The 66,081-nt window shown below is 49.9% G+C and overlaps 6 non-coding genes across 6 annotated transcripts; 1 reads left to right on the top strand and 5 right to left on the bottom strand.

The window, feature by feature from the left end:
• Positions 1-2,842: 2,842 nt before the first annotated feature.
• trnak-cuu lies at positions 2,843-2,915 on the bottom strand. The gene has a single exon. It is a non-coding gene; the product is annotated as a tRNA-Lys (tRNA).
• Positions 2,916-11,125: 8,210 nt separating this feature from the next.
• On the bottom strand, positions 11,126-11,198 carry trnaf-gaa. The gene has a single exon. It is a non-coding gene; the product is annotated as a tRNA-Phe (tRNA).
• A 20,243-nt stretch (positions 11,199-31,441) lies between these two features.
• trnam-cau lies at positions 31,442-31,513 on the top strand. Its single transcript has one exon. It is a non-coding gene; the product is annotated as a tRNA-Met (tRNA).
• Positions 31,514-37,204: 5,691 nt separating this feature from the next.
• On the bottom strand, positions 37,205-37,277 carry trnay-gua. Its single transcript has one exon. It is a non-coding gene; the product is annotated as a tRNA-Tyr (tRNA).
• A 2,754-nt stretch (positions 37,278-40,031) lies between these two features.
• trnak-cuu lies at positions 40,032-40,104 on the bottom strand. The gene has a single exon. It is a non-coding gene; the product is annotated as a tRNA-Lys (tRNA).
• Positions 40,105-40,576: 472 nt separating this feature from the next.
• trnaf-gaa lies at positions 40,577-40,649 on the bottom strand. Its single transcript has one exon. It is a non-coding gene; the product is annotated as a tRNA-Phe (tRNA).
• Between the last annotated feature and the right edge of the window lie 25,432 nt (positions 40,650-66,081).

Genomic DNA, 66,081 nt, shown 5'->3' with positions numbered 1-66,081 from the left:
CACAGGGCTGTGTGCTAAGCCCCCCTCCTCTACTCCCTCTTCACATACGACTGCACACCTGTACATGGTACTAACACCATCATCAAGTATGCAGATGATACAACGGTGATTGGCCTCATCAGCAACAACGATGAGTCGGCCTATAGGGAGGAGGTCCAGCTCCTAGCAGCATGGTGCGCTGACAACAACCTGGCCCTTAACTCCATGAAGACCAAGGAGCTCATTGTAAACTTCAGGAAGTCTAGGGGCGGCACGCACACCCCCATCCACATCAACGGGACGGAGGTGGAACGTGTTTCCAGCTTCAGGTTCCTGAGGGTCAACATCTCCGATGACCTCTCTTGGACCCACAATACCGCAACTCTGGTCAAGAAGGCTCACCAGCGTCTCTTCTTCCCGAGGAGACTGAAGAAGGTCCATCTGTCGCCTCAGATCCTGGTGAACTTCTACCGCTGCACCATCGAGAGCATCCTTACCAACTGTATCACAGTGTGGTATTGCAACTGCTCTGTCTCCGACCGGAAAGCACTGCAGAGGGTGGTGAAAATTGCCCAACACATCACCGGTTCCTCGCTCCTCTCCATTGAGTCGGTCCAAGGCAAGCGTTGTCTGCGGAGGGCGCTCAGCATCGCCAAGGACTGCTCTCATCCCAACCATGGACTGTTTGCCCTCCTACCATCCGGGAGGCGCTACAGGTCTCTCCGTTGCCAGACCAGAAGTTCCAAGAACAGCTTCTTCCCTGCGGCTGTCATACTACTCAACAATGTACCTGCCAATTTCACCCCCCCCCCCGGACACTCCTCCCACAGGAAAATACACTATGTCTGTGTACATTTAAATAGATTTAATTATTGAAATCATATTCTATGTCGCTCTTCCAGGGAGACGCTAACTGCATTTCGTTGTCCCTGTATTGCACACTGACAATGACAATTAAAGTTGAATCTGAATCTGAATCTGAAACGTCACCCATTCCTCTCTCCAGAGATGCTGCCTGTCCCGCTGAGTTACTCCAGCTTTTTTACGTCTATCATTTGTAATCTAATCTACTTGCCTACCTGTGATCTCTATCCGCCCCCCCCCCCATTCCCATTTTATACAGTGCATATTTGAAATATTCTTGAATGCCACTATCGTATCTGCTTCCACCACCACTCATAGCAGCGCATTCCAGACACCCAGCTCTCTCCATCCCACACATCTCCTTTAAACGTTAGCGCTCTCACGTTAAAACTATGGCCTCGATTGAGATTTCCACCCTGGGATAAAGATTCCCAGTGTCTATCCTATCTATATCTCTCAAAACTTTATATACCTCTGCCCTCAATTTCTGATGAACCAGAGAAAACAATTCCAGTCTGTCAAGCCTCACTTTGTAGCTACTGGTCCCTATCCCATGCATGACAGACAGGTTTTCATTCTGTTAAAACTCTTCTGCACCGTCTCCAAAGCACCCACACCATTCCTGTAATAGGAAGAACAGAATTGAATGCAAGACTCCAAATGCAGATTGACAAAAGTCAGAGAGAGCTGCATCGTGACATCCCGGCTTGGAGAACCGTGAGGCACCTCTGACCCTGATACACTGGTGGGAAGTAACCATGGAGGTAACCAGATGTATAAGCGAAATATGATGTGCTGTTCCTCCAATTTGCGCTGGGCGTCACTCTGGCATTGGCGGGGGTCAAGTCAAGTCAAGTCAAGTCAAGTTTATTTGTCACATACACATACGAGATGTGCAGTGAAATGAAAGTGGCAATGCTCGCGGACTTTTGTGCAAAAAGACAAACATTCAAACAACCAAACAAACTATAAACACAATCATAACACACATATACCTTTACATAATAAATAATGGAAGGAAAAACGTCCAGTAGAGTTAGTTCCTGGTGAGATAGGCGTTTACAGTCCGAATGGCCTCTGGGAAGAAACTCCTTCTCAACCTCTCTGTTCTCACCGCATGGCAACGGAGGCGTTTGCCTGACCGTAGCAGCTGGAACAGTCCGTTGTTGGGGTGGAAGGGGTCTCTCATGATATTCTTGGCTCTGGAGTTGCACCTCCTGATGTATAGTTCCTGCAGGGGGGCAAGTGAAGTTCCCATAGAACGCACTACTCTCTGCAGAGCCTTCTTGTCCTTGGCAGTGCAATTCCCAAACCAGATGGTAATGTTCCCGGACAAGATGCTTTCCACCGCCGCTGCGTAGAAGCACTAGAGGATCCTCGGAGACACGCTGAATTTCCTCAATTGCCTGAGGTGGTAAAGGCGCTGCCTTGCCTTACTCACGAGTGCTGAGGCGTGCGATGCCCATGTCATATCCTCGGAGATGTGGACTCCCAGATATTTAAAACAGTTCACCCTATCCACAGGATCCCCATTTATCCTCAATGGAGTGTACGTCCTCGGATGATGTGCCCTCCTAAAGTCCATGATCAGCTCCTTCGTTTTTTTTGATGTTCAAGAGGAGGCTGTTATCTTGGCACCAGAGTGCTAGATCCGCCACCTCCTCCCGGTAGGCATTCTCGTCGTTGTCTGAGATCAGGCCCACCACCACAATGTCATCAGCGAACTTAATTATTGAGTTGGAGCTGAACCTAGCCACACAGTCATGTGTGTACAGGGAGTACAATAGGGGGCTGAGGACGCAACCCTGGGTTGGGCCCTCTCAGCCATTGTCGTTTTATTTCACGGTAAAGAAAACACATCTTGCAGTTAATTGTCTCCAATAAATGTAACCAAAGGGTTTGAAAGGTATAAAATCCTTAGATCCCCCAAAATGCAGAGAATTCCTGAACTATTCGCTGGGTAGACATGTTTGCTATTGATAATGGTTAAAGAAAGTGTCGCCCAACGTGGGGCTCGAACCCACGACCCTGAGATTAAGAGTCTCATGCTCTACCGACTGAGCTAGCCGGGCATTCCTCCGACTCTGAAGAAGGGTTTCGCCCCGAAGCGTTGCCTATTTCCTTCGCTCCATAGATGCTGCTGCACCCGCTGAGTTTCTCCAGCTTTTTTGTGTGCTATAGGGAGGTTTCACGGCAGTCGGGTCACGACTCGTGACCCGTACTGTTGCTACGCTACTCCAAATGGATTACACGCGATGAACTGCAGGTAGGCACTTAACATTGTTTCCAGCGTAGCGGGCCCGTTAAAACCCGCTGAAATTGTCAATTTCTGCGCTGTAAATAATTATGGACATCGGGATAAGCGTGTGAGACATTTAGCATACTTCAGAATTCCAAAAGTGAGGAGAAATGAAGGAAGATAGAAACAAGAGCTGAATGGACAACAGACAGTGTGCTTAGCGAACATTGGCCGTTTGCTCACTGCATTTCATCAACAGTAAGGCATTATTTGTGTTTTTTCTTGATTCCTTTGGCATCTAAAAAGTTCCAGATGTGATAGATCTGGCTGTAATTTTTTTAAATCGCCCATGGTTCTCGTGGGTTTTTACATACAAAATGAAAACGCATCTGAAGAAAAATTTACAGCCAGATTTATCTCTTCTGAGAATTTTTAGATACCAAAGGAATAAAAAAAACACACAAATAATGCCTTGCTTGATGAAATGCAGTGAGCAAACGCGATAATTCCCAATATTTTCAATGTTTACCAAGCACTTTAGCTGCTGTAGTCCCTTCAGTTCCCGCTTCTCTATACCTTCATTTCGCTTCACGTTTGGAATTCTAAAGTTGGGTACATGTCTCTCACACTTACGCCGACTCCCACAATTTTTTTCAGCGCAAAAATGCAACATTTTGGCGGGTTTTAACAGGTAGGAAAGTAGGCGTTTCTAGCATTAATAACATATACCGGAAGTGACGGAGGTCTTCCAGTTGGATTTAGCGGCTCCGTGCGTCGAGCCTTATGACCCGGTGATCTTACGTGCAACCCCCCTATTGCTCAGACTTCTTGAGTGTCTAATGTCAAGAGAATCATCCTCTCAATACACCAAGTATCTACATCTGGTAAGAATTTTTGACTGCGGGTGGAGGAGATAATCACAAGCGAGAGGTGTATAAAACTCTCGTTCGGCCCAAGTCACACTGCGTTTAAATGTCATCGTCCATTCCTCTCCTATTTATGTAGCTGAGCTATATCCCGCCGTGTACCATGCACGAACCAGCCCCGTTCTGAAGGGTGAGCCGTTCTGAAGGGTGAGCTACATGGCCAATTTATTTTCCGATCGCATGTCTGTGGAAACCGGGGTACCTGCTGGAAATTCAATGTTACACGCAGGCAGAAAGACAGTCAAAGGTTAACGATCAAGCGCTGGAATAAATCATACATACATCTATTCAGAGAACGCTGATTTAAATTTTAAGTCTTACTAGACCAAGTGCAGACGCGTTGGGTCTGTTTCCCCAACGGCGTTTGGGGGGGGGGGGGGGGGGGCTGCGGCATCACACTCACATTAACCACCCCCCAAACACACAGGTGGGGGGAGGGGGTGTGAGAAGAGGGGAGGGAGGGGAGAGGAGGATGAGGAAACGGGACAGATTTGGGAGGGGAAGGAGAGCGGGGTAGGGGGTGAGAGAGGGCGATGGGGGGAGAGGAGGGGAGGAGGGAGGGAGGGGGAGAGGGGTGAGGGGGAGAGAGGGGAAAGAGTGGGGAGGGAGAGTGGAGGGGGAAGGGGGGAGAGAAGTGGAAGAGTGGGGAGGAAGGAGGAGAGGGGTAGGGGGAGTGATGGAAGAGGGACAGAGGGGTAGGAGGAAGGGGGCGGGGGGAGAGAGGGAAGGGGTGGGGTAGAGAGGGAAGGGGGCTGGGGAGAGAGGGATAGGAGAGGGAGAGGGGTGAGGAGAGGGAGAGGGGGAGGAGAGAAGGGGGAGAGAAGTGGATGAGTGGGGAGGGAGGGAGAGGTAGAGGGGTAGCGGGAGTGGTGGAAGAGGGACGGGGGAGTGGTGGAAGAGGGACAGAGGGGCATGGGAAGGGGTGGGGGAGAGAGGGGAATGGAGTGGAAGAGAGAGGGGTGTGAGGGAGAGGGGTGGGGTAAGGGGAGAGAAGTGGAAGAGTGGGGAGGGAGGGGTAGGGGGAGTGGTGGAAGAGGTACAGAGGGGAGGGGGAAGGGGGCGGGGGGAGAGAGGGAAGGGGGTGGGGTAGAGAGGGAAGGGGGGTGGGGGAGAGAGGGATGGGTGGGAGAGGGAGAGGGGTGATGGGAGGGAAACATAGAAACATAGAAATTAAGTGCAGGATTAGGCCATTCGGCCCTTTGAGCCTGCACCAACATTCAATATGATCATGGCTGATCATCCAACTCAGTATCCTGTACCTGCCTTCTCTCCATGCCCCCTGATCCCTTTAGCCACAAGGGCCACATCTAACTCCCTCTTAAATATAGCCAATGAACTGGCCTCAACTACCTACTGTGGCAGAGAATTCCAGAGATTCACCGCTCTCTGTGTGAAAAATGTTTTTCTCATCTCGGTCCTAAAGGATTTCCCCCTTATCCTTAAACTGTGACCCCTTGTTCTGGTCTTCCCCAACATATGGAACAACCTTCCTGCATCTAGCCTGTCCAACCCCTTAAGAATGTTGTAAGTTTCTATAAGATCCCCCCCTCAAACTTCTAAAATCTAGCGAGTACAAGCCGAATCTATCCAGTCTTTATTCATATGAAAGTCCTGACATCCCAGGAATCAGTCTGGTGAACCTTCTCTGTACTCCCTCTATGGCAAGAATGTCTTTGCGCATTGGGCATTGTGCCATCACACGATGGAACGTTCACCAGGTGCTGGTGCTCCTGCAAAGGCATATGTAAATGAATCCATTCCGATTGGACATATGTGAATATTGGGCATTGTGACATCACACGATGGAACGTTCTCCAGGGGCTGGGGCTGCTTCTATGGGTGAGAAGCCAGTTTTTTTTTGAAATATTGGTGCGGGGGAGGGGGGGGGGGGAGAAGGATTTGATTAAAAATGTGTACATAAACACGACGAAATGTAATCAGGAGTGGATACTTAGAAAGAAAAGTGAAATCTCTACCGAAATGGAAAAGATCTGGGCGATTCTGCGTCTGGTTTCGGAGTAGCAGGAAATCAAAGGAAGAAAGGCGGCCGGCAGCCGGACGAATGGACGCCGGACGCCGGCAGTCACACAGTTGTATATAATAACTAGACCAAGTGCAGACCCGTTGGGTCTGTTTCCCCAACGGCGTTTGCGGGGGGGAAGGGGGGGCTGCGGCATCACACTCACATTAACCACCCCCCCAAATACACAGGTGGGGGGAGGGGGGGGGGGGGGGGGGGGGGGGAGGGGGGGGGGGGGGAGAGGAGGAGGAGGAGGAAACGGGACAGATTTGGGAGGGAAAGGAGAGCGGGGTAGGGGGTGAGAGAGGGGGATGGGGAGAGAGGGGAAAGAGTGGGGAGGGAGAGTGGAGCGGGAAGGGGGAGAGGTGGAAGAGTGGGGAAGGAGGTGGAGAGGGGTAGGGGGCGTGATGGAAGAAGGACAGAGGGGTAGGAGGAAGGGGGCGGGTGGAGAGAGGGAAAGGGGTGGGGTAGAGAGGGAAGGGGGGTGGGGGAGAGAGGGATGGGTGGGAGAGGGAGAGGAGTGAGGAGAGGGAAACATAGAAACATAGAAATTAAGTGCAGGAGTAGGCCATTCGGCCCTTCGAGCCTGCACCACCATTCAATATGATCATGGCTGATCATCCAACTCAGTATCCTGTACCTGCTTTCTCTCCATATCCCCTGATCCCTTTAGCCACAAGTGCCACAAGTTCCACCTGGAACAATCTTCCTGCATTTAGCCTGTCCAACCCCTTAAGAATTTTGTACGTTTCAATAATATCCGCCCTCAATCTTCTAAATTCTAGCATGTACAAGCCGAGTCTATCCAGTCTTTATTCATATGAAAGTCCTGACATCCGAGAAATCAGTCTGGTGAACCTTCTCTGTATTCCCTCTATGGCAAGAATGTCGCTGTGCATTGGACATTGTGACATCACATGATGGAACGTTCACCAGGTGCTGGTGCTCCTGCAAAGGCATATGTAAATGCATCCATTCCGATTGGACATATGTGAACATTGGGCATTGTAACATCACACGATGGAACGAATCAAAAGGCAGAAAGGCAGCCGGACGGACGACAGGCGGCAGCCACATACTTTTATATAATAACTAGACCAAGTGCAGACCCGTTGGGTCTGTTTCCCCAACGGCGTTTGCGGGAGGGGGGGGGGGGGTCTGCGGCATCACACTCACATTAACCACCCCCCAAACACACCGGTGGGGGAGGGGGGGTGAGAAGAAGGGGGAGAGGGGGGGGGGGGGGGGGGGGAGAAGAAGAGGGAGGGAGGGGAGAGGAGGAGGAGGAAACGGGACAGATTTGGGAGGGAAAGGAGAGCGGGATAGGGGGTGAGAGAGGGGGATGGGGAGAGAGATATGGGGGAGGGGGGGATGGGGAGTGAGGGGAGGAGGGTGGGAGGGGGAAAGGGGTGGGGGGAGAGAGGGGAAAGAGTGGGGAGGGAGAGTGGAGGGGGAAGTGGGAGAGGTGGAAGAGTGGGGAGGGAGGAGGAGAGGGGTAGGGGGAGTGATGGAGGAGGGACAGAGGGGCAGGAGGAAGGGTGCGGTTTGGGAGAGGGAAGAGGGTGGGGTAGAGAGGGAAGGGGGTGGGGGAGAGAGGGATGGATGGGAGAGGGAGAGGGGTGAGGAGAGGGAAACAGAAACATAGAAATTAAGTGCAGGAGTAGGCCATTCGGCCCTTCGAGCCTGCACCACCATTCAATATGATCATGGCTGATCATCCAACAGTATCCTGTACCTGCCTTCTCTCCATACACCCTGATCCCTTTAGCCACAAGGGCCACATATAACTCCTTCTTAAATATAGCCAATTAACTTGCCTCAACTACCTTCTGTTGCAGAGAATTCCAGAGATTCACCACTCTCTGTGTGAAAAATGTTTCCCTCATCTCTGTTCTAAAGGATCTCCCCTTTAGTGGGGGGGGGGGGGAGAAGGATTTGATTGAAAACGTGTACTTAAACACGACGAAATGTAATGAGGAGCGGATACTTAGAAAGAAAAGTGAAATCTCTGCCGAAATGGAAAAGATGTCGGCGATTCTGCTTCTGGTTTCGGAGTTGCAGGGAATCAAAGGAAGAAAGGCGGCCGACAGCCGCCCATGTAAATGTATCCATTCCGATTGGACATCTGCGAGTATTGGACATTGTGACATCACACGATGGAACGATTCAAAAGGCAGAAAGGCAGCCGGTCGGCAGGCGGCAGGCACACAGTTTTAATATATAACTAGACCAAGTGCAGACCCGCTGGGTCTGTTTCCACAACGACGTTTGCGGGGAAGGGGGGGGGGGGGGGGGGGTCTGAGACATCAAACTCACATTAACCACCCCCCAAATACACAGGTGGGGGGAGGGAGGGTGAGAAGAGGGGAGGGAGGGGAGAGGAGGAGGAGGAAACGGGACAGATTTGGGAGGGAAAGGAGAGCGGGGTAGCGGGTGAGAGAGGGGGATGGGGAGAGAGATGTGGGTGAGGGGGGGGGGGGGGATGGGGAGGGAGGTGAGGATGGAGGGAAGGGGAGAGGGGTGGGTGGAGAGAGGGGAAAGAGTGGGGAGGGAGAGTGGAGGTGGAAGGGGGGAGGGAAGTGAAGTGGAAGAGAGGGAGGAGAAAGGGATGGGGAGGGGAGAGAGATGTGGCGGGGAGGGATGGGGACGGAGAGGAGGAGGGAGGGGTAAGAGTGTGGAGGGAGGGGGAAGAGTGTGGAGGGAGGGGGAGAGAGGTGGGGGGAGAGGGGGGAAAGAGTGGGGAGGGATAGTGGGAGGAGGGAGAGGTGGAAGAGTGGGGAGGGTCAGAGGGGTAGGGGGAAGGGGTGGGGGGAGAGAGGGGAGGGAGAGGGAAGTGAGGGGGAGAGAGAGGGGTGGGGGAGGGAAAGGGGTGAAGTGAGGGAGAGAAGTGGCAGAGTGGGGAGGGAGGGGTAGGGGGGGTGGTGGAAGAGGGACAGAGGGGTAGGGGGAATGGGGCGGGGGGAGAGAGGGAAGGGAATAGGATAGAGAGTGAAGGGGGTGGGGGAGAGAGGGTTGGGTGGGAGAGGGAGAGTGGTGATAAGAGGGAAACTTAGAAACATAGAAATTAGGTGCAGGAGTAGGCCATTCGGCCCTTCGAGCCTGCACCTCCAGTCAATATGATCATGGCTGATCATCCAACTCAGTATCCTGTACCTGCCTTCTCTCCACACCTCCTGATCCCTTTACCCACAAGGGCCACATCTAACTCCCTCTTAAATATAGCCAATGAAGAGGCCTCAACTACCTTCTGTGGCAGTGAATTCCAGAGATTCACCACTCTCTGCGTGAACATTTTTTTTCTCATCTCGGTCCTAAAAGATTCCCCCCTTATCCTGAAACTGTGACCCCTTGTTCTGGACTTCCCCAATATCGGTTTCTATAAGATCCCCCCTCAATCTTCTAAAATCTAGCGAGTACAAGCCGAGTCTATCCAGTCTTTCTTCATATGAAAGTCCTGATATCTCAGGAATCAGTCTGGTGAACCTTCTCTGTACTTCCTCTATGGCAAGAATGTCTTTGAGCATTGGGCATTGTGACATCACACAATGGAACGTTCACCATGGGCTGGGGCTCCTGCAAAGGCATATGTAAATGGATCCATTCCGATTGGACATATGTGAACATTGGGCATTGGGACATCACACGATGGAACGAATCAAAAGGAAGAAAGGCAGCCGGCAGCCGGACGGACGGGCGGCAGGCGGCAGCCACAGACTTTTATATAATAACTAGACCAAGTGCAGACCCGTTGGGTCTGTTTCGCTAACGGCGTTTGCGGGGGGTGGGGGGGGGGGGGGCTGCGGCATCACACTCACATTAACCACCCCCCAAACACACAGGTGGGGGGAGGGGAGGTGAGGAGAGGGGATGGAGGGAGAGGAGGAGGAGGAAACGGGACAGATTTGGGAGGGAAAGGAGAGCGGGGTAGGAGGTGAGAGAGGGGGGTGGGGAGAGAGATGTGGGGGAGGGGGGGATGGGGAGGGAGGAGGGGGAAGGGGGGAGAGAAGAGAAAGAGTGGGGAGGGAGGAGGAGAGGGGTAGGGGGAGTGATGGAAGAGGGAAAGAGGGGTAGGTGGAAGGGGGCGGGGGGACAGGGAAGGGGGTGGGGTAGAGAGGGAAGGGGGGTGGGGGAGAGAGGGAAGGGGTGTGGGGGAGGGATGAGGAGAGGGAGAGGGGGAGAGGAGTGGGGAGGGAGGGAGGGAGGGGTTAGAGGGGTAGCGGAAGTGTGGAAGAAGGACGGGGGAGTGGTGGAAGAGGAGCAGAGGGGTAGGGGAAGGGGTGGGGGAGAGAGGGGAAGGGAAGGGAATAGAGAGGGGTGGTGGAGGAAGAGGGGTGGGGTAAGGGGAGAGAAGTGGAAGAGTGGGGAGGGAGGGGTAGGGGGAGTGGTGGAAGAGCGACAGAGCGGTATGGGTGAAGGGGGCGGGGGAGAGATGGTAGGGGGTGGGGTAGAGAGGGAAGGGGGGTGGGGGAGAGAGGGATGGGTGGGAGAGGGAGAGGGGTGAGGAGAGAGTAACATGGAAATTAAGTGCAGGAGTAGGCCATTCGGCCCTACGAGCCTGCACCACCATTCAATATGATCATGGCTAATCATCCAACTCAATATCCTGTACCTGCCTTCTCTCCATACCCCCTGATTCCTTTAGCCACAAGGGCCACATCTAACTCCCTCTTAAGTATAGCCAATGAACTGGCCTCAACTTCCTTCTGTGCCAGTGAATACCAGAGATTCACCACTCTCTGTGTGAAAAATGTTTTTCTCATCTGATAAAAGATTTACCCCTTATCCTTAATCTGTGACCCCTTGTTCTGGACTTCCCCAACATCTTCCTGCATCTAGCCTGTCCAACCCCTTAAGAATTTTGTAAGTTTTTATAAGATCCCCCTCTGGTTTCGGAGTTGCAGGGAATCAAAGGAAGAAAGGCGGCCGGCAGCCGTCCATGTAAATGGTTCCATTCCGATTGGACATCTGCGAGTGTTGGGCATTGTGACATCACACGATGGAACGAATCAAAAGGCAGAAAGGCAGCCGGACGGCAGGCGGTAGCCACAGACGTTTATATAATAGATAGATAGATAGATAGATAGATAGATATACCATTGCCGAAACTCGGGATTGAACCAGGGACCTTTAGATCTTCAGTCTAACGCTCTCCCAACTGAGCTATTTCGGCTACTTTTCCACTGCTGAAGGAAACTCAATTCACTTCCAACACATGAATCCGGCCATAGTCATTCACCTAATTCTGTGTCAATTTTATATAACGCACCGTGTTCATCAGATGTGGTAATCCCGCTGCTGAACATTTTTGTCATTTCGGAATACAGATCTCACCAGACAAGAGAAACAGATAATTCTCGCCATCTTCCACCTCAGTCCTTGACCGACGAAGACTGTGGTCAGGTCACTGAACCACACGCCCTGTAAACGTTTCAACTTCAGGGACAGAGGCGGAGCAGAGGAGGTTTTCCCATTGGTCTGATCGATACTCAAATCCCAGATCACAACTTGTTAAAACAGAACAGAAGCACAGTGATCGGAGGAGGTCTTTCGGCCCTCGAATATGTTCCGTCGAAAGTATGCGCAATCATTGAATGTCACCTGTGACACCTTTCTAGCCCATCACTATCTTGCGCAACGTGGTCACAAACAATGTGTGTAGCAAAGTTCTGCTGATCTGAAGAAGGGCCTCGACCCGAATCGTGACGTCACCCATTCCTTCTCTCCAGAGATGCGGCCTGTGCTGCTGAGTTACTCCAGCATTTTGTGTCTATCTTTGGTCACAGGCCCGTACGACGCTTTTCAAAAAGGGGGGTGTCATGACAGGATAACAAACATTTTTACCTGAAATAATGTGCGCGCTGCACACTTCACGAGCGTGAAGTGCGAACTCCCTCGATGCCGGGGTACAGGCTATTTTGTAATTAGCTACAATTAGGTAATTAACTAGATATATGCTTTCAGGTCATCCAAGTAAGATGTTTTATATTTGTTTCAGAATGCTTCAATCTATAATAACTGAAGCTCAGGGGTTTTAGATGATCTCTCGTGCATTCTGAGCCTTTTTGTGGAGCATTTCTGCTGCAAATTTACGACCAATATTTCAGAAATTAACAGTAATCTGAGCTGTAGCTTTTTCACACAAAGGATGCACCTTAGAATAAAGGGGTAATTTAAGACTGAGGTGAGAAAACACTTTTTCACCCAGAGAGTTGTGAATTTGTGGAATTCACTGCCACAGATGGCAGTGGAGGCCAAGTCACTGGATGGATTTAAGGGAGAGTTAGATAGAGCTCTAGGGGCTAGTTGAGTCAAGGGATATGGGGAGAAGGCAGGCACGGGTTATTGATAGGGGACGATCAGCCATGATCACAATGAATGGCGGTGTTGGCTCGAAGGGCCGAATGGCCTCCTCCTGTACCTCTTTAAAAAAAAAATGTTTCTATGTTTCTATGATGGTGGGTGTATGGAACGAGCTGCCAGAGGAGGTAGTTACGGCTGGGAATATCCCAATGTTTAAGAGACATTTGGACACGTCCATGGACAGGACAGGTTTAGATGGATATGGGCCAAACGCGTGGGAGTGGGACTAGTGAAGATGGCACATGTTGGTCGGTGTGGGCAAGTTGGGCTGAAGGGCCTGTTTCCACACTGCATCATTCTATGACTAAAAAGTTAAGAAGAAAAATGCACGTAGACAAGTAGAGCAGATTCGAAAGAGGAGTGAAATGTAAAGGCAGAGAGAGGTTCATGGGTGGAAAGGAACATAGGGAAGGAGGGGGGAGGGTGGGCTTGGGCTGATGGGTGAAGGGAAAATAGACACAAAGTGCTGGATAACTCAGTGGGTCAGGCAGCATCTGTGGAGAAAAAGGTATAGATTATGATACCCGGACGTGGCGCCGACAGACACGAAGCCGAAGCAAAGAAGTCGAAGCCAAAGGACGGAATGGAAACGAGGCCGAAACGTCAAGAAACCGAAAGAGTCCGACGACAAAACGCCTACTAACCGAAAGAATGGGACGCCTAAATGCAAACTAACCGAAAGGGCGGGTCGCCTCTGTATTTTCTGGATAATTTCAAGAGGATATTAGATAGGGCTCCTAAAGATAGCAGAGTCAGGGGATATGGGGAGAACGCAGGAACGGGGTACTGATTGGGGATGATCAGCCATGATCACATTGAATGGCGGTGCTGGCTCGAAGGGCCGATTGGCCTACTTCTGCACCTATTGTCTATTGTCACAACAACACAATACCTACGCACACTGAGGACAATTTACACATGCACCAAGTGTGCAAACGCAAACCAGTTCACCGACAAACCTGTAGGTCGTTTGCGTGTGGGAGGAAACTGAAGATCTCGGAGAAAACCCACGCAGTAGAACTTATCAAACTCCGTACAGGCAGCACCGGTAGTCGGGATGGAACCTGCGACTCCGGCGCTGTAAGCCAGCAACTCTACGGCTGCGCCTCTTGGCGATGGTGTTGATATTTTGCAGGTTTTGAACTATGTGGTCACCATTGCAACTGCACACCAAATCTCTGCAGGTCCATATGATATTCATTCCAGGTATCATACTATATATCAGGCCAGGCAGCACACAGATGCTTCAGCTCATTATGTCGATGTCTCGCATCACGCACTTATAGGTGCTGGTCCCATTTACAGGCAGCTTGGTCAGCTTACACCACAGCGGTGTGGAAATTGTCACAGTGAGGCCCAGCACAGATTGGAGGACAAGCTGCTCATATTTTGCTTGGGCAGCTTACACCCCAGCGGTATGAAATCCTCCAACCTCATTTACTGTGTCCGTTGTTCCAGGTGTGGACTCCTGTACATCGGCGAGACCAAGTGTAGACTCGGCGACCGTTTCGCTGAGTCTAACGGGAGACCAGTCCGGTAAGGCCTGTTGGGGCTCCCGTTTGTTCACCATTGTAACTACACTTCACGTTCCCACACTGACCTTTCTGTCCTGGGCCTCCTCCATTGTGAGTTAGGTCACACGCAAACTGGAGGAACAACACCTCATATTCTCCTTAGGTAGCTGACAAGCCAACGGTAAATACATTGAATTCTCCAATTTTAGATCCCCTCCTCTTTAGCCCCTCTCTCTTTCCTGTCCCCATCTACCTATACCCCTCCTTCTGACTTTACACTTATCTGACGCTATTCTTCCTGCTCTTTTCTCTCGCCTTTGCCCACTCGTCGATCAAAATCACCCTCACCTGTATCCACCTATCACTTGCCAGGCTTTGGCCCACCCCCACATTTTTCCAGCTTCCTGTCTCCCACGACAATCCGTCTGAAGAAGGACCCCGACCCGAAACCCTGCCTGTCCATTCCAACCACAGGTGTTGCCTGACCCGCTGAGTTCCTCCAGCGCTTTGTGTTAATTTCCCCAATAAAAACGATTAGCCCAATAACCTGCCCTTGCAGTTCGTTGCAGTGCCGTTTTCCACCTGCAGGTGGAGGTGGCGTGTAGGAAGGAACTGCAGATGCTGGTTTACACCAAGGATTGACTCAAAATGCTGTAGTAACTCAGCGGGACAGGCAGCATCTCTGGAGAGAAGGAATGGGTGACGTTTCGGTCGAGACACTTCTTCAGACTGAGTCAGAGGAGAGTGGAACGAGAGATATTAACTGGATATAGAGAGATATAGAACAGACATGAAAGATATGCAATTGAATATACAATATTATACACTTTCTGTATAACTCATTTTCACTTCGCCCACAGTTAACGTGGACTGCTATCTTGATCTTTGCTACTTTTATTGCATATAATTTACATGTTCTACATCTCTCTATATCGCCGTCTATATCCATCGTTCCCCTTTCCCCTGACTCTCTGCCAGAAGGAGGGTCTCGACCAAAAACGTCACCCATTCCTTCTCTCCAGGGATGCTGCCTGTCCCGCTGAGTTTCCCCAGAATTTAGCGGTGCAGTACTCCCACCTGCTGCTGGACGTCGGTACTGCGGGTGGAGGATGGGGGCGAGAAGGGGAAACACAACTTCGAGCGCACAGCAGACAAGCTCAGGAACACTGTTTGGTCCACAATATCTGTGATCACGGTGCCTCCTTAAACCAATCTTTCTAGTTGGGGAAAGGATTACGTTTCCTCACTTTCAAACTGGGTTAGAGTTACCCAAGCCACTTAGGTAAGCTGAAGATAGATAGGAAATGCTGGAGTAACTCAGCGGGACAGGCAGCATCTCTGGAGAGAAGAAATGGATGACGTTTCGGGTCCAGACCCTTCTTCAGACTGAGAGTCAGGAGAGAGGGAGTCTAGAGATATGGCAGTGTAAGGTGTGAAAACGACAGATCAAAACAGACGATGTTTCGGAAATGTAGAACGGTTCATTGTTATCCGAGGGGTAGGTGACAAGGAGGCGCACAATCTAAAATTTAATCAGGAGGTCAGTGAAACTGGTCGGAGAACTAGGATGGGGAGGGACGGAGGAAAAGGGGAAGCAAGGGTTACTTGAAGTTAGAGGTCAAAGTTCATACCGCTGGGGTGTAAGCTGCCCAAGAGAAATATGAGGTGCTGTTCCTCCAATTTGACTTGGGCCTCTCTCTGACATTGGAGGAGGTCCAGGTCAGAAAGGCCAGCGGGCGTAGACATAAAATGCTGGGGTAACTCAGCGGGTCAGGCAGCATCTCTGGAGAAGGATACAAAGAGCTGGAGTAACTCAGCGCGACAGGCAGCATCTCTGAAATGAAGGAATGGGTGACATTACGGGTCGAGACCCTTCTTCAGACAGGTTCGAGAAAGGGAAACGAGAAATATAGACGATGATGTGGAGAGATAGGGATAGAAAAATGAATGAAAGATATGCAAAAATGTATCGATGATAAAGGAAACAGGCAACTGTGAGGTGCCTGAAGAATGGTCACGACACGAAACGTTGTCCTTTCCTTCTCTCCAGAGATGCTGCCTGTCCTGCTGTGTTACTCCAAATGTTCGTGTCTATATTCGGGTTAAACCAGCATCTGCAGTTCCTTCCTACACAATTGTTAGCTGTTTGTTGGGTAAAAACGAGAAGCTGGTGCGACTTGGATGGGGGAGGGATGGAGAGAGAGGGAATGCCGGGGTTACTTGAAGTTAGATAAATCAATATTCGCACCACTGGGCTGTAAACTGCCCGAACGAAATATGAGTTTCTGTTCCTCCAATTTGCATTTAGCCTCACACTGGCAATGGAGGATGCCCAGGACAAAATGGTCTATAGAAACATAGAAACATAGAAATTAGGTGCAGGAGTAGGCCATTCGGCCCTTCGAGCCTGCACCGCCATTCAATATGATCATGGCTGATCATCCAACTCAGTATCCCGTACCTGCCTTCTCTCCATACCCTCTGATCCCCTTAGCCACCAGGGCCACATCTAACTCCCTCTTAAATATAGCCAATGAACTGGCCTCGACTACCCTCTGTGGCAGGGAGTTCCAGAGATTCACCACTCTCTGTGTGAAAAAAGTTCTTCTCATCTCGGTTTTAAAGGATTTCCCCCTTATCCTTAAGCTGTGACCCCTTGTCCTGGACTTCCCCAGCATCGGGATCAATCTTCCTGCATCTAGCCTGTCCAACCCCTTAAGAATTTTGTAAGTTTCTATAAGATCCCCTCTCAATCTCCTAAATTCTAGAGAGTATAAACCAAGTCTATCCAGTCTTTCTTCATAAGACAGTCCTGACATCCCAGGAATCAGTCTGGTGAACCTTCTCTGCACTCCCTCTATGGCAATAATGTCCTTCCTCAGATTTGGAGACCAAATCTGTACGCAATACTCCAGGTGTGGTCTCACCAAGACCCTGTACAACTGCAGTAGAACCTCCCTGCTCCTATACTCAAATCCTTTTGCTATGAAAGCTAACATACCATTCGCTTTCTTCACTGCCTGCTGCACCTGCATGCCCACTTTCAATGACTGGTGTACCATGACACCCAGGTCTCGCTGCATCTCCCCTTTTCCTAGTCGGCCACCATTTAGATAATAGCCTGCTTTCCTGTTTTTGCCACCAAAATGGATAACCTCACATTTATCCACATTATACTGCATCTGCCAAACATTTGCCCACTCACCCAGCCTATCCAAGTCACCTTGCAGTCTCCTAGCATCCTCCTCACAGCTAACACTGCCCCCCAGCTTAGTGTCATCCGCAAACTTGGAGATATTGCCTTCAATTCCCTCATCCAGATCATTAATATATATTGTAAATAGCTGGGGTCCCAGCACTGAGCCTTGCGGTACCCCACTAGTCACTGCCTGCCATTGTGAAAAGGACCCGTTTACACCTACCCTTTGCTTCCTGTTTGCCAGCCAGTTCTCTATCCACATCAATACTGAACCCTCAATGCCGTGTGCTTTAAGTTTGTAAACTAATCTCTTATTTGTAAACTAATCTCTTATGTGGGAATGGGATGGAGAGTTAAAGTGTTTAGCAATCGGGAGATCAGGCAGGTCCAGGCAGTTTGAGAGCAGGTGTTCAGTGAAACAATCGCGCAGTCCATGTTCTCAAGAAATGGTGCCTGACCCGCTGAGTTACGCCAGCACTTTATGTATTTGTTTTTTTGGTAAAGCAGCATCTTCGGTTCCTTGTGCCTCAGTTTTCAGTAACCTGCTATGGCCAGTAACCAGTGAAGAATTCTAGCGGACAAATGACATTTTCAGGGCTCCAATAAGATTTCAAAACCTTCTACCACCCACACAACCCTTAAATTTTCGTTCACTTAAGAGATACAGCGCGGAAACAGGCCCTTCGGCCGACCGAGTCCGCGCCGACCAGCGATCCCGCATACTAACACTATCCTGGCACACACTGGCGACAATATCCTACACACCAGGGATAATTTACAATGTTTCTTTACCGAAGCCAATCAACATATTTGGTGTGCGGGAGGAAACCGGGACACCCGGTGACAACCCACGCAGGTCACACGGAGAACGTACAAACTTCGTACAGACAGCAGCCGAGATCAGGATCGAACCCGTGTCTCTGGCACTGTAAGGCAGGAACTCTACCGCTGCGCCACAGTGCCGCTTGAATTAAAGTAAACACGGTGTGTTTTTAAAAACGTGTAAAGCAGGTGTTTTTACAATAAATAATGTGTAAGATAATCTATTGAAATGAACACACAGAGAGATATCCTGATTGGTTTTCTATGTATTATGAATGAAATATACTATTGGGGAGAAAAATCACATCAATTTACGAGCGGTCAAATTCTCCATTCAAAAGGGTCAGGCAACGATGACATTTTGCAAAATTACAACGAACAAGTAGATTTTTGTTGACAAACAAACGAGGCAAGTGCTATATCCGACTTTAGCTGTTGTAACCTTTCTCCAATGAGCATCTGATGCTTGTTTGTAACAAGCTCTCTGGCGGATTCGACGCGATGGTGATCGGGAAGGAACCATAAGTCTGCAGCGGGCGAGACTGGACAGGTGGTAAAAACATTTGAAATCGGACGAGCTCAAATGTGAAATTTGGCAGTCAGTTCTACGTAGAAATTACAAACGCTCAGAAAAGAGGCAATTTGAAACATAAACCTGTGTTGTTTGCGTGGAAGACGAGAGGGGGCGTGGGTTTAAGGTGAGAGCGACATGTTTGAAGGGGATGTGTGGGCTAGGATTGTTTCTTGCCAAGTGTGTGGTGGGCAGCACGTGTTGCAAGGCAAGTTCTGTAAGACTTTGGTTGGGGCTGCAATTGGAGTATTGCCGACAGCTCTTGGCGCCCCCATTACAGGGTGTGGAGGCTTTGGTGCGGGTGCAGAAAAGGTTTACCAGAATGCTGCCTGTCTTCTGTGCAATTAGCCACATGGAGAGGTTAGAGAAATTTGCATTGGAATCCCGGAGATTGAGGGGATAACTGATAGAGGTATATAACATTATGAGAGGCATGGATAGGGTGGACAGTCAGAGCCATTTTACACAGGGTGGATATGTCAAAGACGAGAGGGCGTGGCTTTAAGGTGGGAGAGGTAAAGTTTAAAGGTGATGTGTGGGGTAAGTATATTTTACTCAGACAGTGGTTGGTGCTGGAACACGCAGCCAGGGGGTGGTGGTGGAGATAGATGCAACATTGTCTTGTTAGATAGGCACATCAATATGTAGGGATTGGAGGGATATGCATTACGTGCAGGCAGAGGGCGTTTACTTTCGATTAGAGTCTGATACGGCGCGGAAATAGGTACATCAGCCCATCGAGTCTGCAGCGACTAGCGATCACACCGGACACTAACACTATCCGACACACTAAGAACAAATCAAATTTTTTGAACCTACGCCAATTAACCTACAAACCCGCTGACCAGTTCTGGCAAAGATATCTCAACGACAGCTCTTTCCAAAAATTATTGCCAGTTTATATAGGACATGGTGAAGCCGCATTTAGGGTAGACAAAAATGTTGGAGAAGCTCAGCGGGTAATGCCCCTGTCCCACTTAGGAAACCTGAACGGAAACCTCTGGAGACTTTGCGCCCCATCCATGGTTTCCGTGCGGTTCCTGGAGGTTGCAGGTGGTTGCCGGAGGTTGCAGGTAGTGGAAGCGGGTAGGGAGACTGACAAAAACCTCCGGGAACCTCCCCCCTGCCTCCCCTCCTCCCCGCCATCCCCCCTCCCTCCCCCCTCCCACCCCTTCCCCCCCTCCCCCCCCCTCCCCTCTTACACCCCCCCCGTACTCGGGGTCTGAAGCACGTTCGGGGACCAGCCCCAACGGGTCAGCACTTGGTCTAGTATATATATATTTGTGTGCGCGCGTGTGTGCGTGTGTGTGTGTGTGTGTGTGTGTGTGTGTGCGTGTGTGTGTGCGCGTGTGTGTGTGCGTGTGTGTGTGTGTGTGTGAGTGTGTTTCTGCGGACCTGCGCTGGAACGGGGATTCCTCATAGACGGCAGCTCCAGCTCGGTTACGAACGGGGGTTCCCCCAAAGTCGGCAGCTCCAGCTTCATTGTTTCTGGAAGATCCAACCCGTTGGCTCTGTGGGTCATCCCGGGGTCTCCAGGTACCGTACCTGCGATCCTCAGTCAGGTCAGGAGTTTTACAGCCAGCGTGGGAACGTTTAAAGCTATGCATAGATGCTGCTGCACTTGCTGAGTTTCTTCAGCTTTTTTGTGTACCTTCGATTTTCCAGCATCTGCAGTTCCTTCTGAAACATATTGAGTATAGTAGTCGGGAGTCATGTTGCAGTTGTATAAGACGTTGGTGAGACCGCATCGAATATTTTCTTCAGTTCTTGGCACCATGTTATAGGAAAGATATTGTCAAGCTTGAAAGGGTTCAGAAATGATTTACGAGGATATTGCCAGGACTAGAGGGTGTGCACTATAGAGAGAGGTTGAGTAGGCTGGGTCTTTATTCCATGGAGCGCAGGAGGATGAGTAGAGATCTTATAGAGGTGTACAAAATCATGAGAGGAATAGATCGGGTAGATGCACAAAGTATTTTGCCCCCGGTAGGGGAATAGGGGACCAATGGACATAGGTTCAAGGTGAAGGGGAAAATAGTTAATAGGAATACGAGGGGTAACTTTTTCACACAAGGGTGGTGGGCGGATGGAACAAGCTGACAGAGGAGGTAGTTGAGTCTGGGACTATCCCATCGTTTAAGAAACGATTAGACAGGTACATGGATAGGGCGGGTTTGGAGGGATAAGGATCAAGCGGAGGCTAGTGGAACTAGTGTAACTGGGTCATTGTTGTCCGCTGTGGGCGAGTTGGGCCGAAGGGCCTGATTCCAAACTGTATCACTCTATGACTATGAATCCAATGCCCAGTATCCGTTCACTTCCCTTTCTGCAGTAAATTTAATGGCGATTGTGATCCTGTTCCGGGGAAAATGCGGCCTCTCCACCTGCACCACTCGCTACCTGGTGGCCATGGCAGCGGCCGATCTACTGGTCATCATCACCGAGGACATTTTGTGTCAGCTCCGAACATATTAGTTTCGGTGGAGTTTCCTGGCTATCACCCCTGTGTTGTGTGTTACGCTGGTGCTAAAGTATGCAGCTAAAGCCTGTTCTGTCTGGTTCACCGTCACGTTCACGTTTGATCGGTTTCTCGCCATTTGTTGCCAGAAGCTGAAAACAAAATATTGCAACGGGAAAACTGCGGCCTCGGTTCTCGCAACAGCCGGCGTTCTGATGTTTCTGAAAAACATCCCTTTCTACTTAGTAAGTGGACCCGCTGTGATCATCGGCAATGTCCCATAGGGCTGTAAAACGTTGGCCAGTGTTAAAACTAACCCCGGATGGGAGGCATTTACCTACTTCAACAAGGTTTCCAATCCGTTGGTCCCTTTCGTTGTAATTCTAATGCTCAATGGTCTGACAGTCCGCCAAATTTTAGAGGCCAGTCGAGTCCATCAGTGGTTGAGGGGTCTGCGCAAGGAGGAGAGCCGCAGTGACCCGGAGATGGAGAGCAGGAGAAAGTCTGTGGTTTTACTGTTCACCATCTCCGGCAGCTTCATCGTACTATGGCTGACGTTGGTTTTATACTTCGTCTATAATAAAATCAGAGGAAATTCAAAAGGTCCGAATGTTGCTGCTCACATCGCTGACGACATCGGGCATTGGCTGAGTAATCTCAACGAACACATTTATTTATGTGGCCACCCAGTCCATGTTTAGAGAGCAGATGAAGGGAGCGGTGAAATGTCCGTTCGCTTCAGTGCTCCGGCTCATTAATAAATGCGCGCCATGGGAGCATCCTACAGGCGGATGCAGCCTCTCTGGCCGTGCTCGTGATCCTGACATTCACCACCAGATTTTCCTGGGCGGATGATCACATCGAGGGCCACGGCTCCGTGACCTCAATCCCCTCACAGTCTGGTGTAAACTTCGGCCAAGAACAAATCTTCCCTTCATAGTGGAGACTACGCTGGTGCAAAGTCTGACCTAGTACCAATTTTCCCATTCTCATCTTCAATGGGAACCCATCTGATGTGAACTCCACTCTGGGACCGTTTGTGCGGTTTCACTTCTCAGTGGGGACAGGTCTAGGGCAAACTCCGCCTTGCGACCAATAGTCCCATCGCCCTCCACAGGCCCAATACAATATACTATACAATGCAATACAATTTATTTGTCATTTGAATCCCATTGAGGTTCAAACGAAATGTTGTTTCTGCAGTCATACACACAAGAAAGAACCAAGACACAACACAATTTACACAAACATCCATCACAGCGCATCTCCTCCTCGCTATGATGGAAGGTAAAAACTTATCTCTCCCATGCACTCCCCATTCCCCTCCCGATGTCAGAGTCAAAGCCCCCGGCGGGCGATGGTAATTATCCCGCGGCCATTAACGCCGCGCCGGGTGAAGCAAGGCCGCGCTCCGGGTCTTGTTGTTGGAGCCCCCGGCGTGCGCTAGCAAAGTCCCATAGCCATTCCAAGCCGCGCCGGGCGATGTAAGGCCCCGCTCCAGGTACTCTTCAACTCCGCAACTCGGGCGGGTGAAGTCGCCGTTGCGGAAGCCCCAAAAAGCGGTCTCCCAGCAGGGACCCGCGGGCTCACGGTGTCACTGTCCACCAGACCTGCGGTAAGCCTCCGAAACTCCGGGGTCAGGTCGCAGCCGAGCGCCACCACAGCTCCACCCGCTCCGAACTCGGCCAGCTCCGCGATGGTGAGTAGGTCCGCAGCTCCGTGATTGGAGCCCCAGGTCGTTCCTGCTGGAGGCCGCTCCACGGTGCTAGGCCCCAACGATAACGGAGACCCCACACAGAAAAGGTCGGGTTCTCGGTGCAGGGGATAGATTTTAAAATGTTCCCACACCCCCCGCCCCCCACACACATACCCACACACATACACAACAAAAAAATAATAAAAACTACATTCAAACGAGAGGCCCGATATGCTACTTGAACGAGGTCCGTCTGAAATAAAAATGCCCAGAATGATCCTTCAATCTCCCACCTCTGAGCGTGCTCTTCCACCAAGGACCACCTTCCGATCTCCACGCTGAGCGTGGTTCATCTCTTGTAATCTCCCTCTGTGTTATTGCGTCATTGGCTCCCTACCCTAAGATCGGCCTCACCCATCCGACACTGACACTTCAGTAGACAGTAGGTCTTGTTTCATCCGTTTATTTCCAAAGTTAGATACGACTCACCTTCCACACTCCTTCACTGCCATGCCCAACCGTCCAACAGTGCCTGCGGATGTCAGCGCTTATACTGGTTAGAGTCGTAGAGACATGGCGTGGAAACAAGCCTTTCGGCCGAACCTGCCAACACTGACCGACATGTCCCGGCAATAAACATGTTGTAACGGGTATAGCTTGGACCCAATAGCAGCACAGAATCAGGCAGGCATAGTTGGTAACGAACGTTATTACGATACTGTAACACAGAGTAGTAACACAGGAATGGGTACACCGTACTCACACAGAGGCTCAGGATTGAGCGAGGGTTCCGAAGAGGGGCAGACAGGAGACGTATTCGGGGTAGCGGAAGGTCCGGTCACCAGGAGATCCAACACACGATGCAAACAAACCAGCGAGGGACAGACGAAAGGAGAGTCGAAGCCAGGCAGGAAGTCGGGAAATAGCTGGAGAGTCTTGCACGAATGCTGAGAACAATCTGGCATTGTGTGAACGGTGAGGAGAGTCTATATACCGGGTTAATTGGTGATCAGAGGCAACTGAGTGCAACAGGTGAGGAGAGTTGGGCTGATGAGAGGGGAGTGGCAGGCAGGCAGGTGAAGTGGATGAGAATGAGGAGAGGGCAGACTGTGACAGAACCCCCCCCTCAAGGGACGGCTCCTGACGTCCCAAAACAAAAAACAAAAAACTAAAGAAAATAAACCCAATCCCACGCAGAGTTGGGTGGGAGGAGGGGGATCGGAGGAGGGCTAATATTCGTCCGAGACATCCATGTCCGCATCCTCCTCCATAGCATCTGAGGAAAGCTCCGTCTCGTCGTCACTGGGCGCCTCAGACGGAAGAGGGGACAGAGTCTCAGGGGCCGCGACCCCTCTAGGAGTGGCGGACTTGGACGGCTGGTCGGGATGACACCGGTGAAACTCCCTGATGAGGGAGGCATCCAGGATGTGTCGAGCAGGAACCCAGGACCTCTCCTCTGGACCGTAACCCTCCCAATCGACCAGGTATTGGAGACCCCTCCCGCGACGGCGGGAGCGCAGGAGGCGGTGCACCGTAAAGGCGGGGCCTCCGTCGATGAGACGAGGAGGTGGGGGAGGAGGGACTGCGGGGACCAGGGAGCTCTCCCGGACTGGCTTTACTCTGGACACGTGGAACGTCGGATGGACCCGCATGGAACGAGGCAACTTGAGCCTCACAGCCGCTGGGTTGATGACCTTCTGGATCTCAAAGGGACCGATGAACTTGGGTGCCAACTTCTTGGACTCCACCCTCAAGGGATGGTCCCGGATCGACAGCCACACATTCTGGCCCGCGAGGTAGGTGGGGGCCTGGGTGCGGTGACGGTTGGCAGCCGTGGCGTAACGGTCCACGGAGCGGAGAAGAGCTGCCCTGGCTTGGGTCCACGTCCTGCGGCAGCGACGAATGAAGGCCTGGACGGACGGGCAGGAAACCTCTTTCTCCAGCGCCGGGAACAGTGGAGGCTGGAACCCGTAGGCACACTGGAAAGGGGAGAGCCCAGTGGCCGAGCTTGTCAGGGTGTTGTGGGCGTACTCCACCCACAACAACTGCTGGGACTAGGAGGAGGGATGCTTGGACACCATACACCACAGCGCCGTCTCCATCTCCTGATTCTTCCTTTCAGTTTGGCCGTTGGACTGGGGATGAAATCCGGACGTCAGACTCACGGTGGCCCCCACAAGCGTGCAGAACTCCCTCCAGAACACAGAGGCAAACTGGGGTCCCCGGTCGGAGACCACATCGACGGGGAGACCATGGAGCCTGAAGACATGGAGCAACATGAGCTCGGCAGTTTCCTTGGCTGACCGAAGCGTGGGCAGGGGCACGAAGTGAGCTACCTTGCTAAATCTATCGACCACGGTCAGGATGGTGGTGTGACCACGGGATGGGGGCATGCCGGTAACGAAGTCCAGGGAGATGTGGGACCATGGTCGATGGGGTATAGGCAGTGGAAGCAGATGACCCGCAGGAGCTTGGTGTGAGACCTTGTGCTGGTTGCAAACGGGACAGGCGTTGACAAACTCCCGAGTGTCCTTCTCCAGCGATGCCCACCAGAACCTCCGTAGCACCATCTCGTTGGTCCGCTGAATGCCGGGATGACAGGTGAGTCGAGAGCTGTGGGCCCACTGAAGGACGTCGGACCGCAGGGCAGAAACCACAAACAGGCGATCAGAAGGGCATGCGCTGGGTCCCGGCTGGTTCTCCAAGGCCGCCTTGACCCTCTCCTCCACTTCCCAGGTGAGGGAGGCAACCCTGTGCGAGGACGGGAGGATGGTGTTGGGGCCAGAGGCAGGCTCTTCCTTCGCCAAGAACTGTCGAGAGAGGGCATCGGGCTTCACGTTGCGGGACCCAGGTCGGTAGGAGAGGGAGAAGTTGAAGCGGGTGAGGAAGAGAGACCAGCGGGCCTGACGAGAGTTGAGCCTCTTGGCTGACTGGAGGTATTCAAGGTTCTTGTGGTCAGTCCAAACCAAGAAAGGCTGCTCGGTTCCCTCCAGCCAGTGACGCCATTCCTCCAACGCCAACTTAACCGCCAACAGTTCTCGGTTGCCAATGTCATAATTCCTCTCAGCAGGGGTCAGGCGTCGGGAGAAGAAGGCGCATGGATGGAGCTTCTGTTCCCCGGCAGCCCGCTGGGACAGAACAGCTCCCACCCCCACGTCGGAGGCGTCCAACTCCACCACGAACTGTCTCTCTGAGTCCAGAACTTGGAGGATGGGGGCCGATGTAAACCGTGTCTTGAGTGTCTGAAAAGCTTCGTCGGCCGCGGCAGACCACCGGAACGGAACCTTGGAGGAGGTGAGTGCCGTGAGGGGTGCGGCCACAGTACTGTAGCCACGGATGAACCGTCGGTAAAAATTGGCGAACCCCAGGAACCTTTGGAGCTGCTTGCGGGAGTCAGGAACAGGCCAGGTGGTGACAGCAGAGACCTTGGCGGGGTCCATCTTGATGTTCCCTTGGCCAACGATGTATCCTAGGAAGGAGACTGACGGGGTGAAACTCGCACTTCTCAGCTTTAACGAAGAGCGAGTTCTCCAGGAGCCGATGTAGAACTGCCTGGACGTGGTGTACGTGTTCCTCCTTGGTCCGTGAAAAGATGAGGATGTCATCAATATAGACGAACACGTACTTGCACAACATGTCTCTGAGAACGTCATTGACCAAAGCCTGGAAGACGGCCGGGACGTCGGTGAGGCCAAAGGGCTTCACCAGGTATTCATAATGTCCCGTGGGAGTGTTGAAGGCGGTCTTCCACTCATCTCCCTCTTTGATGCGGAACCAAGTGGTAGGCGTTGCGTAGATCCAACTTCGAAAAGATGGTGGCCCCCTCCAGGAGCTCGAAAGCAGAGGAGATGAGTGGGAGAGGGTAGCGATTCTTCACCGTGATGCCGTTGAGCCCCCGGTAATCTATGCAGGGACGCAGAAATTTGTCCTTCTTCTCCACGAAGAAGAACCCAGCCCCAGCAGGAGACGAGGAGGGACGGATGAGACCACCAGCCAAGGAGTCGTTTATGTATTTCTCCATGGCGCCTCTCTCAGGGGCGGACAGGCAGTAAAGGCGACCCCTGGGAGGAGCGGAACCAGGCAGGAGGTCTATGGCGCAGTCATAGGGCCGATGAGGAGGAAGGGAGGTGGCCCTAGACTTGCTAAAAACCTCCCCAAAGTCATGGTACTCGGCTGGGACCCCCGTCAGGTCTGGAGCAGAACTGGAGCAGGTGGCCGGTTGAGGAGCTGAGGCTTGCTTCAGGCACACTTGGTGGCAGGAAGGGCTCCAACCCAAGATGACCCCCGTCCTCCAGTCGATGTTGGGGTCGTGTCGCCGAAGCCAGGGGTAACCCAGGATGAGGGGAAGACGGGGAGACTGCAAGATGTGGAACTGGATGGTCTCGTGGTGATTACCTGACAGGAACATGCGCACTGGGACCGTCTGGTGAGAAACAGTCCCCAGGAGATGGCCGTCGAGGGCGTTGGCGGGAACAGGTTCAGGGAGGGGAACACAACTGATGCCAAGCTGGCGGGCTAGTTCCTTGTCCATAAGATTAATGTCACAACCAATTCTATGAAGGTGGCGAGGGTGTGAGAACCATCAGACAACAGCAGACGGGCATGACAAAGAGGGCGTCGGGCAGAGGAAAGTTCAGAGGTTCGACTCACCAGTAATTCCTCCGCTACTGGTGAGTCTGGCCTTTTACTGGACACTTGGAGATGTATTGACCCGCCAGGCCACAGTAGGGACAGAGGTTCCCCCGACGCCGACGTTCCCGTTCCTCGGGGGTGAGATTGGTGCGACCCACCTGCATGGGTTCGGGTTGCCTCGACGGTTGCCCCGACGAGGGTAGTCCAGTCTCCGGAGGAAAACGAGCTTGGGTGGATAGCTGGCGGTCCGCCTGTCCCTGTCGCCTCTCCCGACGTCTCGCCAGGATGCGTCGGTCCAGACGGGTCGTTAGCTCGATAAGCCCATCCAGAGAAGAAGGAAGGTCGTGGGACACCAACTCATTCTTGATATAGTCATTCAAGCCCAGCAAGAAAGCGTCACACTGGGCCGGGGCATTCCAATCACTCTGACGGGCCCTGGTGCGAAAGTCGATGGCGAAGTCAGCGACGGTCTGGTTCCCCTGGCTCAACCCCAGCTGACCTCCCGCAGCGTCCGGCCCCATCGAAACCTCACCGAACACCTTGCGAAGCTCCGCGGCGAAGGCCTGGAAAGAGGAGCAAGCCGGCGTGCGTCGCTCCCATTCAGCCGTTCCCCACAGCCGAGCTCTGCCAGTCAGGTGATTAATGGTAAACGCCACTCTCGCCGCTTCCTGGGCGAAGGTGTAGGGCTGTAGGGCGAAGAGAATGGAACAGTTCGTGATGAATGGGTTGCAGCCCTCCGGGTCTCCAGCGTAGCGCTCCGGGGTTCCTACCCGGGGCTCAGGTGATGGTCCAGGCGGACCGGGAGCTGGTGCTGTCGGAGCCGGAGGCGAAGCATGGGGTGTCGCCTGGGCGAGGGTGGTCGTCAGCTGTTGGACCTGGGTGGCTAGTGCAACCAATGCTTGCTCCTGGTTTGATACAGCCTGTCGAACCTCGGAGTTGGAGGCAGTGAGCATAGCTTCGTGCTGCAGGAGCGTGTGCTCAATCCTCTCGAAGCGGTTTGACGGAGACGTTGTGTGCGCTGAGTCCATTGTTGGCCAGATTGTACTGTAACGGGTATAGCTTGGACCCAATAGCAGCACAAAAGCAGGCAGGTATAGTTGGTAACGAATTGTATTACGATACTGTAACACAGAGTAGTAACACAGGAATGGGTACACCGTACTCACACAGAGGCTCAGGATTGAGCGAGGGTTCCGAAGAGGGGCAGGCAGGAGACGTAGTCGGGGTAGCGGAAGGTCCGGTCACCAGGAGATCCAACACACGATGCAAACAAATCAGCGAGGGACAGACGAAAGGAGAGTCGAAGCCAGGCAGGAAGTCGGGAAATAGCTGGAGGGGTCTTGCACGAATGCTGAGAACAATCTGGCACTCAAGAACGGTGAGGAGAGTCTATATACCGGGTTAATTGGTGATCAGAGGCAACTGAGTGCAACAGGTGAGGAGAGTTGGGCTGATGAGAGGGGAGTGGCAGGCAGGCAGGTGAAGTGGATGAGAATGAGGAGAGAGCAGACTGTGACACATGTGGCACGAAAATCCAACCTTGTGACTTTTTGTAGATGTACATGTATCAAGATTTTGTGGCCGTTTATAAATTGAAAAGATGTTCTCAGCATCGTATATCACCCACCTGTGGGGAAGGGAGGGAGGGGGAGTGAGAGTTGCACGGCCAAGATGGGGCTATGTGATCGATAGAAAGGGAGAGGAGGAGGTGGCCAAACATCAAGCGCAGTGATTGGGTGAGAGAGAGGAGGGCAAAGGAAGGAGGGAAATAAAGAGTTCGGAGGGGCGGCGATAGGGAATGGAAACTTTCTTGGCATAAATGAGCTTCTGAGCAAATATGACCCACTTTAGCAGAACATGTCAAACGCGTGCGAGAATCACAAGAAAGTCACAGGAGAATGTCAGTCCATTATCTCTCTACACGCACACAAAATAAATGTATTCAACTCTGTGGAGAATTTGTCCAAATGCAAATACTTGATGAGATTTGAAATGCCTAATATTATTCAATCATTGTCGATGCCACTCCAGATTATTCACACAAGGAACAAACCACTATGATTATTCGGTATGCAAAATTGTAGATAGTTCAACATTTTCAATTGATGAAAGGTTCATTTTTATCTGATAATTTCACAAAGAAAACTGGGATAGAAATTGCCACTTGAATATTGACCATTTTAGAAGGTTTTAAGTTGGATTTTCAAGTCTTCATTAGGCAAGCTTATGATAATGGATCAAATATGTCTGGAAGGTATAATGGTGTACAAGCAGTTATACGAGAGCTTAATTCAAACTGCATTTTCTCCAGCTGTGGAAATCATACACTAAACCTTATGGGTATTGACTGCTCCGTCATGCAAGGAAGCAGCTACTTACTTTGGAACGATTCAACAAATGTACAATATGTTCAGCAGCAGTCCACAAAGGTGGAAAATTTGAAAGTTACATCTTCCCGTTTCTCTGCATGGAATGTCCAATACTAGATGGTTTGCGCGTATTCAAGTTCAATTTCAAGTGAGTTTATTGTCATGTGTCCCTGATAGGACAATGAAATTCTTGCTTTGCTTCAGCACACAGAACATAGTAGGCATTTACTACAAAACAGATCAGTGTGTCCATATACCATAATATAAATATATACACACATTAATAAATAAACGGATAAAGTGCAAATAACTGATAACGGGTTATTGACGGTGTTAAACCTATTGAACAACATTTAGATTCTGTAAGAAAAGCTTTAACTGAGTTTGAACCACTAAATATTACAGCACAATCTCGAAGAGAACTGAATGGGATTTTGAAGTACATTAGATTTGAACACGTTCTGTTGTCATCTTTATGGTTGAAGAGACTGACAATGATCCACCAAACAAATCTGGTAATTGAATCAAGTAATTCTACACGATGTTGATAAGCATAACATTGAAAGTCTTATGAATGATATTCGACAAATTCGAGAACAATGGACTTCAATCCTGACAGAATCTAAATTAATAGCAGAGAATATTGGAATTCCATCAGAATTCTCCACTAGTTCACTATCCGAGTATGGGACACCGCCCCTCTAAAGAACCACCTCCACCCCTTTCCGCAGAGAACGATCTCTTCGCAACTCCCTGGTCAACTCGACGCTTCCCCCCTTCCCAGTCAATTTCCCCTGCAGGAGATGCAACACCAGTCCCAATATCCCCCCCACCCCACCTCGACTCCGTCCAAGGAACCCGACAGTCTTTTCAGGTGCGGCAGAGGTTCATTTGCACTTCCTCCAAGTTCATCTACTGTATTCGTCACCCATTCCTTCTCTCCAGAGATGCTGCCTGTCCCGCTGAGTTACTCCAGCATTTTATTTTTAATTGTCTACTGTATATCGTGTTGTTACTTGCGAAGAAGGCAACAAGGCGAATTCCTTGTATGCATACATACTTGGCTCATAAAATTTATTCAATTCAATTCATTTTGTGTCTATCTCCGGTGGTGCAACGGGCGAGTCTCAGCCGGGAGAACAGTCTTGCTGATCGCCGTCACTCTAGCCGGCAGATTCCCTGGGTCCTGCGGTACTCCGCTGCTGCACATTGTCACTACCTGCTCCCGCCTTGTTGCTCCGGAGTTTACAGCTGCCGTTAGGTCGCCAAGTGTGAAACACGGTAGACGGATGTTTTGCACTTGAAGTGAACTTGTGAAGGCACCGGATAAGTTCCGCAAAGAGTCAACGTGATCTGCTGGCCCTTCAACACTGAAGGAATCTGATATTCAGTTAATCGCATTGACGGGATTGGGAAATTAATGGGATCTGGGGATTGGACAAAATAAACAGCCGGGTGTGGGTGAATCCTCGGCCCGAATGGATATGGGAGAGACACAGAGCAAGATAAACAGAATATTCAGCAACAGGGCTGCGGGAATAGGGTAATTTAAATAATTTAAAATTAATGGCGTAAACCAGTGGAACGGTGTATCCGAGCGGGACAGACAGCACAGTCATAACAACGGGATGGGGCAGAGAGTAAGAAATAAAGAAAGTAAGATGGAGAAAAAATGGAAGATAGAAGTGGGTACGCGAGAAAAGAAAGCAAAGCCGACAAACGGTGTGAGGTAAGTGATGAAAACAACGAAATTAGCAAAAAGGAGCACACGCGATAACAATGTTTCTATCAGAGCAGAGTGGCGCAGCGGAAGCGTGCTGGGCCCATAACCCAGAGGTCGATGGATCGAAACCATCCTCTGCTATTCTATCAATGGATACTTTTGAGAAAATACCGTCCGTTCACACGCGTGGACAACGTTTATTTCGTTTCATTCGGGGGAAATTCCTATTTCAACAAAAGGCTTCGCTTCATTGCATCATTTTATGAGTTTTATTGGAGAATTCGTAGGTGACGTCATGGTCCCCGTTGTGCTCGGCCGTTGACCAATTAATTCATAATATACTCTGCTGCATGAAGCTGCGTTCTGGTCATAAGTGATAGGAGTAGAATCAGGTCTTTCGGCCCATCAAGCCTACTCCGCCATTCAATCACGGCTGATCTATCTCTCCCTCCTAACCCCATTCTCCTGCTTTCTCCTCATAACATCTCCCCGTGGTATAGAACAGGAAATGGTGGAGCCAACGGTTCAGCTCCTGTGTTCTTCATTGCAACTTTGATACAGAGATAAACACGTTCATGTTCAGTAGCAGAGAGAGTGGGGGAGCGGACTTCTCTCCCTCCTAACCCCATTCTCCTGCTTTCCTGACTCACCTGGATAGACAGGGCATGTACGTAAGGATGCTCTTCATTAACTATAGCTCTGCATTCAATACGGTCATCCCCACCAAGCTCACCACCAAACTACACCAGCTAGGTCTCAGCTCGCCGATATGCGATTGGATCCTGAACTTTCTGACGGAGCGACCGCAGGCAGTGAGACTGGGCACGCACCTGTCTTCCACTATCACCCTGAGCACCGGCACACCACAGGGCTGTGTACTAAGCCCCATGCTCTACTCCCTCTTCACTCACGACTGTGTTCCTGCATTCGACACCAACACCATCGTGAAGTTTGCAGACGACACAACATTGATTGGGCTGATCATCAACGGTGATGACACAAAATACAGAGCGGAGGTACAGAACCTGGCGGACTGATGCGCACGTAACAACATGTCACTAAACACCTCCAAGACCAAGGAGCTGATTATTGACTTCAGGAGGTCCCATATTGGAGAATACGCCCCAATCTCCATCTACGGGGAAAGTGGAGGAGAGTGTCCAGCTTTAAGTTTCTGGGCACTCACATTTCAGAGGACCTCACATGGTCCACCAACACCGCTGCGCTGGTCAAGAAGGCACAGCAACGACTGTCCTTCCTGAGGACATGAAAAAAGATTGGTCTGCCCCAACAGCTGCTGACAACCTGCTACCGCTGCACCACAGAGAGCATATTAACGTATGGCATCTCTGTGTGGTATCTCAGCTGCACGGAGGCAGAGAAGGGAGCTCTTCAGCGCGTCGTCCACAGAGCGCAGAGGATTATTGGGACACAGCTACCAGCCTTGGAGGGCATCTATCACACACGGTGCCTCAGGAAGGCCGTCAGCATCCATAAGGACTCCTCACACCCTTGTAATGGACTGTTCGAACTACTTCCCTCCGGCAGACGTTACAACGCCTTCTACGCCCGAACATCCACTCAGAAACAGCTTCATTCCCAGAGCTGTAGCGGCTCTGAACCGGCCCTGCTGAGTGCCCCCCCCCCTCCCCATCCCACCTGGACTGTCTCTCTCAGATGGTCACGTCGCACAGTTTATTTTAATTTTATTTTTTTGACATCGGTTGGAAGCTGCATACCAAATCTCGTTGCACTGATGTGTAATGACAATAAAAGATAGTATTATTATTATTATTATTATTATTATTATTATTATTATTATTATTATTATTATTATTATTATTATTATTATTATTATTATTATTATTATTATTATTATTATTATTATTATTATTATTATTATTATTATTATTATTCTCCTCATAACATCTCCCCATGGTATAGAACAGGAAATGGTGGAGCCAATGGTTCAGCTCCTGTGTTCTTCATTGCAACTTTGATACAGAGATAAACACGTTCATGTTCAGTAGCAGAGAGAGTGGGGGAGCGGGGAATGGGTAGAACAAGGGGGATATCTCTGATAATCACTGAAGGGTAGTAGTCTACGGGACAGGTGGTGGGAAATGGGATGTGAGTGGATGAGCAATACATGGTCGGCATGGAAATAGTGGGCCGAAGGGTTTTTGTTCAGGAGGAAGTCTATGTCGGAGTGGAGGAAAAGTGAGGAGAGAGAGTCCACGGGGTGAATAGACAGGTAGCTGACGGCACTGGGTGTAAGAAGGAACTATAGATGCCGGTTTAAACCGAAGATAGACACAAAAAGCTGCAGTAATTCAGAGGGCCAGGCGGTATCTCTGGATAGAATCTCTGCATAGAGGGAATGGATGACGCTTCGGGTCGAGACACTTCAGATTTCTTTTTCACCCATTCCTTCTCTCCAGAGATGCTGCCTGTCCGGCTGAATTACTCCAGCTTTTTGTGTCCAACTTCGGCACTCGCTGTAAACCAGACGGAAGGCAGGCCACAGTATTCTATCAGCGAGTGGGGTACGGAACCGTCTCCAGTGCAGTGCGACTCTGTGACTCGACCACAGACCCGCTGCTGCTTGTGACAGCAAATACAGAGTACGACTCGCAGTTCCGGTTACATGCGTTTAGAAAATGAAAGCGCCTCTTTATTAAATAATTCAACACGACACGCGCATGTACTTGAATAAGCGACCGGATCGCGGAAGAAGCACAAGTCAAAGAGTGGGAAGTGAACGTCTGAACATTGCAGGTTTTTGGTGAAATTCTGCAACCTCATGTAACTAACCCACAAACACCACTTTCCAAGTGAACGTCTGAACATTGCAGGTTTTTGGTGAAATTCTGCAACCTCATGTAACTAACCCACAAACACCACTTTCCCCACTTTCCTCTTCGACTCGCTACAATTCCTCCTTCGCCCCTGCCCTTCCACCTACGTACATAATACTGCTTCACAATGAATATTGCACGTTGCTTTCTCGTTAGTGTAGTGGTTAGTATCCCCGCCTGTCACGCGGGAGACCGGGGTTCAATTCCCAGACGGGTAGAAGGTTTTCGTGGTTCTAAGTTTAACTGGAAATCCAAGATGTGTTTTATACATTTTGATTTATAAATAAACAAAACATTTGTTGCTGAATTGATCGGTGTATTGAATATTCCGAATTGACATAATACATACAGTACAGGAGCTCAGAAACAGGCCTTTCGGCCCACAAAATCAGGGTCTAACATAATTCCAAATTGATCTAATCTACTCTGAAGAAGGGTGTCAACCCGAAACGTCACCCATTCCTTCTCTCCAGAGATGCTGCCTGTCCCGCTGAGTTACTCCAGCTTTTTATGGCTATAATCTTTTCTCTAATCAACTTGCCTACCTGTGGTCTCTATCGTATCTGCTTCCATCGCCACTCCTAGCAGCGCATTCCTGGCACCCAGCTCTCCTCATCCCACACATCTCCTTTAAACTATACCGCTCTCACGTTAAAGCTACAGACTCAAGTGATTGAGATTTCCACCCTAGGTTAAAGATTCTCAGTGTCTATCCTATCTATATCTCTCATAGCGTTATATACCTCTGGCCTCCATTTCTGATGAACCAGAGAAAACAATTCCAGTCTGTCAAGCCTCACTTTGTAGCTACTGGCCCCTATCCCATGCATGGCAGACAGGTTTTCATTCTGTTAAACCTCTTCTGCACCCTCTCTAAAGCCCCCACACCCTTCCTGTAATAGGGAGAACAGAGTTGAATGCAAGACTCCAAATGCAGCTTGACAAAAGTCAGAGAGAGCTGCATCGTGACATCCTGGACTGGAGAACCGTGAGGCCCTTCAGACCCTGATACACTGGTGGGAAGTAACCAAGGAGGTCACCAGATGTAGAAGCGAATTATGAGGTGCTGTTCCTCCAATTTGCGATGGGCCTCACTCTGGCGTTGGCGGAGGCCCTGTACAGAAAGGTCGGATTCGGAATGGGAGGGGGAGTTGAAGTGCTGAACCGCCGGGAGATGAGGTTGGTGGGTTGGGCGCTCTCAGCCATTGTCGTTTTATTTCACGATTTAAAAAAACACATCTTGCAGTTCATTGTCTCCAATAAATGTAACCGAAGGGTTTGAAAGGTATAAAAGCGTTAGATCCCCAAAATGCATACTATTCCTGAACCATTCGCTGGCTAGACATATATTTGGTATTAATAACGGTTAAAGAAAGTGTCGCCCAACGTGGGGCTCGAACCCACGAGCCTGAGATTAAGAGTGTCATGCTCTACCGACTGAGCTAGCATTGCTCTGAGTATTTTAATGTCAAATATTACGGGAATCATCCTCTCAATACATCAAGGATCTACCTCTGGTAAGAATGTTTGTCTGCGGGTGCAGAAGTTAATCACAAGCGAGACGTTAATCAAACTGTCGTTCGGCCCAAGCGCAACATCTCACACTTTCTCCGTTAAAATGTTATCGTCCATTCCTCTCCTATTTATGTAGCTGAGCTACATCCCGCCGTGTACCATGCACGAAACAGCCCCATTCTGAAGGGTGAACTACATGGACAATTTATTTTCCGACAGCATGTCTGTGGTATTTGAGTGGAAGATGCACAAAAATGCTGGAGAAACTCAGCGGGTGCAGCAGCATCTATGGAGCGAAGGAAATAGGCAACGTTTCGGGCCGAAACCCTACTTCAGACTTCGATTAACCTTCGATTTTCCAGCATTTGCATTTCCTTCTTAAACAAAGTATTTGAGTGGAAACCGGGATAGCTGCTGCAAATTCAATAAGTCACATGCAGGCAGAAAGACCGTCAAAGAACACCGGAGGTTAAAGTTGAACCTTGATTGAGCGGCACTGACGGCTGCGTCACGAACAAAAGTGTTGGAATAGGATGGTTGCACGAAAGGTCACTGGGTCATAGGGCTCGACGCACGGAGTCGCTAAATCCAACTGGAAGACCTCCGTCACTTCCGGTATATGTTATTAACGCTAGAAACGCGTACTTTCCTACCTGTTACAAAAACAGCCAAAATGTTGAATTTTTGCGCTGAAAAAAATTGTGGGAGACGGGGTAAGTGTGGGAGACATGTACCCAACTTCAGAATTCTAAACATGAAGCGAAATGAAGGTATATAGAAGCGAGAGCTGAAGGGACTACAGCAGCTAAAGTGCTTGGTAAACATTGAAAATATCGGGAATTATGGCGTTTGCTCACTGCATTTCATCAAGTAAGGCATTATTTGTGTTTTTCTTGATTCCTTTGGTATCTAAAAATTCTCAGAAGTGATAAATCTGGCTGTAAATTTTTCTTCAGATGCGTTTTCATTTTATATGTAAAACCCCACGAGAACCATGGGCGATTAAAAAAAATTACAGCCAGATTTATCACTTCTGAAACGTTTTCGATGCCAAAGGAATCAAGAAAAACACAAATAATGCCTTACTGTTGATGAAATGCAATGAGCAAACGGCGAATGTTCGCCAAGCACCCTGGCTGTTGTTATCCCTTCAGCTCTTGTTTCTATCTACCGTCATTTCTCCTCACTTTTGGAATTCTGAAGTAGGATAAATGTCTCACACGCTTATCCCGATTTCCATAATTATTTACAGCGCAAAAATTGACAATTTCAGCGGGTTTGAACGAGCCCGCTACGCTGGAAACAATGGTAAGTGCCTACCTGCAGTTCATCGCGTGTAATCCATTTGGAGTAGCGTAGCAACAGTACGGGTCATGGGTCGTGACCCGACAGCCGTGAAACCTCCCTATAAATCATACATCTACGAACGCTAATTTTAATTTTAAATTATATATACCATTGCCGAAACCCGGGATTGAACCAGGGACCTTTAGTTCTACAGTCTAACGGTCTCCCAACTGAGCTATTTGGGCGATTTTAACACATCTGAAGGAAACTCAGTTCACTTCCAACTCATGAATCCGGCCATAGTCGTTCACCTAATTCTGCGCCTATTTTATATAACGCACCGTGTTCATCATATGTGGTAATCCCGCTGCTGAACATTTTTGTCATTTCCGAATACAAATACAGAGAATAAGAACATATCCACCGGATAAATTCCGCAAAGAGTCAACGTGATCTGCTGGCCCTTCAAAACTGAAGGAATCTGATATTCAGTTAATCGCATTGACGGGATTGGGAAAATAATGGGATCTGGGGATTGGACAAAATAAACAGCCGGGTGTGGGTGAAGCCTCGGCTGCAGCTCAGTCGGTGCCCGCTGCTTTTACATTGAAGTGTGATCGGAAGAGCGGCCCGAATGAATGTGGGAGAGACACAGAGCAAGATAAACAGAATATTCAGCAACAGGGCTGCGGGAATTGGGTAATTTAGATAATTTAAAAGACGTTCATTGCGAAAACCTCTGGAACGGTGTATCCGAGCGGGACAGACAGCACAGTCATAACAACGGGATGGGGCAGTGAGTAAGAAATAAAGAAAGTAAGATGGAAAAAAAATGGACGATAGAAGTGGGCACGCGAGAAAAGAAAGCAAAGCCGGCAAACGGTGTAAGGTACGTGATGAACACAACGACATTAGCACAAAAGGAGCACACACGTTAAGAATATTTCTGTCAGAGCAGAGTGGCGCAGCGGAAGCGTGCTCGGCCCATAACCCAGAGGTCGATTGATCGAAACCATCCTCTGCTATTCTATCAATGGATACTTTTGAGAAAATACCGTCCGTTCACACGCGTGCACAACTTATATTTCGTTTCATTCGGGGATTTTCCTATTTCAACAAACGCTTCGCTTCATTGCAACATTTTATGAGTTTTATTGGAGAATCCGTGGGTGACGTCAACGTTGTGCTCGGACGTTGACCAATTAATTCATAGTATTCTCTGCTGCATGAAGCTGCGTTCTGGTCATAAGTGATAGGAGTAGAATTAGGCCATTCGGCCCATCAAGCCTACTCCGCCATTCAATCACGGCTGATCTATCACTCCAGCTTGTTGTGTCTATCTTCGGCACTCGGTGTAAACCAGATAGAAGGCAGGCCACACTATTCCGTCGGCGAGTGGGGAACGGAACCGTCTCCAGTGCAGTGACTCTGTGACTCGAGCACAGTCCCGCTGCTGCTTGTGACAGCAAATACAGAATACGACTCGCAGTTCCGGTTACATGCGTCTGGAAAATGAAAGCGTCTCTTTATTAAATAATTCAACACGAGTATGTACTTGAATACGTGACCGGATCGCGGAAGAAGCACAAGTCAAAGAGTGGGAAGTGAATGTCTGAAAATTGCAGGTTTTTGGTCAGAGAAAATCTAAGGCTATTAACATGAAATTCTGCAATCTTATGTAACTAACCCACAAACCACACTTTTCTCCACTTCCCTCTTCGACTCGCTTCAATTTCACCTTCCCCCTACCCTTCCACCTACGTACATTATACTGCTTCACAATGAAAGTTGCACTGCGGTTCCTCGTTAGTATAGTGGTTAGTGTCCCCGCCTGTCACGCGGGGGACCGGGGTTCAACCCGACGGGAAGAAGGTTTTCCTCCTTCTAAATTTAACTGGAAATCCAAGACGTATTTTACACATTTTGATTAATAATGGTGACAGCAACAAAACATTTGTCGGTTGGTCGGTTTATTGAAAATTCCGAATTAACATAATACATACAGTACAGGAGCTCAGAAACATGCCCCTCGGCCCACAATATCAGTGTCTAACATAATTCAAAATTAATCTAATCTACTCTGAAGAAGGGTGTCAACCCGAAACGTCACCCATTCCTTCTCTCCAGCGATGCTGCCTGTCCCGCTGAGTTACTCCAGCTTTTTGTGTCTATCATCTTTAATCTAACCTACTTGCCTACCTGTGACCTCTATCCCCCATTCCCATTTTATGCAGTGCATTTTTGAAATATTCTTAAATGCCACTATCGTATCTGCTTCCACCGCCACTCCAAGCAGCCCATTTCAGGCACCCACCTCTCTCCATCCCACACATCTCCTTTAAACTTTACCGCTGTCACGTTAAAGCTATGGCCTCAAGTGATTGAGATTTCCACCCTGGGATAAAGATTCTCAGTGTCTATCCTATCTATATCTCTCATAACTTTATATACCTCTGCCCTCAATTACTGAGAAAACAATTCCAGTCTGTCAAGCCTCACTTTGTAGCCACTGGCCCCCTATCCCAGGCATGGCAGACAGGTTTTCATTCTGTTAAACCTCTTCTACACCCTCTCCAAAGCCTCCACACCCTTCCTGTAATAGGGACAACAGAGTTGAATGGAAGACTCCAATGCAGCTTGACAAAAGTCAGAGAGAGCTGCACGTGACGTCCCGGCTTGGAGACCCGTGAGGCCCCTCTGACCCTGATACACTGGTGGGAAGTAACCAAGGAGGTCACCAGATGTAGAAGCGAAATATGAGGTGCTGTTCCTCCAATTTGCGCTAGGCGTCACTCTGGCTGTGGCGGGGGTTGGGCGCTCTCAGCCATTGTTGTTTTATTTCACGATAATGAAAACACATCTTGCAGTTAATTGTCTCCAATTGTAACCAAAGGATTTGAAAGGTATAAAATCCTTAGATTCCCCCAAAATGCAGAGTATTCCTCAACTAATCGCTGGCTAGACATATATTTGCTATTGATAATGGTTAAAGAAAGTGTCGCCCAACGTGGGGCTCGAACCCACGACCCTGAGATTAAGAGTCTCATGCTCTACCGACTGAGCTAGCCGGGCACTGCTCTGAATAGTTGAGTGTCTAATGTCACGAGAATCATTCTCTCAATACATCAAGGATCTACCTCTGGTAAGAATTTTTGTCTGCGGGTGTAGAAGTTAATCACAAGCGAGACGTTAATCAAACTTTCGTTCGGCTCAAGCGCAACATCTCACACTTTCTCTTTTTAAATTTTATCGTCCATTCCTCTCCTATTTATGTAGCTGAGCTACATCCCGCCGTGTACCATGCATGAAACAGCCCCGTTCTGAAGGGTGAGCTACACGATCAATTTATTTTCCGACAGCAGGTCTGTGGTATATGAGTGGAAACCGGGGTACATGCTGGAAATTCAACGAGTCACATGCAGCCACCAGAGGTTTACGATGAACCTTGATTGAGCGGCACTGACGGCTGCGTCACGAACAAAAGCGTTGGAATAAATCATACATCTACGAACGCGGATTTAAATTTTATATTGTTATATACTATTGCCGAAACCCGGGATAGAACCAGGGACCTTTAGATCTTCAGTCTAACGCTCTCCCAACTGGGCTATTTCGGCTACTTTACCACTGCTGAAGGAAACTCAGTTCACTTCCAACACATGAATCCGGCCATAGTCGTTCGCCTAATTCTGTGTCAATTTTATATAACGCACCGTGTTCATCAGATGTGGTAATCCCGCTGCTGAACATTTTTATCATATCGGAATATAGATCTCATCAGACAAGAGAAACAGAGAATTCATGTCTGCCCATTTACAGGCAGTTTGGTCAGCTTACGCCCCAGCGGTGTGGAAATTGTCACAGTGAGGCCCAGCACAGATTGGAGGACCAGCTGCTCATATTTTGCTTCTGCAGCTTACACCCCAGCGGTATGAAATTTGCTGTATCCGTTGTTCCAGGTGTGGACTCCTGCACATCGGCGAGACCAAGTGTAGACTCTGCGACCGTTTCACTCAACACTTGGGCTCGGTCCGGCAAGGACTGTTTGATCTCCCGTTTGTTCACCATTGTAACTCCCCTTCACGTTCCCACACTGACCTTTCTGTCCTGGGCCTCCTCCATTGTGAGTTAGGTCACACGCAAACTGGAGGAAAGCACCTCATATTCTGCTTGGGCAGCTGACAAGCCAACGGTATGAACATTGAATTCTCCAATTTTAGATGCCCTCCTCTTTAGCCCCTCTCTCTTTCCTGTCCCCATCTACCTATACCCCTCCCTCTGACTATACACTTATCTCTTTATCTGACAATATTCTGCCTTCTCTTTTCTCTCGCTTTTGCACACTCATCGATCAAAAACACCCTCACCTGTATCCACCTATCACCTGTCAGGCTTTGTCTCACCCCCACATGTTCCCATCTTCCTGTCCCCCACGACAATCCGTCTGAAGAAGGACCCCGACCCGAAACCCCGCCTGTCCATTCCATCCACAGGTGTTGCCTGACCCGCTGAGTTCCTCCAGAACTTTGTGTTAATTACCCCAATAAAAACGAATTAGCCCAATAACCTGCCCTTGCAGTTCGTTGCAGTGCCGTTTTCCACCTTCAGGTGGAGGTGGCGTGGAGGAAGGAACTGCAGATGCTGGTTTACACCGAGGATTGACACAAAATCCTGGAGTAACTCAGCGGGACAGGCAGCATCTCTGGGGCGAAGGAATGGGTGACGTTTCGGTCGAGACTCTCCATCAGATTGTCAGAGGAGAGGGGAACGAGAGATATAGACTGGATATAGAGAGATATAGAATAGACACGAAAGATATGCAATTGAATATGCAATATTATACACTTTCTGTATAACTCGTTTTCACTTCGCCCACGGTTAACGTGGACTGCTATCTTGATCTTTGTTACTTTTATTGCATATAATTTACATGTTCTATATCTCTCTATATCGCTATCTATATCCCTCGTTCCCCTTTCCCCCGACTCTCTGCCAGAAGGAGGGTCTCGACCAAAAACATCACCCATTCCTTCTCTCCAGGGATGCTGCATGTCCCGCTGAGTTTCCCCAGAATTTAGCGGCGCAGTACTCCCACCTGCTGCTGGACGTCGGTACTACGGGTGGAGGCTGGGGGCGAGAAGGGGAAACACAACTTCGAGCGAACAGCAGACAAGTTCAGGAACACTGTTTGGTCCACAGTATCTGTGATCACGGTGCCTCCTTAAACCAATCTTTCTAGTTGGGGAAAGGATTACGTTTCCTCACTTTCAAACTGGGTTAGAGTTACCCAAGCCACTTAGGCAAGCTGAAGATAGATAGAAAATGCTGGAGTAACTCAGCGGGACAGGCAGCATCTCTGGAGAGAAGGAATGGGTGAGGTTTCGGGTCCAGACCCTTCTTCAGACTGAGAGTCAGGAGAGAGGGAGTCTAGAGATATGGCAGTGTAAGGTGTGAAAACGACAGATCAAAACAGACGATGTTTAGGAAATGTAGAAGGGTTCATTGTTATCCGAGGGGTAGGTGACACGGAGGCGCACAATCTAAAATGTAATCAAGAGGTCAGTGAAACTCGTCGGAGAACTAGGATGGGGAGGGACGGAGGAAAAGATGAAGCAATGGTTACTTGAAGTTAGAGGTCAATGTTCATACAGCTGGGGTGTAAGCTGCCCAAGCGAAATACGAGGTGCTGTTCCTCCAATTTGAGTTGGGCCTCTGGAGGACAGTGGAGGAGGTCCAAGTCAGAAAGGCCAGCGGGCGTAGACATAAAATGCTGGGGTAACTCAGCGGGTCAGGCAGCATCTATGGAGAAGGATACAAAGAGCTGGAGTAACTCAGCGCGACAGGCAGCATCTCTGAAATGAAGGAATGGGAGACATTATGGGTCGAGACCCTTCTTCAGACAGGTTCGAGAAAGGGAAACGAGAAATATAGACGATGATGTGGAGAGATAGGGATAGAACAATGAATGAAAGATATGCAAAAATGTATCGATGATAAAGGAAACAGGCAACTGTGAGGTGCCTGAAGAAGGGTCTCGACACGAAACGTCGTCCTTTCCTTCTCTCCAGAGATGCTGCCTGTCCTGCTGTGTTACTCCAAATGTTCGTGTCTATATTCGGGTTAAACCAGCATCTGCAGTTCCTTCCTGCACAATTGTTAGCTGTTTGTTGGGTAAAAACGAGAAGCTGCTGCGACTTGGATGGGGGAGGGATGGAGAGAGAGGGAATGCCGGGGTTACTTGAAGTTAGAGAAATCAATATTCGCACCACTGGGCTGTAAACTACCCGAGTGAAATATGAGTTGCTGTTCCTCCAATTTGCATTTAGCGTCACACTGGCAATGGAGGATGCCCAGGACAAAATGGTCTATGGGAATGGGATGGAGAATTAAAGTGTTTAGCAATCGGGAGATCGGGTAGGTCCAGGCAGTTTGAGAGCAGGTGTTCAGTGAAATAATCGCCCAGTCCGTGTTCTCCAGGGATGGTGCCTGACCCGCTGAGTTACTCCAGCACTTTATGTATTTGTTTTTTTTGTAAAGCAGCATCTTCGGTTCCTTGTGCCTCAGTTTTCAGTAACCTGCTGTGACCAGTAACCAGTTAAGAATTCTAGCGGACAAATGACATTTTCAGGGCTCCAATAAGATTTCAAAACCTTCTACCACCCACACATCCCTTACATTTTCGTTCACTTTAGACATACAGCGCGGAAACAGGCCCTTCGGCCCACCGAGTCCGCGCCGACGAGCGATCCCGCACACTAACACTATCCTGGCACACACTGGCGACAATATCCTACACACCAGGGATAATTTACAATGTTTCTTTACCGAAGCCAATCAACATATTTGGGGTGCGGGAGGAAACCGGGACACCCGGGGAAAACCCACGCAAGTCACACGGAGAACGTACAAACTCCGTACAGACAGCAGCCGAGGTCAGGATCGAACCCGAGTCTCTGACACTGTAAGGCAGCAACTCTACCGCTGCGCCACAGTGCCGCATGAATTAAAGTAAATACGGTGTTTTTTTAAAAACGTGTAAAGCAGTTGTTTTTACAATAAATAATGTGTAAGATAATCTATTGAAATGAACACACAGAGAGATATCCTGATTGGTTTTCTATGTATTATGAATGAAACATACTATTGGGGAGAAAAATCACATCAATTTACGAGCGGATCATAGATGTTTAAATATTATGTCAGGAACCGGTCAAATTCTCCATTCAAAAGGGTCAGTCAACGATGACATTTTGCAAAATTACAACGAACAAGTAGATTTTTGTTGACAAACAAACGAGGCAAGTGCTGTATCCGACTTTAGCTGTTGTAACATTTCTACAATGAGCATCTGATGCTTGTTTGTAACAAGCTCTCTGGCGGATTCGACGCGATGGTGATCGGGAAGGAACCTAAAGTCTGCAGCGGGCGAGACTGGGCAGGTGGCAAAAACATTTGAAATCGGTCGAGCTCAAATGTGAAATTTGGCAGTCAGTTCTTCGTAGAAATTACAAACGCTCAGAAAAGAGGCACTTTGAAACATAAACCTGCATGTGTTGTTTGCGTGGAAGACGAGAGGGGGCGTGGGTTGAAGGTGAGAGCGACATGCTTGAAGGGGATGTGTGGGCTAGGGTATTTTCTTGCCAAGTGTGTGGTGGGCAGAACGTGTTGCAAGGCAAGTTCTGTAAGGGCCACATCTTACTTCCTCTTAAATATAGCCAATGAACTGGCCTCAACTACTTTCTGTGCCAGTGAATTCCAGAGATTCAGCACTCTCTGTGTGAAAAATGTTTTTCTCATCTCGGTCCTAAAAGATTTACCCCTTATCCTTAAACTGTGACCCCTTGTTCTGGACTTCCCCAACATCTGGAACAATCTTCCTGCATCTAGCCTGCTCAACCCCTTAAGAATTCTGTAAGTTTCTATAAGATCCCCCCTCAATCTTCTAAATTCTAGCGAGTACAAGCCGAGCCTATCCAGTCTTTATTCATATGAAAGTCCTGACATCCCAAGAATCAGTCTGGTGAACATTCTCTGTACTCCCACTATGGCAACGATGTCTTTGAGCATTGGGCATTGTGACATCACACGATGGAGCGTTCACCAAGTGCTTGTGCTCCTGCAAAGGCATATGTAAATGACTCCATTCCGATTGGACATATGTGAACATTGGGCATTGTGACATCACACAATGGAACGTTCACCATTGGCTGGGGCTCCTGCAAAGGCATATGTAAATGTATCCATTCCGATTGGACATCTGGGAGCATTGGGCATTGTGGGGCTGGTGCTGCTGCTATTGGTGAGAAGCCAGTTTATTTTTGAAATATTGGGTGGGGGGGGGGGGGGGGGAAGGATTTGATTAAAAACGTGTACTTAAACACGACGAAATGTAATGAGGAGCGGATACTTAGAAAGAAAAGGGAAATCTCTACCGAAATGGAAAAAATGTCGGCGATTCTGCGTCTGGTTTCGGAGTTGCAGTGAATCAAAGGAAGAAATGCAGCCGGCAGCCGTACATGTAAATGGATCCATTCCGATTGGACATCTGCGAGCATTGGGCATTGTGATTGGACATCTGCGAGCATTGGGCACTGTGACATCACACGATGGAAACGAATCAAAAGGCAGATAGGCAGCCGGACGGACGGCAGGCGGCAGCCACAGACTTTTATATATTAACTAGACCAAGTGCAGACCCGTTGGATCTGTTTCCCCAACGGCGTTTGCGGGGGGGGGGGGGGGGGGGTGCGAAGAGGGGAGGGAGGGGAGAGGAGGAGGAGGAAACGGGATAGATTTGGGAGGGAAAGGAGAGCGGGCTAGGGGGTGAGAGATGGGGAGAGAGATGTGGGGGAGGGGGGATGGGAAAGATTGGGAGGAGGGAGGGAGGGGGAGAGGGGTGGAGGAGAGAGGGGAAAGAGTGGGGAGGGAGAGTGGAGGGGAAGAGGGAGAGAAGTGGAAGAGTGGGGAGGGAGGAGGAGAGGGGTAGGGGGAGTGATGGAAGAGGGACAGAGGGATAGGGGGAAGGGGGTGGGGTAGAGAGGGAAGGGGGGTGGGGGAGAGAGGGATTGGAGAGGGAGAGGGGTGAGGAGAGGGAGAGGGGGAGGAGAGAAGGGGGAGAGAAGTGGAAGAGTGGGGAGGTAGGGAGGGGTAGAGGGGTAGCGGGAGTGGAGGAAGAGAGACGGGGGAGTGGTGGAAGAGGGACAGAGGGGTAGGGGAAGGGGTGGGGGAGAGAGGGGAAGGGAGGGGAAGAGAGAGCGGTGGGGGTGGGAGAGGCGAAGGGTAAGGGGATAGAAGTGGAAGAGTGGGGAGGGAGGGGTAGGAGGAGTGGTGAAAGAGGGACAGAGGGGTAGGGGGAAGGGGGTGGTGGTAGAGAGGGAAGGGGGGTGGGGGAGAGAGGGATGGGTGGGAGAGGGAGAGGAGTGAGGAGAGGGAAACATAGAAGCATAGAAATTAAGTGCAGGAGTAGGCCATTCGGCCCTTCGAGCCTGCACCACCATTCAATATGATCATGGCTGATCATCCAACTCAGTATCCTGTACCTGCCTTCTCTCCATACCCCCTGATCCCTTTAGCCACAAGGGCCACATCTAATTCGCCAATGAACTGGCCAATGAACTAGCCTCAACTACCTTCTGTGGCAGAGAGTTCCAGAGACTCGCCACTATCTGTGTGAAAAATGTTTTCCTCATCTCAGTACTAAAGGATTTCCCCTTTATCCTTAAACTGTGAGCCGCTTGTCCTGGACTTCCCCAACATCGGGAACAATCTTCCTGCATCAGACAAATGCAATTCAGGACATTTCTCTTCACAAGCAAAGTCAGAATGACGGTTAGTGAAGAATTCGAACAATCGCGGAGCGTTAAGATGCTGCGCGCGCCTCCTGCACCAAGGCGGGGGGGGGGGGGGGGGGGGGGTGTCGTCACACACAAAGATCTTGTTGCGGAGAGCTCCGCTATAAGATCTTTGGTCACACACAATCCACACGCCTCCACAAACAGATGAGCGTCTTCTTGAATGGAGAGCGCGTGGCTGCCTCCACACACAGTCACACACACTGTGGACCTGCCCCCACAAACAATATTTTGTGTGGCAGGGGAGGAAGAGGGTGGAGAGGGAGAGGGGGAGGGGGGTGGGAGGGGAGGATGGATGAGAGAGGTGAAGGGGGTGGGGGGGGGGGGGGGGGGGGAGGGTTTGGAGCGGGCGTGCATGAGTCGAGAGAAGAGAGAAGGGCAGAGAGAGAGAGAGAGGCTGGTACAACAACAAAAAACCTGGATAAACTCAGCGGGTGCAGCAGCATCTGTTGACCGAAGGAAATGGGCAACGTTTTTGGCCGAAACCCCTCTTCCGGGTTTCGCTCCATAGATGCTGCCGCACCCGCTGAGTTTATCCAGGTTTTTTATGTTTATGGACCGAAGGAAATGGGCAACGTTTTTGGCCGAAACCCCTTCTTCCGGGTTTCGCTCCATAGATGCTGCCGCACCCGCTGAGTTTATCCAGGTTTTTTTATGTCTACCTTCGATTTTCCAGCATCTGTAGTTCTTTCTTAAAGACCGAGAGTGTGCACGGTAAGGGAATGAGGAGGGAGAGGGGGAAGAGTGTGGAGGGAGGGGGAGAGTGGGATGGGAGGGGGAGAGGGGTGGGGGGAGAGAGGGGAAAGAGTTTGGGGGGGGGGGGAAGGGGGGGGGTCTAAGCTATAACAGTAAATTAAACATTGTCACTAATGCCAGCGTGTTGTAGAGTAATCCCTGCTGATGTGCTGGAACACAAAGAAGGACCACATGAATCAACTAACTCACTTCAGCAGGGACTTTGCTTTGTTGCACTTTAATCGACCTCGCAGCACTTTCTTCAGCTTTTTTTTATGGTTTTCCCACTAAATACAATGAACCTGCTGCAAGGTTCCACGACATTTATTCCACAGATCAACACATCGTAATCTCCAGTAAAACAGGCATCTGTGAAGCTCCCTCAGCCATTTTGTGTGCTAGCCTGAAACAAAGCGCGTGATTGGCCAACTGGCAGACAACTCAATGTTAAACGTGCTTTGATTGGACTAAATAATTCCCGACATTTTTCCCGTTTTTCTGAGTTTCAGTGGTGATTTTTATAAATATTTTTACACAATATGTGAAAATTTCATGTAGTTTGGTGACTTGGGTCACGAAACTGCAGAATAAAGCTCCTCGGCCCACAGCCTATTCTCTGTACCAACATTGTATGCCAACAATGTATTTGAGCATTGGGCATTGTGACATCACACGATGGAACGTTCACCAGGGGCTGGGGCTCCTGCGAAGGCATATGTAAATGGTTCCATTCCGATTGGACATATGTGAGCATCGGGCATTATGACATCACACAATGGAACGTTCACACCAGGGGCTGGGGCTGGGGCTGGTGCTGCTTCTATGGGTGTGAAGCCAGTTTATTTTTGAAATAGTGTGGGGGGGGGGGGGGGGGTGAAGGATTTGATTAAAAACGTGTACTTAATCACGACGAAATCTAATGAGGAGCGGATACTTAGAAAGAAAAGTGAAATCTCTACCGAAATGGAAAAGATGTAGGCGATTCTGCGTCTGGTTTCGGAGTTGCAGGGAATCAAAGGAAGAAAGGCAGTCGACAGCCGTACATGTAAATGATCCATTCCGATTGGACGTCTGCGAGCATTGGGCATTGTGACATCGCACGATGGAACGAATCGAAAGGCAGAAAGGCAGCCGGACGGCAGTCGGACGGATGGGACGAGAGTTTTATATATTAACTAGACCAAGTGCAGACCCGTTGGGTCTGTTTCCCCAACGCGCGTTTTGCGGGGGGGAGGGGTGGGGGGGGGGGGTGGGGGGCGGCGTCACACTAACCACCTGGGTCTATTGGGTCTGTTCCTCCAAAGCACGGTTGCGGGGTGGGAATCTGGCTGGGGCTGGGGCTGGTGCAAAGGCATATGTAAATGGATCTATCCCAATTGGACATATGTGAGCATTGGGCATTGTGGCATCACACGATGGAAACGAATCAAAAGGCAGACAGGCAGCCGGACGGACGCCGGCAGCCGCAGACTTTTATATAATAGATATATATATATCTATACTAGATCAAGTGCAGACCGTTGGGTCTGTTTCCCCAACGGCGTATTGCGGGGGGGGGGGGGGGGGGGGGGGGGGGGGGGGCTACGGCATCAAACTCACATTAACCACCCCCCAAACACACAGGTGGGGGGAGGGGGGATGTGAAGAGGGGAGGGAGGGGAGAGGAGGTGGAGGAAACGGGACAGATTTGGGAGGGAAAGGAGAGAGGGGTAGGGGGTGAGAGAGGGGGATGGGGAGAGAGATGTGGGGGAGGGCAAGGATGGGGAGGAAGGGGAGGAGGGAGGGAGGGGGAGAGGGGTGGGGGAGAGAGGGGAAAGAGTGGGGAGGGAGAGTGGAGGGGGAAGGGGGAGAGGTGGAAGAGTGGGGAGGGAGGTGGAGAGGGGTAGAGGGAGTGATGGAAGAGGGACAGAGGGGTTGGGGGAAGGGGGCGGGTGGAGAGAGGGAAGGGGGTGGCGTAGAGAGGGAAGGGGGGAGGGGGAGAGAGGGGTGGTTGGCAGAGGGAGAGGGGTGAAGAGAGGGAAACATAGAACCATTGAAATTAAGTGCAGGAGTAGGCCATTCGGCCCTTCGAGCCTGCACCACCATTCAATATGATCGTGGATGATCATCCAACTCAGTATCCTGTACCTGCCTTATCTCCATACCCCCTGACCCCTTGAGCCACAAGGGCCACATCTAACTCCCTCTTAAATACAGCCAATGAACAGGCCTCATCTACCTACTGTGCCAGTGAATTCCAGAGATTTACCACTCTCTGTGTGAAAAATGTTTTTCTCATCTCGGTCCTAAAAGATTTACCCCTTATCCTTAAACTGTGTCCCCTTGTTCTGGACTTCCCCAACATATGGAACAATCTTCCTGCATCTAGCCTGTCCAACCCCTTAAGAATTTTGTACGTTTCTATAAGATACTAAATCTTCTAAATACTTATACAAATTTATTTGTCATTTGAGCCCCAGTGAGACTCAAACGAAATTTTGTTTCCACAGCCATACAAACAAAAACAATGTCCTACAGACATACACACAATTAAGTTCACACAAACATCCATCACAGTGAACCCACTGTGATGGAAGGCAAAAGTCTTTTCTCTCCCCTGCTCTCCATGTCTCTCCCGATGTCCAAGCCCCAGGCGGGCGATGATAAGTCCCACGGCCATTTTAGGCCGTGCCGGGCGATTTACGGCCCCGCTCCCGGTCTAGAAGTCTCGAAGTTGGAGCCCCCGGCGGGCGCTGTAATGTCCCACGGCCACGAAGCCGTGCCGGGTGATGTACTTCCCCGCTCCGGGTCGTTCCAAACCCCGCGACACGGGCTGGAGAAGTCGCGTTGCGGGAGCTCCGGGAAGCGGTCTCTCTCTCCCCCCGGACCCGCGAGCTCCCGATGTCCCAGTCCACCGGACCTGCGGCTGCGTTGCTGGAGCCTCCGAGCCCCAGGAGTCGAGTCGCAGCAGCGAGTCACCACCGCTCCCCACGTTCCGAGGCCGGCCAGCCCCACGATGGTGAGTAGTCCGCAGCGCAGTCTCCCGAGCCCCCGGGTCGTTCAGGTTGGAGGCCGCTCCACGGTGCTAGGCCCCAACGACAACGGAGACCCGACAGGGAAAAGGTCGGGTCTCCCGGTCAGGGAAGAGATTTTAAACGGTTTCCCCCTCCCCCCCCCGCCCCCCACATATACACATTTAAAAACCAGTATTTAAAAAACACCAAAACTACATTTAACTAGACAAAAAATAAAAAAAGACAGACAGGCTGTAGGAGCCGCAGCAACGAGTCGCGCCGCCACCAGGAACAAAATTCTAGCATGTACAAGCCGAGGCTTTCCAGTCTTTCGTCATATGAAAGCCCTGACATCCCAGTAATCAGTCTGGTGAACCTTCTCTGTTCTCCCTCTATGGCAACAATGTATTTGAGCATTGGGCATTGTGACATCACACGATGGAACGTTCACCAGGGGCTGGGGCTCCTGCAAAGGCATATGTAAATGCATCCATTCCGATTGGACATCCGATTGGACATCTGTGAGCATCGGGCATTGTGACATCACACGATGGAACGTTCACCAGGGCCTGGGGCTGGTGCTGCTTCTATGGGTGAGAAGCCTGTTTAGTTTTGTTATTTGGGGGGGGGGGGTTAAGGATTTGATTAAAAACGTGCACTTAAACACGACGAAATGTAATGAGGAGCGGATACTTAGAAAGAAAAGTGAAATCTCTACCGAAATGGAAAATATGTCGGCGATTCAGCTTTCCCCCTTATCCTTAAACTTTGACCCCTTGTTCTGGTCTTCCCCAACATCCGGAACAATCTTTCTGCATCTACCCCGTCCAACCCCTTAAGAATTTTATACGTTTCTATAAGATACCCCCTTAATCTTCTAAAATCTAGCGAGTACAAGGCGAGTCTATCCAGTCTTTCTTCATATGAAAATCCTGACATCCCAGGAATCAGTCTGGTGAACCTTCTCTGTACTCCCTCTCTATGGCAACGATGTCTTTGAGCATTGGGCATTGTGACATCACACGATGGAACGTTCACCATTGGCTGGGGCTCCTGCATAGGCATATGTAAATGAATCCATTCCGATTGGACATATATGAACATCGGGCATTGTGACATCACACGATGGAACGTTCAGCAGGGGCTGGGACTGGTGCTGATTCTATGGGTGAGAAGCCAGTTTAGTTTTGAAATATTGGGGGGGGGAAGGATTTGTTTAAAAACGTGTACTTAAACACGACGAAATGTAATGAGGTGCGGATACTTAGAAAGAAATGTGAAATCTCTACCGAAATGGAAAAGATGTCGGCGATTCTGCGTCTGGTTTCGGAATTGCAGGGAATCAAAGGAAGAAATGCGGCCGGAAACCGTCCATGTAAATAGATCCATTCCGAGTGGACGTCTGCGAGCGTCGGGCATTGCGATTGGACATCTGCGAGCATCGGGCATTGTGACATCGCACGGCGGGAACGAATCGAAAGGCAGAAAGGGATCCTCACGCCAGCCGGACGGAGGGGGCGAGAGTTTTATATATTAACTAGACCAAGTGCAGACCCGTTGGGTCTGTTTCCCCAACGGCGTTTTGCGGGGGGGGGGGGGGGGGGCTGCGGCATCAAACTCACATTAACCACCCCCCAAACACACAGGTGGGGAGAGGGGGGATGTGAAGAGGGGAGGGAGGGGAGAGGAGGTGGAGGAAACGGGACAGATTTGGGAGGGAAAGGAGAGAGGGGTAGGGGGTGAGAGAGGGGGATGGGGAGAGAGATGTGGGGGAGGGTGAGGATGGGGAGGAAGGGGAGAAGGGAGGGAGGGGGAGAGGGGTGGGGGAGAGAGTGGAAAGAGTGGGGAGGGAGAGTGGAGGGGGAAGGGGAGAGGTGGAAGAGTGGGGAGGGAGGTGGAGAGGGGTAGAGGGAGTGATGGAAGAGGGACAGAAGGGTAGGGGGAAGGGGGCGGGTGGAGAGAGGGAAGGGGGTGGCGTAGAGAGGGAAGGGGGGGAGGGGGAGAGAGGGGTGGTTGGCAGAGGGAGAGGGGTGAAGAGAGGGAAACATAGAACCATTGAAATTAAGTGCAGGAGTAGGCCATTCGGCCCTTCGAGCCTGCACCACCATTCAATATGATCGTGGATGATCATCCAACTCATTATCCTGTACCTGCCTTCTCTCCATACCCCCTGATCCCTTGAGCCACAAGGGCCACATCTAACTCCCTCTTAAATACAGCCAATGAACAGGCCTCAACTACCTACTGTGCCAGTGAATTCCAGAGATTTACCACTCTCTGTGTGAAAAATGTTTTTCTCATCTCGGTCCGAAAAGATTTACGCCTTATCCTTAAACTGTGACCCCTTGTTCTGGAATTCCCCAATATCCGGGACAATCTTTCTGCATCTAGCCCGTCCAACCCCTTAAGAATTCTATACGTTTCTATAAGATACCCCCGTAATCTTCTAAAATCTAGCGAGTACAAGGCGAGTCTATCCAGGCTTTCTTCATATGAAAGTCCTGACATCCCAGGAATCAGTCTGGTGAACCTTCTCTGTACTCCCTCTATGGCAACAATGTATTTGAGCATTGGGCATTGTGACATCACACGATGGAACGTTCACCATTGGCTGGGGCTCCTGCATAGGCATATGTAAATGAATCCATTCCGATTGGACATATGTGAACATTGGGCATTGTGACATCACACGATGGAACGTTTAGCAGGGGCTGGGGCTGGCACAGCTTCTGTGGGTGAGAAGCCAGTTTAGTTTTGAAATATTGGGGGGGGGGGGGGGGGGGGGATTTGATTAAAAACGTGTACTTAAACACGACGAAATGTAATGAGGTGCGGATACTTAGAAAGAAACGTGAAATCTCTACCGAAATGGAAAAGATGTCGGCGATTCTGCGTCTGGTTTCGGAGTTGCCGGGAATCAAAGGAAGAAATGCGGCCGGAAGCCGTCCATGTAAATGGTTCCATTCCGATTGGACGTCTGCGAGCGTCGGGCATTGCGATTGGACATCTGCGAGCATCGGGCATTGTGACATCGCACGGCGGGAACGAATCGAAAGGCAGAAAGGGAATCCGGACGCCAGCCGGACGGATGAGGCGAGAGTTTTATATATTAACTAGACCAAGTGCAGACCTGTTGGGTCTGTTTCCCCAACGGCGTTTTGCGGGGGGGGGGGGGGGGGGGAGGGAGGCGGGGCTGCGGCATTAAACTCACATTAACCACCCCCCAAACACACAGGTGGGGGGATGTGAAGAGGGGAGGGAGGGGAGAGGAGGAGGAGGAAACGGGACAGATTTGGGAGGGAAAGGAGAGCGGGGTAGGGGGTGAGAGAGGGGGAGGGGGAGATAGATGTGGGGAGGGGGAGGATGGGGAGGTAGGGGAGGAGGGAGGGAGGGGGAGAGGGGTGGGGGAGAGAGGGGAAAGAGTGGGGAGGGAGAGTGAAGGGGGAAGGGGGAGAGGTGGAAGAGTGGGGAGGGAGGTGGAGAGGGGTAGGGCCAGTGATGGAAGAGGGACAGAGGGGTGGGAGGATGGGGGCGGGTGGAGAGAGGGAAGGGGGGTGGGGGAGAGAGGGATGGGTGGGAGAGGGAGAGGGGTGAGGAGAGGGAAACAGAACCATTGAAATTAAGTGCAGGAGTTGGCCATTCGGCCCTTCGAGCGTGCACCACCATTCAATATGATCGTCCAACTCAGTATCCTGTACCTGCCTTCTCTCCATACCCCCTGATCCCTTTAGCCACAAGGGCCACATCTAACTCCCTCTTAAATAGAGCCAATGAACAGGCCTCAACTAACTTATGTGCCAGTGAATTCCAGAGATTCAGCACTCTGTGTGAAAAATGTTTTTCTCATCTCGGTCCTAAAAGATTTACGCCTTATCCTTAAACTGTGACCCCTTGTTCTGGAATTCCCCAACATCCGGAACAATCTTTCTGCATCTAGCCCGTCCAACCCCTTAAGAATTCTATACGTTTCAATAAGATACCCCGTTAATCTTCTAAAATCTAGCGAGTACAAGGCGAGTCTATCCAGTCTTTCTTCATATGAAAGGCCTGACATCCCAGGAATCAGTCTGGTGAACCTTCTCTGTACTCCCTCTATGGCAACAATGTATTTGAGCATTGGGCATTGTGACATCACACGATGGAACGTTCACCATTGGCTGGGGCTCCTGCATAGGCATATGTAAATGGAACCATTCCGATTGGACATATGTGAACATCGAGCATTGTGACATCACACGATGGAACGTTCAGCAGGGGCTGGGGCTGGTGAAGCTTCTGTGGGTGCGAAGCCAGTTTAGTTTTGAAATATTGGGGGGGGGGGGAGGGAGGATTTGATTTAAAAACGTGTACTTAAACACGACGGAATGTAATGAGGTGCGGATACTTAGAAAGAAAAGTGAAATCTCTACCGAAATGGAAAAGACGTCGGCGATTCTGCGTCCGGTTTCGGCGCTGCAGGGAATCAATGGAAGAAATGCGGCCGGAAGCCGTACATGTAAATGGCTCCATTCCGATTGAACGTCTGCGAGCGTCGGGCATCGCGATTGGACGTCTGCGAGCATCGGGCATTGTGACATCGCACGGCGGGAACGAATCGAAAGGCAGAAAGGCAGCCGGACGGATGTCGGACGGATGGGGCGAGAGTTTTATAGAAAGATAGATAGATAGATAGATAGATAGATAGATAGATAGATAGATAGATAGATAGATAGATAGATAGATAGATAGATAGATAGATAGATAGATAGATAGATAGATAGATAGATAGATAGATAGATAGATAGATAGATAGATAGATAGATAGATAGATAGATAGATAGATAGATAGATAGATAGATAGATAGATAGATAGATAGATAGATAGATAGATAGATAGATAGATAGATAGATAGATAGATAGATAGATAGATAGATAGGAAGAATAGGAGTCTGAAGAAGGGTTTCGGCCCGAAACGTCGCCTATTTCCTTCGCTCCATAGATGCTGCTGCACCCGCTGAGTTCCTCCAGCAATTTTGTGTACCTTAGATAGATAGATAGATAGATAGATAGATAGATAGATAGATAGATAGATAGATAGATAGATAGATAGATAGATAGATAGATAGAAAGATAGATAGATAGATAGATAGATAGATGGATGGATGGATGGATGGATGGATGGATGGATGGATGGATGGATGGATGGATGGATGGATGGATGGATGGATGGATGGATGGATGGATGGATGGATGGATGGATGGATGGATGGATGGATGGATGGATGGATGGATGGATGGATGGATGGATAGATAGATAGATAGATAGATAGATAGATAGATAGATAGATAGATAGATAGATAGATAGATAGATAGATAGATAGATAGATAGATAGATAGATAGATAGATAGATAGATAGATAGATAGATAGATAGATAGATAGATAGACAGATAGACAGATAGATAGATCAAGTGCAGACCCGTTGGGTCTGTTTCCCCAACGCCGTTTGCGGGGGGGGGGGGGGGGGGGGGGCTGCGGCATCACACTCACATTAACCACCCCACAAACACACAGGTGGGGAGAGGGGGGTGAGAAGAGGGGAGGGAGGGGAGAGGAAGAGGAGAGGAAGAGGAGGAAACGGGACAGATTTGGGAGGGAAAGGAGAGCTGGGTTGGGGGTGAGAGAGGGGGATGGGGAGAGAGATGAGGGAGAGGGGGGGAGGGGGGATGGGGAGGGAGGGGCGGAGGAAGGGAGGGGGAGAGAGGTGGGGGGAGAGAGGGGAAGGAGTGGGGAGGGAGAGTGGAGGGGGAACGGGGGGAGGTGGAAGAGTGGAGAGGGAGGAGGAGAGGGTAGGGGGAGTGATGGAAGAGGGACAGAGGGGTAGGGGGCGGGGGCGGGGAGAGAGAGGAGAGGGGGTGGGGTAGTGAGGTAAGGGGGTGGGGGAGAGAGGGATGGGAGAGGGAGAGCGGTGAGGAGAGGGAGAGGGAGAGGGGGAGGAGAGAAGGGGAAGAGAAGTGGTAGAGTGGGGAGGGATGGAGGGGTAGAGGGGCAGAGGGAGTAGTGGAAGAGGGACGGGGAAGTGGTGCAAGAGGGACAGAGGGGTTGGGGCAGGGGTAGGGGGAATGGTGGACGAGGGACAGAGGGATAGGGGAAGGGGGCTGGGGGAGAAGGAAGGGGGTGGGGCAGAGAGTGAACGGGGTGCGGGAGAGAGGGATGGGTGGGAGAGGGAGTGGGGTGCTGAGTTGGGAAACATAGAAACATAGGATTCTATAAGATCACCCCTTCAATCTTCTAAATTCTTGCGAGTACAAGCCGAGTCTATCCAGTCTTTCTTCATATGAAAGTACTGACATCCCAGGAACCAGTCTGGTGAACCTTCTCTGTACTCCCTCTATGGCAAGAATGTATTTGGGCATTGGGCATTCGGCATTGTGACATCACACGATTACACGGTCACCAGGGGCTGGGGCTGGTGCAAAGGCATATGTAAATAGATCCATCCCGATTGGACATCTGCAAGCATTGGGCATTGTGACTTCACACGATGGGAACGAATCAAAAGGCAGAAAGGCAGCCGGACGGCAGCCGGACGGACGGCACGAGAGTTTTATATAATAACTAGACCAAGTGCAGACCCGTTGGGTCTGTTTCCCTAACGGCGTTTGCGGGGGGGGGGGGGGGGCGCGGTATCACACTCACATTAACCACCCCCAAACACTCAGGTGGGGGGAGGGGAGGTGAGAAGTGGGAAGGGAGGGGAGAGGAGGAGGAGGAGGAGGAAACGGGACAGATTTGGGAGGGAAAGGAGAGCGGGGTAGGAGGTGAGAGGGGAATGGGGAGAGAGACGTGGGGGAGGGGGGGGATGGGGAGGGAGGGGAGGATGGAGGGAGGGGGAGAGGGGAGAGAGGGGAGGAGTGGGGAGAGTGGAGGGGGTAGGGGGGAGAGAAGAGGAAGAGTGGGGAGGGAGGAGGTGAGGGGTAGGGGGAGTGATGGAAGAGGGAGTGAGGGGTAGGGCGAAGGGGGCGGGGCGAGAGCGGGAAGGGGGTGGGGTAGAGAGGGAAGGGGGTGGGGGAGAGAGGGAAGAGGGGTGGGGGAGGAATGAGGAGAGGGAGAGGGGGAGAGGAGTGGGGAGGGAGGGAGGGAAGGGTACAGGGGTAGCGGGAGTGGTGGAAGAGGGACGGGGAAGTGGTGGAAGAGGAACAGAGGGGTAGGGGAAGGGGTGGGTGAGAGAGGTGAAGGGAAGAGAAGATAGAGGGGTGGAGGTGGAAGAGGGGTGGGATAAGGGGAGAGAAGTGGAAGGGTGGGGAGGGAGAGATAGGGGGAGTGGTGGAACAGGAACAGAGCGGTATGGGGGAAGGTGGCGGGGGGGGGAGAGAGGGAAGGGGGTGGGGTAGAGAGGTAAGGGGGGTGGGGCAGAGAGGGATGGGTGGGAGAGGGAGAGGGCTGAGGAGAGGAAAACATAGAAATTAAGTGCAGGAGTAGGCCATTCGGCCCTACGAGCCTGCACCACCATTCAATATGATCATGGCTGATCATCCAACTCAGTATCCTGTACCTGCCTTCTCTCCATACCCCCTGATCCCTTTGGCCACAAGGGCCAGATCTAACTCCCTCTTAAATATAGCCAATTAACTGGCCTCAACTACCTTTTGTGCCAGTGAATTCCGGAGATTCACCACTCTCTGTGTGAAAAATGTTTTTCTCATCTCGGTCCTAAAGGATTTACCTCTTATCCTTAAACTGTGACCCCTTGTTCTGGACTTCCCCAACATCTGGAACAAACTTCCTGCATCTAGCCTGTCCAACCCCTTAAGAATTTTGTAAGTCTATAAGATACCAGCTGGTGCTGCTTCTATGGGTGAGAAGCCAGTTTATTTTTGAAATATTGGGGGGGGGGGGGGGGGGGGGGGGGGGGAGTATTTGATTAAAAACGTCTACTTCAACACGACGAAATGTAATGAGGAGCGGATACTTAGAAAGAAAAGTGAAATCTCTACCGAAATGGAAAAGATGTCGGCGATTCTGCGTCTGGTTTCGGAGTTGCAGTGAATCAAAGGAAGAAATGCAGCCGGCAGCCGTCCATGTAAATGGTTCCATTCCGATTGGACATTGTGATTGGACATCTGCGAGCATTGGGCATTGTGACATCACACGATGGAAACGAATCAAAAGGAAGAAAGGCAGCCGGACGGGCGGCAGGCGACAGGCACACAGTTTTATATATTAATAGATAGATAGATAGATAGATAGATAGATAGATAGATAGATAGATAGATAGATAGATAGATAGATAGATAGATAGATAGATAGATAGATAGATAGATAGATAGATAGATAGATAGATAGATAGATAGATAGATAGATAGATAGATAGATAGATAGATAGATAGATAGATCGATCGATAGATCGATAGATCGATCAAGGGCAGACCCGTTGGGTCTGTTTCCCCAACGGCGTTTGCGGGGGGGGGGGGGGGGGGGGGGGGCTGCGGCATCATACTCACATTAACCAACCCCCAAACACACAGGTGGGGAGAGGGGGGGTGAGAAGAGGGGAGGGAGGGGAGAGGAAGAGGAGAGGAAGAGGAGGAAACGGGACAGATTTGGGAGGGAAAGGAGAGCTGGGTAGGGGGTGAGAGAGGGGAGGAGAGAAGGGGGAGAGAAGTGGCAGAGTGGGGAGGGAGGGAGGGAGGGGTAGAGGGGCAGCGGGAGTAGTGGAGGTGGGCCGGGTGAGTGGTGCAAGAGGGACAGAGGGGTAGGGGGAGAGGCGGGGGGAGAGAGGGAAGGGGGTGGGTTAGAGAGGGAAGGGGGGTGGGGAGAGGGGGGTGGGTGGCAGAGGGAGAGGGGTTACGAGAAGGACACATTGAAACATAGAAATTAACTGCAGGTGTAGGCCATTCGGCCCTTTGAGCCTGCACCACCATTCAATATGATCATGGCTGATCATCCAACTCAATATCCTGTACCTGCCTTCTCTCCATACCCCCTGATCCCTTTAGCCACAAGGGCCACATCTAACTCCCTCTTAAGTATAGCCAATGAACTGGCCTCAACTACCTTCTGTGCCAGTGAATTCCAGAGATTCACCACTCTCTGTGTGAAAAATGTTTTTCTCATCTCGGTCCTAAAAGATTTACCCCTTATCCTTAAACTGTGCCCCCTTGTTCTGGACTTCCACAACATCTGGAACAATCTTCCTGCATCTAGCCAGTCCAACCCCTTAAGAATTTTGTAAGTTTTTATAAGATCCCCCTCTGGTTTCGGAGTTGCAGGGAATCAAAGGAAGAAAGGCGGCCGGCAGCCGTCCATGTAAATGGATCCATTCCGATTGGACATCTGCGAGTATTGGGCATTGTGACATCACACGATGGAACGAATCAAAAGGCAGAAAGGCAGCAGGACGGCAGGCGGTAGCCACAGACGTTTATATAATAGATAGATAGATAGATAGATAGATAGATAGATAGATAGATAGATAGATAGATAGATAGATAGATAGATAGATAGATAGATAGATAGATAGATAGATAGATAGATAGATAGATAGATAGATAGATAGATAGATAGATAGATAGATAGATAGATAGATAGATAGATAGATAGATAGATATGAAGAATAGGAGTCTGAAGAAGGGTTTCGGCCCGAAACGTCGCCTATTTCCTTCGCTCCATAGATGCTGCTGCACCCGCTGAGTTCCTCCAGCAATTTTGTGTACCTTAGATAGATAGATAGATAGATAGATAGATAGATAGATAGATAGATAGATAGATAGATAGATAGATAGATAGATAGATAGATAGATAGATAGATAGATAGATAGATAGATAGATAGAAAGAAAGATAGATAGATAGATAGATAGATAGATAGATAGATAGATAGATAGATGGATGGATGGATGGATGGATGGATGGATGGATGGATGGATGGATGGATGGATGGATGGATGGATAGATAGATGGATGGATGGATGGATGGATGGATGGATGGATGGATGGATGGATGGATGGATGGATGGATGGATGGATGGATGGATGGATGGATGGATGGATGGATGGATGGATGGATAGATAGATAGATAGATAGATAGATAGATAGATAGATAGATAGATAGATAGATAGATAGATAGATAGATAGATAGATAGATAGATAGATAGATAGATAGATAGATAGATAGATAGATAGATAGATAGATAGATAGATAGATAGATAGATAGATCGATCGATCGATCGATCAAGGGCAGACCCGTTGATCGATCTATCTCGGCTACTTTTCCACTGCTGAAGGAAACTCAGTTCACTTCCAACACATGAATCCGGCCATAGTCATTCACCTAATTCTGTGTCAATTTTATATAACGCACCGTGTTCATCAGATGTGGTAATCCCGCTGCTGAACATTTTTGTCATTTCGGAATACAGATCTCACCAGACAAGAGAAACAGATAATTCTCGCCATCTTCCACCTTAGTCCTTGACCGACGAAGACTGTGGTCAGGTCACTGAACCACACGCCCTGTAAACGTTTCAACTTCAGGGACAGAGGCGGAGCAGAGGAGGTTTTCCCATTGGTCTGATCGATACTCAAATCCCAGATCACAACTTGTTAAAACAGAACAGAAGCACAGTGATCGGAGGAGGTCTTTCGGCCCTCGAATATGTTCCGTCGAAAGTATGCGCAATCATTGAATGTCACCTGTGACACCTTTCTAGCCCATCACTATCCCGCGCAACGTGGTCACAAACAATGTGTGTAGCAAAGTTCTGCTGATCTGAAGAAGGGCCTCGACCCGAATCGTGACGTCATCCATTCCTTCTCTCCAGAGATGCGGCCTGTCCTGCTGAGTTACTCCAGCATTTTGTGTCTATCTTTGGTCACAGGCCCGTACGACGCTTTTCAAAAAGGAGGGTGGCATGACAGGATAACAAACATTTTTACCTGAAATAATGTGCGCGCTGCGCACATCACGAGCGTGAAGTGCGAACTCCCTCGATGCCGGGGTACAGGCTATTTTGTAATTTTGCTACAATTAGGTAATTAACTAATATGCTTTCAGGTCATCCAAGTAAGATGTTTTATATTTGTTTCAGAATGCTTCAATCTATAATAACTGAAACTCAGGGGTTTTAGATGATCTCTCGTGCATTCTGAGCCTTTTTGTGGAGCATTTCTGCTGCAAATTTACGACCAATATTTCAGAAATTAACAGTAATCTGAGCTGTAGCTTTTTCACACAAAGGATGCACCTTAGAATAAAGGGGTAATTTAAGACTGAGGTGAGAAAACACTTTTTCACCCAGAGAGTTGTGAATTTGTGGAATTCACTGCCACAGATGGCAGTGGAGGCCAAGTCACAGGATGGATTTAAGGGAGAGTTAGATAGAGCTCTAGGGGCTAGTTGAGTCAAGGGATATGGGGAGAAGGCAGGCACGGGTTATTGATAGGGGACGATCAGCCATGATCACAATGAATGGCGGTGTTGGCTCGAAGGGCCGAATGGCCTCCTCCTGCACCTCTTTTTTTAAAAATGTGTCTATGTTTCTATGATGGTGGGTGTATGGAACAAGCTGCCAGAGGAGGTAGTTACGGCTGGGAATATCCCAATGTTTAAGAGACATTTGGACACGTACATGGACAGGACAGGTTTAGATGGATATGGGCCAAACGCGTGTGAGTGGGACTAGGGAAGGTGGCACATGTTGGTCGGTGTGGGCAAGTTGGAGACTGACGATCTCGGAGAAAACCCACGGAGTAGAACTTATCAAACTCCGTACAGGCAGCACCGGTAGTCGGGAGGGAACCTGCGTCTCCGGCGCTGTAAGGCAGCAACTCTACGGCTGCGCCTCTTGGCGATGGTGTTGATATTTTGCAGGTGTTGAACTATGTGGTCACCATTGCAACTGCACACCAAATCTCTGCAGGTCCATATGATATTCATTCCAGGTATCATACTATATATCAGGTCAGGCAGCACACAGATGCTTCAGCTCATTATGTCGATGTCTCGCATCACGCACTTATAGGTGCTGGTCCCATTTGCAGGCAGCTTGGTCAGCTTACACCACAGCGGTGTGGAAATTGTCACAGTGAGGCCCAGCACAGATTGGAGGACAAGCTGCTCATATTTTGCTTGGGCAACTTACACCCCAGCGGTATGAAATCCTCCAACCTCATTTACTGTGTCCGTTGTTCCAGGTGTGGACTCCTGTACATCGGCGAGACCAAGTGTAGACTCGGCGACCGTTTCGCTGAGTCTAACGGGAGGCCAGTCCGGCAAGGCCTGTTGGGTCTCCCGTTTGTTCACCATTGTAACTACACTTCACGTTCCCACACTGACCTTTCTGTCCTGGGCCTCCTCCATTGTGAGTTAGGTCACACGCAAACTGGAGGAACAACACCTCATATTCTCCTTAGGTAGCTGACAAGCCAACGGTAAATACATTGAATTCTCCAATTTTAGATCCCCTCCTCTTTAGCCCCTCTCTCTTTCCTGTCCCCATCTACCTATACCCCTCCCTCTGACTTTACACTTATCTGACGCTATTCTTCCTGCTCTTTTCTCTCGCCTTTGCCCACTCGTCGATCAAAATCACCCTCACCTGTATCCACCTATCACTTGCCAGGCTTTGGCCCACCCCCACATTTTTCCAGCTTCCTGTCTCCCACGACAATCCGTCTGAAGAAGGACCCCGACCCGAAACCCTGCCTGTCCATTCCATCCACAGGTGTTGCCTGACCCGCTGAGTTCCTCCAGCGCTTTGTGTTAATTTCCCCAATAAAAACGAATTGGCCCAATAACCTGCCTTTGCAGTTCGTTGCAGTGCCGTTTTCCACCTTCAGGTGGATGTGGCGTGGAGGAAGGAACTGCAGATGCTGGTTTACACCGAGGATTGACTCAAAATGCTGTAGTAACTCAGCGGGACAGGCAGCATCTCTGGAGAGAAGGAATGGGTGACGTTTCGGTCGAGACACTTCTTCAGACTGTCAGAGGAGAGGGGAACGAGAGATATAGACTGGATATAGAGAGATATAGAACAGACATGAAAGATATGCAATTGAATATACAATATTGTACACTTTCTGTATAACTCATTTTCACTTCGCCCACAGTTAACGTGGACTGCTATCTTGATCTTTGTTACTTTTATTGCATATAATTTAAATGTTCTACATCTCTCTATATCGCCGTCTATATCCATCGTTCCCCTTTCCCCTGACTCTCTGCCAGAAGGAGGGTCTCGACCAAAAACGTCACCCATTCCTTCTCTCCAGGGATGCTGCCTGTCCCGCTGAGTTTCCCCAGAATTTAGCGGTGCAGTACTCCCACCTGCTGCTGGACGTCGGTACTGCGGGTGGAGGCTGGGGGCGAGAAGGGGAAACACAACATCGAGCGCACAGCAGACAAGCTCAGGAACACTGTTTGGTCCACAATATCTGTGATCCCGGTGCCTCCTTAAACCAATCTTTCTAGTTGGGGAAAGGATTACGTTTCCTCACTTTCAAACTGGGTTAGAGTTACCCAAGCCACTTATGTAAGCTGAAGATAGATAGGAAATGCTGGAGTAACTCAGCGGGACAGGCAGCATCTCTGGAGAGAAGAAATGGATGACGTTTCGGCTCCAGACCCTTCTTCAGACTGAGAGTCAGGAGAGAGGGAGTCTAGAGATATGGCAGTGTAAGGTGTGAAAACGACAGATCAAAACAGACGATGTTTAGGAAATGTAGAATGGTTCATTGTTATCCGAGGGGTAGGTGACAAGGAGGCGCACAATCTAAAATTTAATCAGGAGGTCAGTGAAACTCGTCGGAGAACTAGGATGGGGAGGGACGGAGGAAAAGGGGAAGCAAGGGTTACTTGAAGTTAGAGGTCAATGTTCATACCGCTGGGGTGCAAGCTGCCCAAGAGAGATATGAGGTGCTGTTCCTCCAATTTGACTTGGGCCTCCCTCTGACAGTGGAGGAGGTCCAGGTCAGAAAGGCCAGCGGGCGTAGACATAAAATGCTGGGGTAACTCAGCGGGTCAGGCACCATCTTTGGAGAAAGATACAAAGAGCTGGAGTAACTCAGCGCGACAGGCAGAATCTCTGAAATGAAGGAATGGGTGACATTACGGGTCGAGACCCTTCTTTAGACAGGTTCGAGAAAGGGAAACGAGAAATATAGACGATGATGTGGAGAGATAGGGATAGAACAATGAATGAAAGATATGCAAAAATGTATCGTTGATAAAGGAAATAGGCAACGTGAGGTGCCTGAAGAAGGGTCTCGACACGAAACGTCGTCCTTTCCTTCTCTCCAGAGATGCTGCCTGTCCTGCTGTGTTACTCCAAATGTTCGTGTCTATATTCGGGTTAAACCAGCATCTGCAGTTCCTTCCTACACAATTGTTAGCTGTTTGTTGGGTAAAAACGAGAAGCTGCTGCGACTTGGATGGGGGCGGGATGGAGAGAGAGGGAATGCCGGGGTTACTTGAAGTTAGAGAAATCAATATTCGCACCACTGGGCTGTAAACTGCCCGAGCGAAATATGAGTTGCTGTTCCTCCAATTTGCATTTAGCCTCACACTGGCAATGGAGGATGCCCAGGACAAAATGGCCTATGTGGGAATGGGATGGAGAATTAAAGTGTTTAGCAATCGGGAGATCAGGTAGGTCCAGGCAGTTTGAGAGCAGGTGTTCAGTGAAACAATCGCGCAGTCCGTGTTCTCCAGAGATGGTGCCTGACCCGCTGAGTTACGCCAGCACTTTATGTATTTGTTTTTTTGGTAAAGCAGCATCTTCGGTTCTTGTGCCTCAGTTTTCAGTAACCTGCTATGGCCAGTAACCAGTGAAGAATTCTAGCGGACAAATGACATTTTCAGGGCTCCAATAAGATTTCAAAACCTTTTACCACCCACACATCCCTTAAATTTTCGTTCACTTAAGAGATACAGCACGGAAACAGGCCCTTCGGCCCTCCGAGTCCGCGCCGACCAGCGATCCCGCACACTAACACTATCCTGGCACACACTGGCGACAATATCCTACACACCAGGGATAATTTACAATGTTTCTTTACCGAAGCTAATCAACATATTTGGGGTGCGGGAGGAAACCGGGACACCCGGGGAAAACCCATGCAGGTCACACGGAGAACGTACAAACTCCGTACAGACAGCAGCCGAGGTCAGGATCGAACCCGTGTCTCTGGCACTGTAAGGCAGCAACTCTACCGCTGCGCCACAGTGCCGCTTGAATTAAAGTAAACACGGTGTGCTTTTAAAAACGTGTAAAGCAGGTATTTTTACAATAAATAATGTGTAAGATAATCTATTGAAATGAACACACAGAGAGATATCCTGATTGGTTTTCTATGTATTATGAATGAAATATACTATTGGGGCGAAAAATCACATACATTTACGAGCGGATTAGAGATGTTTAAATATTATGTCAGGAACCGGTCAAATTCTCCATTCAAAAGGGTCAGGCAACGAGGTCATTTTGCAAA

This window comes from Amblyraja radiata, chromosome 37 (genome assembly GCF_010909765.2).
Source record: "Amblyraja radiata isolate CabotCenter1 chromosome 37, sAmbRad1.1.pri, whole genome shotgun sequence".
Lineage (NCBI taxonomy): Eukaryota > Metazoa > Chordata > Chondrichthyes > Rajiformes > Rajidae > Amblyraja > Amblyraja radiata.
The sequence above is the reverse complement of the archived record's forward strand: the minus strand, read 5'-3'. Positions and strand labels throughout refer to the sequence as shown.